Below are 72,089 nucleotides of genomic sequence, written 5' to 3'. Positions count from 1 at the left end.
AGGCAGCGGAGAAACAGCCAGTCAAAGTAAGGTTAAAAAACTCATCCGGTCCCACTATAAGTTAATGGAGATTTTCATTTGCTTTAAAAGCTTGGGGTTATCCATCCATGGGGTCTAAAATTACAGGACCAGTATGGATGGAATGGACTTGTTCAGAGCTAACTTCACAACAATTTTGGGCCATTTTGACCTTCAGGGGACGCAGAAACAGCCGGTCAAAGTAAGGGTATAAAACTGCTCTGGTCCTGCTTTAAGTCAATGGAGATTTTCATTTGCTTTAAAAGCTTGCAGTTATCGATCCATGGGGTCTAACATTACAGGACCAGTATGGATGGAAAGGAATTGTTCAGAGCTAACTTCACAACAATTTCGGGCCATTTTGCCCTTCAGGCGGCTGAGAAAAAAACGGTCAAAGGAACGGTACAAAACTACTCCAGTACCACGTTAAGTCAATGGAGATTTTCATTTGCTTTAAAAGCTTGGGGTTATCGATCCATGGGGTCTAAAATTACAGGACCAGTATGGATGGAAAGGAATTGTTCAGAGCTAACTTCCCAACAATTTTGGGCCATTTTGCCCTTCAGGCGGCGTAGAAAAAAACGGTCAAAGGGAGGGTACAAAACTACTCCAGTACGACGTTAAGTCAATGGAGTTTTTCATTTGCTTTAAAAGCTTGCGGTTATCGATCCATGGGGTCAAAAATTACAGGACCAGTATGGATGGAATGGACTTGTTCAGAGCTAACTTTACACAGATTTTGGGCCATTTTGACCTTCAGGGGACGCAGAAACAGCCGGTCAAAGTAAGGGTATAAAACTGCTCTGGTCCTGCTTTAAGTCAATGGAGATTTTCATTTGCTTTAAAAGCTTGCAGTTATCGATCCATGGGGTCTAACATTACAGGACCAGTATGGATGGAAAGGAATTGTTCAGAGCTAAGTTCACAACAATTTTGGGCCATTTTGCCCTTCAGGCGGCGGAGAAAAAAACGGTCAAAGGAACATTACAAAACTACTCCAGTACCACGTTAAGTCAATGGAGATTTTCATTTGCTTTAAAAGCTTGCGGTTATCGATCCATGGGGTCAAAAATTACAGGACCAGTATGGCTGGAAAGGACTTGTCCAGCTCTAACTTCACAACAATTTTGGTCCGTTTTGACATTCAGGCGGTGGAGAAATACCCGGTCAAACTAAGGCTACAAAACTGCTCTGGTCCTGCTTTAATTCAATGGAGATTTTACTTTGCATTAAAAGCTTGCGGTTATCGATCCATGGGGTCAAAAATTACAGCACCAGTATGGCTGGAAAGCACTTGTTCAGTGCTAACTTCAGAACTATTTTGGGCCATTTTGACCTTCAGGCGGCGGAGAAACAGCCGGTCAAAGTAAGGGTACAAAACTGCTCTGGTCCTGCTTTAAGTCAATGGAGATTTTAATTTGCTTTTAAAGCTTGCAGTTATCAATCCATGGGGTCTAAAATTACAGGACCAGTATGGATGGAAATGAGTTGTTCAGAGCTAACTTCACAATAATTTTGGGCCATTTTGACATTCAGGCAGCGGAGAAACAGCCGGTCAAAGTAAGGGTACAAAACTGCTCTGGTCCTGCTTTAATTCAATGGAGATTTTAGTTTGCTTTAAAAGCTTGCGGTTATAGGTCCTAAAATTACAGGACCAGTATGGGTGGAAAGGACTTGTTCAGAGCTAACTTTACACAGATTTTGGGGCTTTTTGACCTTCAGGTGGCAGAGAAATAGACGGTCAAAGGAAGGGTACAAATCTCATCCGGTCCCACTTTAAGTCAATGAAGATTTTCATTTGCTTTAAAAGCTTGCGGTTATCGATCCATGCGGTCAAAAATTACAGCACCAGTATGGCTGGAAAGTTCTTGTTCATAGCTAACTTCACAACAATTTTGTGCAATTTTGACCTTCAGGAGGCGGTGAAACAGCCGGTCAAATTAAGGGTACAATACTGCTCTGGTCCTGCTTTAAGTCAATGGAGATTTTCATTTGTTTTAAAAGCTTGTGGTTATCGATCCATGGAGTCTAAAATTAGAGGACCAGTATGGATGGAAAGGACTTGTTCAGAGCTAACTTCACAATAATTTTGGGCCATTTTGACATTCAGGCGGCAGAGAAACAGCCGGCCAAAGTAATGGTACAAAACTCCTCCTTTCCCACTTTAAGTCAATGCAGATTTTCATTTGCTTTAAAAGCTTGCGGTTATCGATCCATGGGGTCAAAAATTACAGGACCAGTATAGCAGGAAAGCACTTGTTCAGTGCTAACTTCAGAACAATTTTGGGCCATTTTGACCTTCAGGCGGCGGAGAAATAGCCGGTCAAAGTAAGTGTACAAAACTGCTCCGGTCCCGCTTTAAGTCAATGGAGATTTTAGTTTGCTTTAAAAGCTTGCGGTTATAGATCCATGGGGTATAAAATTACAGGACCAGTACGGATAGAAAGGATTTGTTCAGAGCTAACTTCACAACAATTTTGGGTCGTTTTGACATTCACGCAGCGGAGAAACAGCCGGTCAAAGTAAGGGTACAAAACTGCTCTGGTCCTGCTTTAATTCAATGGAGATTTTAGTTTGCTTTAAAAGCTTGCGTTTATAGGTCCTAAAATTACAAGACCAGTACGGGTGGATAGGACTTGTTCAGAGCTAACTTTACACAGATTTTGGGGCTTTTTGACATACAGGCGGCGGAGAAATAGCCGGTCAAAGGAAGGGTACAAAACTCCTCCTGTCCCACTTTAAGTTAATGGAGATTTTCATTTGCTTTAAAAGCTTGCGGTTATCGATCCATGGGGTCAAAAATTACAGCACCAGTATTGCTGGCAAACACTTGTTCAGTGCTAACTTCGAACCGATTTTGGGCCATTTTGCCCTTCAGGCGGCGGAGAAAAAGCCGGTCAAATGAAGGGTACACAACTACTCCTGTCACACTTTAAGTTAATGGAGATTTTCATTTGCTTTAAAAGCTTGCGATTATCGATCCATGGGGTCTAAAATTACAGGACTAGTATGGCTGGAAAGGACTTGTTCAGAGCTTACTTCACACCAATATTGGGAAATTTTGACCTTCAGGCAGCGGAGAAACAGCCAGTCAAAGTAAGGTTAAATAACTCATCCGGTCCCACTATAAGTTAATGGAGATTTTCATTTGCTTTAAAAGCTTGGGGTTATCCATCCATGGGGTCTAAAATTACAGGACCAGTATGGATGGAATGGACTTGTTCAGAGCTAACTTCACAACAATTTTGGGCCATTTTGACCTTCAGGGGACGCAGAAACAGCCGGTCAAAGTAAGGGTATAAAACTGCTCTGGTCCTGCTTTAAGTCAATGGAGATTTTCATTTGCTTTAAAAGCTTGCAGTTATCGATCCATGGGGTCTAACATTACAGGACCAGTATGGATGGAAAGGAATTGTTCAGAGCTAAGTTCACAACAATTTCGGGCCATTTTGCCCTTCAGGCGGCTGAGAAAAAAACGGTCAAAGGAACGGTACAAAACTACTCCAGTACCACGTTAAGTCAATGGAGATTTTCATTTGCTTTAAAAGCTTGCGGTTATCGATCCATGGGGTCAAAAATTACAGGACCAGTATGGATGGAAAGGAGTTGTTCAGAGCTAACTTCAAAATAATTTTGGGCCATTTTGACATTCAGGCGGCGGAGAAACAGCCGGTCAAAGTAAGGTTACAAAACTGCTCCGGTCCCGCTTTAAGTCAATGGAGATTTTAGTTTGCTTTAAAAGCTTGGGGTTATAGATCCATGGGGTCTAAAATTACAGGAACAGTATGGCTGGAAAGGACTTGTCCAGATCTAACTTCACAACAATTTTGGTCCGTTTTGACATTCAGGCGGTGGAGAAATACCCGGTCAAAGTAAGGCTACAAAACTGCTCTGGTCCTGCTTTAATTCAATGGAGATTTTACTTTGCATTAAAAGCTTGCGGTTATAGGTCCTAAAATTACAAGACCAGTATGGCTGGAAAGCACTTGTTCAGTGCTAACTTCACACCAATATTGGGCAATTTTGACCTTTAGACGGCGGAGAAACAGCCGGTCAAAGTAAGGTTACAAAACTCATCCGGTGCCACATTAGGTCAATGGAGATTTCCATTTGCTTTAAAAGCTTGCAGTTATCGATCCATGGGGTCTAAAATTACAGGACCAGTATGGATGGAATGGACTTGGTCAGAGCTAACTTCACAATAATTTTGGGCCATTTTGACATTCAGGCGGCAGAGAGACAGCCGGCCAAAGTAAGGGTACAAAACTCCTCCTGTCCAACTGTAAGTCAATGGAGATTTTCATTTGCTTTTAAAGATGGCGGTTATCGATCCATGGGGTAAAAAATTACAGCACCAGTATGGCTGGAAAGCACTTGTTCAGTGCTAACTTCAGAACAATTTTGGGCCATTTTGACCTTCAGGCGGAGGAGAAACAGCCGGTCAAAGTAAGGGTACAAAACTGCTCTGGTCCTGCTTTAAGTCAATGGAGATTTTAATTTGCTTTTAAAGCTTGCAGTTATCAATCCATGGGGTCTAAAATTACAGGACCAGTATGGATGGAAATGAGTTGTTCAGAGCTAACTTCACAATAATTTTGGGCCATTTTGACATTCAGGCAGCGGAGAAACAGCCGGTCAAAGTAAGGGTACAAAACTGCTCTGGTCCTGCTTTAATTCAATGGAAATTTTAGTTTGCTTTAAAAGCTTGCGGTTATAGGTCCTAAAATTACAGGACCAGTATGGGTGGAAAGGACTTGTTCAGAGCTAACTTTACACAGATTTTGGGGCTTTTTGACCTTCAGGTGGCGGAAAAATAGACGGTAAAAGGAAGGGTACAAATCTCATCCGGTCCCACTTTAAGTCAATGAAGATTTTCATTTACTTTAAAAGCTTGCGGTTATCGATCCATGCAGTGAAAAATTACAGGACCAGTATGGCTGGAAAGTTCTTGTTCATAGCTAACTTCACAACAATTTTGTGCAATTTTGACCTTCAGGAGGCGGTGAAACAGCCGGTCAAATTAAGGGTACAAAACTGCTCTGGTCCTGCTTTAAGTCAATGGAGATTTTCATTTGTTTTAAAAGCTTGTGGTTATCGATCCATGGAGTCTAAAATTAGAGGACCAGTATGGATGGAAAGGACTTGTTCAGAGCTAACTTCACAATAATTTTGGGCCATTTTGACATTCAGGCGGCAGAGAAACAGCCGGCCAAAGTAATGGTACAAAACTCCTCCTTTCCCACTTTAAGTCAATGCAGATTTTCATTTGCTTTAAAAGCTTGCGGTTATCGATCCATGGGGTAAAAAATTACAGGACCAGTATAGCAGGAAAGCACTTGTTCAGTGCTAACTTCAGAACAATTTTGGGCCATTTTGACCTTCAGGCGGCGGAGAAATAGCCGGTCAAAGTAAGGGTACAAAACTGCCCCGGTCCCGCTTTAAGTCAATGGAGATTTTAGTTTGCTTTAAAAGCTTGCGGTTATAGATCCATGGGGTATAAAATTACAGGACCAGTACGGATAGAAAGGATTTGTTCAGAGCTAACTTCACAACAATTTTGGGACGTTTTGACATTCACGCAGCGGAGAAACAGCCGGTCAAAGTAAGGGTACAAAACTGCTCTGGTCCTGCTTTAATTCAATGGAGATTTTAGTTTGCTTTAAAAGCTTGCATTTATAGGTCCTAAAATTACAAGACCAGTACGGGTGGATAGGACTTGTTCAGAGCTAACTTTACACAGATTTTGGGGCTTTTTGACATACAGGCGGCGGAGAAAAAGCCGGTCAAATGAAGGGTACACAACTACTCCTGTCCCACTTTAAGTTAATGGAGATTTTCATTTGCTTTAAAAGCTTGCGATTATCGATCCATGGGGTCTAAAATTACAGGACTAGTATGGCTGGAAAGGACTTGTTCAGAGATTACTTCACACCAATATTGGGAAATTTTGACCTTCAGGCGGCGGAGAAACAGCCAGTCAAAGTAAGGTTACAAAACTCATCCGGTCCCACTATAAGTTAATGGAGATTTTCATTTGCTTTAAAAGCTTGGGGTTATCGATCCATGGGGTCTAAAATTACAGGACCAGTATGGATGGAAAGGAATTGTTCAGAGCTAACTTCCCAACAATTTTGGGCCATTTTGCCCTTCAGGCGGCGTAGAAAAAAACGGTCAAAGGGAGGGTACAAAACTACTCCAGTACCACGTTAAGTCAATGGAGTTTTTCATTTGCTTTAAAAGCTTGCGGTTATCGATCCATGGGGTCAAAAATTACAGGACCAGTATGGATGGAATGGACTTGTTCAGAGCTAACTTTACACAGATTTTGGGCCATTTTGACCTTCAGGGGACGCAGAAACAGCCGGTCAAATTAAGGGTATAAAACTGCTCTGGTCCTGCTTTAAGTCAATGGAGATTTTAATTTGCTTTAAAAGCTTGCAGTTATCGATCCATGGGGTCTAACATTACAGGACCAGTATGGATGGAAAGGAATTGTTCAGAGCTAAGTTCACAACAATTTTGGGCCATTTTGCCCTTCAGGCGGCGGAGAAAAAAACGGTCAAAGGAACGGTACAAAACTACTCCAGTACCACGTTAAGTCAATGGAGATTTTCATTTGCTTTAAAAGCTTGCGGTTATCGATCCATGGGGTCAAAAATTACAGGACCAGTATGGATGGAAAGGAGTTGTTCAGAGCTAACTTCAAAATAATTTTGGGCCATTTTGACATTCAGGCGGCGGAGAAACAGCCGGTCAAAGTAAGGTTACAAAACTGCTCCGGTCCCGCTTTAAGTCAATGGAGATTTTAGTTTGCTTTAAAAGCTTGGGGTTATAGATCCATGGGGTCTAAAATTACAGGAACAGTATGGCTGGAAAGGACTTGTCCAGCTCTAACTTCACAACAATTTTGGTCCGTTTTGACATTCAGGCGGTGGAGAAATACCCGGTCAAACTAAGGCTACAAAACTGCTCTGGTCCTGCTTTAATTCAATGGAGATTTTACTTTGCATTAAAAGCTTGCGGTTATAGGTCCTAAAATTACAAGACCAGTATGGCTGGAAAGCACTTGTTCAGTGCTAACTTCACACCAATATTGGGCAATTTTGACCTTTAGACGGCGGAGAAACAGCCGGTCAAAGTAAGGGTACAAAACTCATCCGGTGCCACTTTAGGTCAATGGAGATTTCCATTTGCTTTAAAAGCTTGCAGTTATCGATCCATGGGGTCTAAAATTACAGGACCAGTATGGATGGAATGGACTTGGTCAGAGCTAACTTCACAATAATTTTGGGCCATTTTGACATTCAGGCGGCAGAGAAACAGCCGGCCAAAGTAAGGGTACAAAACTCCTCCTGTCCAACTGTAAGTCAATGGAGATTTTCATTTGCTTTTAAAGATTGCGGTTATCGATCCATGGGGTCAAAAATTACAGCACCAGTATGGCTGGAAAGCACTTGTTCAGTGCTAACTTCAGAACTATTTTGGGCCATTTTGACCTTCAGGCGGCGGAGAAACAGCCGGTCAAAGTAAGGGTACAAAACTGCTCTGGTCCTGCTTTAAGTCAATGGAGATTTTAATTTGCTTTTAAAGCTTGCAGTTATCAATCCATGGGGTCTAAAATTACAGGACCAGTATGGATGGAAATGAGTTGTTCAGAGCTAACTTCACAATAATTTTGGGCCATTTTGACATTCAGGCAGCGGAGAAACAGCCGGTCAAAATAAGGGTACAAAACTGCTCTGGTCCTGCTTTAATTCAATGGAGATTTTAGTTTGCTTTAAAAGCTTGCGGTTATAGGTCCTAAAATTACAGGACCAGTATGGGTGGAAAGGACTTGTTCAGAGCTAACTTTACACAGATTTTGGGGCTTTTTGACCTTCAGGTGGCGGAGAAATAGACGGTAAAAGGAAGGGTACAAATCTCATCCGGTCCCACTTTAAGTCAATGAAGATTTTAATTTACTTTAAAAGCTTGCGTTTATCGATCCATGCGGTCAAAAATTACAGGACCAGTATGGCTGGAAAGTTCTTGTTCATAGCTAACTTCACAACAATTTTGTGCAATTTTGACCTTCAGGAGGCGGTGAAACAGCCGGTCAAAGTAAGGGTACAAAACTGCTCTGGTCCTGCTTTAAGTCAACGGAGATTTTCATTTGTTTTAAAAGCTTGTGGTTATCGATCCATGGAGTCTAAAATTAGAGGACCAGTATGGATGGAAAGGACTTGTTCAGAGCTAACTTCACAATAATTTTGGGCCATTTTGACATTCAGGCGGCAGAGAAACAGCCGGCCAAAGTAAGGGTACAAAACTCCTCCTTTCCCACTTTAAGTTAATGCAGATTTTCATTTGCTTTAAAAGCTTGCGGTTATCGATCCATGGGGTCAAAAATTACAGGACCAGTAAGGCTGGAAAGCACTTGTTCAGTGCTAACTTCAGAAAAATTTTGGCCCATTTTGACCTTCAGGCGGCGGAGAAATAGCCGGTCAAAGTAAGGGTACAAAACTGCTCCGGTCCCGCTTTAAGTCAATGGAGATTTTAGTTTGCTTTAAAAGCTTGCGGTTATTGATCCATGGGGTATAAAGTTACAGGACCAGTACGGATGGAAAGGATTTGTTCAGAGCTAACTTCACAACAATTTTGGGTCGTTTTGCCATTCACGCAGCGGAGAAACAGCCGGTCAAAGTAAGGGTACAAAACTGCTCTGGTCCTGCTTTAATTCAATGGAGATTTTACTTTGCATTAAAAGCTTGCGGTTATAGGTCCTAAAATTACAAGACCAGTACGGCTGGAAAGCACTTGTTCAGTGCTAACTTCACACCAATATTGGGCAATTTTGACCTTTAGACGGCGGAGAAACAGCCGGTCAAAGTAAGGTTACAAAACTCATCCGGTGCCACTTTAGGTCAATGGAGATTTCCATTTGCTTTAAAAGCTTGCAGTTATCGATCCATGGGGTCTAAAATTACAGGACCAGTATGGATGGAAGGGACTTGGTCAGAGCTAACTTCAGAACAATTTTGGGCCATTTTGACCTTCAGGCGGCGGAGAAACAGCCGGCCACAGTAAGGGTACAAAACTCCTCCTGTCCAACTTTAAGTCAATGGAGATTTTCATTTGCTTTTAAAGATTGCGGTTATCGATCCATGGGGTCTAAAATTACAGGACCAGTATGGATGGAAATGAGTTGTTCAGAGCTAACTTCACAATAATTTTGGGCCATTTTGACATTCAGGCAGCGGAGAAACAGCCGGTCAAAGTAAGGGTACAAAACTGCTCTGGTCCTGCTTTAATTCAATGGAGATTTTAGATTGCTTTAAAAGCTTACGGTTATAGGTCCTAAAATTACAGGACCAGTATGGGTGGAAAGGACTTGTTCAGAGCTAACTTTACACAGATTTTGGGGCATTTTGACCTTTACGTGGCGGAGAAATAGACGGTCAAAGGAAGGGTACAAATCTCATCCGATCCCACTTTAAGTCAATGAAGATTTTCATTTGCTTTAAAAGCTTGCGGTTATCGATCCATGCGGTCAAAAATTACAGGACCAGTATGGCTGGAAAGTTCTTGTTCATAGCTAACTTCACAACAATTTTGTGCAATTTTGACCTTCAGGAGGCGGTGAAACAGCCGGTCAAAGTAAGGGTACAAAACTGCTCTGGTCCTGCTTTAAGTCAACGGAGATTTTCATTTGTTTTAAAAGCTTGTGGTTATCAATCCATGGGGTCTAAAATTAGAGGACCAGTATGGATGGAAAGGACTTGTTCAGAGCTAACTTCACAATAATTTTGGGCCATTTTGACATTCAGGCGGCAGAGAAACAGCCGGCCAAAGTAAGGGTACAAAACTCCTCCTTTCCCACTTTAAGTCAATGCAGATTTTCATTTGCTTTAAAAGTTTGCGGTTATCGATCCATGGGGTCAAAAATTAGAGGACCAGTATGGCTGGAAAGCACTTGTTCAGTGCTAACTTCAGAAAAATTTTGGGCCATTTTGACTTTCAGGCGGCGGAGAAATAGCCGGTCAAAGTAAGGGTACAAAACTGCTCCGGTCCCGCTTTAAGTCAATGGAGATTTTAGTTTGCTTTAAAAGCTTGCGGTTATAGATCCATGGGGTATAAAGTTACAGGACCAGTACGGATGGAAAGGATTTGTTCAGAGCTAATTTCACAACAATTTTGGGTCGTTTTGACATTCACACAGCAGAGAAACAGCCGGTCAAAGTAAGGGTACAAAACTGCTCTGGTCCTGCTTTAATTCAATGGAGATTTTAGTTTGCTTTAAAAGCTTGAGGTTATAGGTCCTAAAATTACAAGACCAGTATGGGTGGATAGGACTTGTTCAGAGCTAACTTTACACAGATTTTGGGGCTTTTTGACATACAGGCGGCGGAGAAATAGCCGGTCAAAGGAAGGGTACAAAACTCCTCCTGTCCCACTTTAAGTTAATGGAGATTTTCATTTGCTTTAAAAGCTTGCGGTTATCGGTCCATGGGGTCAAAAATTACAGCACCAGTATTGCTGGCAAGCACTTGTTCAGTGCTAACTTCGAACCGATTTTGGGCCATTTTGCCCTTCAGGCGGCGGAGAAAAAGCCGGTCAAAAGAAGGGTACACAACTACTCCTGTCCCACTTTAAGTTAATGGAGATTTTAATTTGCTTTAAAAGCTTGTGATTATCGATCCATGGGGTCTAAAATTACAGGACCAGTATGGCTGGAAAGGACTTGTTCAGAGCTAACTTCACACCAATATTGGGCAATTTTGACCTTCAGGCGGCGGAGAAACAGCCAGTCAAAGTAAGGTTACAAAACTCATCCGGTCCCACTATAAGTTAATGGAGATTTTCATTTGCTTTAAAAGCTTGGGGTTATCGATCCATGGGGTCTAAAATTACAGGACCAGTATGGATGGAAAGGACTTGTTCAGAGCTAACTTCACAACAATTTTGGACTATTTTGACCTTCAGTAGGCGCAGAAACAGCCGGTCAAAATAAGGGTACAAAACTGCTCTGGTCCTGCTTTAAGTCAATGGAGATTTTCATTTGCATTAAAAGCTTGCAGTTATCGATCCATGGGGTCTAACATTACAGGACCAGTATGGATGGAATGGACTTGTTCAGAGCTAACTTCATAAACAATTTTGGGCCATTTTGACCTTCAGGTGGCGCAGAAACAGCCGGTCAAAGGAAGGGTACAAAACTACTCCAGTACCACGTTAAGTCAATGGAGATTTATATTTGCTTTAAAAGCTTGCGGTTATCGATCCATGGGGTCAAAAATTACAGGAACAGTATGGATGGAAAGGACTTGTCCAGATCTAACTTCACAACAATTTTGGGCCGTTTTGACATTCAGGCGGCGGAGAAATACCCGATCAAAGTAAGGCTACAAAACTGCTCTGGTCCTGCTTTAATTCAATGGAGATTTTAGTTTGCTTTAAAAGCTTGCGGTTATAGGTCCTAAAATTACAAGACCAGTATGGCTGGAAAGCACTTGTTCAGTGCTAACTTCACACCAATATTGGGCAATTTTGACCTTCAAACGGCGGAGAAACATCCGGTCAAAGTAAGGTTACAGAACTCATCCGGTGCCACTTTAAGTCAATGGAGATTTCCATTTGCTTTAAAAGCTTGCGGTTATCGATCTATGGGGACAAAAATTACAGGACCAGTATGGCTGGAAAGGACTTGTTCAGAGCTAACTTCACAACAATATTGGGCCATTTTGACATTCAGGCAGCGGAGAAACAGTCGGTCCAAGTAAGGGTACAAAACTGCTCCGGTCCAGCTTTAAGTCAATGGAGATTTTAGTTTGCTTTAAAAGCTTGCGGTTATAGATCCATGGGGTATAAAATTACAGGACCAGTATGGATGGAAAGGACTTGTTCAGAGCTTACTTCACAATATTTGTGGGCCATTTTGACATTCAGGCGGCGGAGAAACAGCCGGTCATAGTTAGGGTACAAAACTGCTCCGGTCCCGCTTTAAGTCAATGGTGATTTTAGTTTGCTTTAAAAGCTTGCGGTTATAGATCCATGGGGTCTAACATTACAGGACCAGTATGGATGGAATGGACTTGTTCAGAGCTAACTTCATAAACAATTTTGGACTATTTTGACCTTCAGTAGGCGCAGAAACAGCCGGTCAAAATAAGGGTACAAAACTGCTCTGGTCCTGCTTTAAGTCAATGGAGATTTTCATTTGCATTAAAAGCTTGCAGTTATCGATCCATGGGGTCTAACATTACAGGACCAGTATGGATGGAATGGACTTGTTCAGAGCTAACTTCATAAACAATTTTGGGCCATTTTGACCTTCAGGTGGCGTAGAAACAGCCGGTCAAAGGAAGGGTACAAAACTACTCCAGTACCACGTTAAGTCAATGGAGATTTTCATTTGCCTTAAAAGCTTGCGGTTATCGATCCATGGGGTCAAAAATTACAGGAATAGTATGGATGGAAAGGACTTGTCCAGATCTAACTTCACAACAATTTTGGGCCGTTTTGACATTCAGGCGGCGGAGAAATACCCGATCAAAGTAAGGCTACAAAACTGCTCTGGTCCTGCTTTAATTCAATGGAGATTTTAGTTTGCTTTAAAAGCTTGCGGTTATAGGTCCTAAAATTACAAGACCAGTATGGCTGGAAAGCACTTGTTCAGTGCTAACTTCACACCAATATTGGGCAATTTTGACCTTCAAACGGCGGAGAAACATCCGGTCAAAGTAAGGTTACAGAACTCATCCGGTGCCACTTTAAGTCAATGGAGATTTCCATTTGCTTTAAAAGCTTGCGGTTATCGATCTATGGGGACAAAAATTACAGGACCAGTATGGCTGGAAAGGACTTGTTCAGAGCTAACTTCACAACAATTTTGGGCCGTTTTGACATTCAGGCAGCGGAGAAACAGTCGGTCCAAATAAGGGTACAAAACTGCTCCGGTCCAGCTTTAAGTCAATGGAGATTTTAGTTTGCTTTAAAAGCTTGCGGTTATAGATCCATGGGGTATAAAATTACAGGACCAGTATGGATGGAAAGGACTTGTTCAGAGCTAACTTCACAATATTTGTGGGCCATTTTGACATTCAGGCGGCGGAGAAACAGCCGGTCAAAGTTAGGGTACAAAACTGCTCCGGTCCCGCTTTAAGTCAATGGTGATTTTAGTTTGCTTTAAAAGCTTGCGGTTATAGATCCATGGGGTCTAAAATTACAGGACCAGTATGGATGGAATGGACTTGTTCAGAGCTAACTTCATAAACAATATTGGGCCATTTTGACCTTCAGGTGGCGCAGAAACAGCCGATCAAAGTTAGGGTACAAAACTGCTCCACTCCCGCTTTAAGTCAATGGAGATATTAGTTTGCTTTAAAAGCTTGCGGTTATCGATCCATGGGGTCAAAAATTACAGGACCAGTATGGCTGGAAAGGACTTGTTCAGAGCTAAGGGCCTGATTCAGAGCCGGTCGCTATTTGCGCTCGCTCGTCCAGAAAATAGGGGTGGCTATTCAAATGAACCGTTCGCTGTTTGCGGTCTGTTCACGCCTCTAGGTCTGAATGAGCGAACAAAATTTGCGGTCGTTTTTTGGGAAACTACACCCCCTGTCCGCTCGCATCCTACGTCATGTCCGCTATTTATTAGATTAATCGAGTACATCGAACAGGGTGTGGGCTGCTCGCTATTCTTGTGGTTGGTTTTTACTACCACAATTTTGTGAGCAGTTCTGGCTATAAAATTACCCAGTGACGTGGTCAATGATGCTGCTGTTTTAAATATGCACACCCATAAAACGCCCGTTTTGACCTTTAAGCACGCCTGCGATCGGATCTCCACTCCCCGTTTTCAAGCATCTTCCCCTGTTACCACCCACATGCGCCTCATCCTGTCACTCAAATTAGCAGGCATTCGCTATTTTGCGAGCACATGAATTTCGGCCGCACTGACTGGTTCGCGCATGCGTATAACGATCCGTACGCATGAAGCAGTTGGGCAAACATTGCTCGGAGCGAACGAGCTGCCACTTACGAGTGGCTCTGAATCAGGCCCTAACTTCACAATATTTGTGGGCCACTTTGACATTCAGGCGGCGGAGAAACAGCCGGTCAAAGTTAGGGTACAAAACTGCTCCGGTCCCGCTTTAAGTCAATGGTGATTTTAGTTTGCTTTAAAAGCTTGCGGTTATAGATCCATGGGGTCTAAAATTACAGGACCAGTATGGATGGAATGGACTTGTTCAGAGCTAACTTCATAAACAATTTTGGGCCATTTTGACCTTCAGGTGGCGCAGAAACAGCCAGTCAAAGTAAGGGTACAAAACTGCTCTGGTCATGCTTTAAGTCAATGGAGATTTTCATTTGGTTTAAAAGCTTGCAGATATCGATCCATGGGGTCTAAAATTACAGCACCAGTATGGATGAAAAGGACTTGTTCAGAGCTAACTTCACACCAATATTGGGCAATTTTGACCTTCAGGCGGCGGAGAAACAGCCGGTCAAAGTAAGGTTACAAAACTCATCCTGTCCCGCTTTAAGTCAATGGAGATTTTAGTTTGCTTTAAAAGCTTGCAGTTACAGATCCATGGGGTCTAAAATTACAGGACCAGTATGGATGGAATGGACTTGTTCAGAGCTAACTTCACAACAATTTTGGGCCATTTTGACCTTCAGGCGGCGCAGAAACAGCCAGTCAGAGTAAGGGTACAAAACTGCTCTGGACCTTCTTTAAGTCAATGTAGATTTTCATTTGCTTTAAAAGCTTGCAGTTATCGATCCATGGGGTCTAACATTACAGGACCAGTATGGATGGAAAGGAAATGTTCAGAGCTAACTTCACAACAATATTGGGCCATTTTGACCTTCAGGCGGCGGAGAAAAAACCGATCAAAGGAAGGTTACAAAACTACTCCAGTACCACGTTGTCAATGGAGATTTTAATTTGCTTTAAAATCTTGCGGTTATAGATCCATGGGGTTTAAAATTACTGGACCAGTATGGATAAAATGGACATGTTCAGAGCTAACTTCACAACAATTTTGGGCCATTTTGCCCTTCAGGCGGCGGAGAAAAAAACGGTCAAAGTAAGGGTACAAAACTACTCCAGTACCACGTTATGTCAATGGAGATTTTCATTTGCTTTAAAAGCTTGCAGTTATCGATTCATGGGGTCAAAAATTACAGGACCAGTATGGCTGGAAAGGACTTGTTCAGAGCTAACTTCACAATTATTTTGGGCCATTTTGACATTCAGGAGGCGGAGAAACAGCCGGTCAAAGTAAGGTTACAAAACTCATCCTGTCCCGCTTTAAGTCAATGGAGATTTTAGTTTGCTTTAAAAGCTTGCGGTTATAGATCCATGGGGTCTAAAATTACAGGACCAGTATGGATGGAATGGACTTGTTCAGAGCTACCTTCACAACAATTTTGGACCATTTTGACCTTTAGGCGGCGCAGAAACAGCCGGTCAAAGTAAGGGTACAAAACTGCTCTGGTCCTGCTTTAAGTCAATGTAGATTTTCATTTGCTTTAAAAGCTTGCAGTTATCGATCCATGGGGTCTAACATTACAGGACCAGTATGGATGGAAAGGAATTGTTCAGAGCTAACTTCCCAACAATTTTGGGCCATTTTGCCCTTCAGGCGGCGGAGAAAAAACCGGTCAAAGGAAAGGTACAAAACTACTCCAGTACCACGTTATGTCAATGGAGATTTTCATTTGCTTTAAAAGCTTGCAGTTATCGATCCATGGTGTCTAAAATTACAGGACCAGTATGGCTGGAAAGGACTTGTTCAGAGCTAACTTCACACCAATATTGGGCAATTTTGACCTTCAGGCGGCGGAGAAACAGCCAGTCAAAATAAGGTTACAAAACTCATCCGGTCCCACTTTAAGTTAATGGAGATTTTCATTTGCTTTAAAAGCTTGGGGTTATCGATCCATGGGGTCTAAAGTTACAGGACCAGTATGGATGGAAAGGACTTGTTCAGAGCTAACTTCACAACAATTTTGGGCCATTTTGACCTTCAGGCGGCGAAGAAAAAAACGGTCAAAGGAAGGGTACAAAACTACTCCAGTACCACGTTATGTCAATGGAGATTTTCATTTGCTTTAAAAGCTTGCAGTTATCGATTCATGGGGTCAAAAATTACAGGACCAGTATGGCTGGAAAGGACTTGTTCAGAGCTAACTTCACAACTATTTTGGGCCATTTTGACATTCAGGAGGCGGAGAAACACCCGGTCACAGTAAGGGTACAAAACTGCTCCGGTCCCGCTTTAAGTCGATGGAAATTTTAGTTTGCTTTAAAAGCTTGCGGTCATCGATCCATGGGGTCAAAAATTACAGGACCAGTATGGCTGGAAAGGACTTGTTCAGAGCTAACTTCACACCAATATTGGGCAATTTTGACCTTCAGGTGGTGGAGAAACAGCCAGTCAAAGTAAGGTTACAAAACTCATCCTGTCCCGCTTTAAGTCAATGGAGATTTTAGTTTGCTTTAAAAGCTTGCGGTTATAGATCCATGGGGTCTAAAATTACAGGACCAGTATGGATGGAATGGACTTGTTCAGAGCTACCTTCACAACAATTTTGGACCATTTTGACCTTTAGGCGGCGCAGAAACAGCCGGTCAAAGTAAGGGTACAAAACTGCTCTGGTCCTGCTTTAAGTCAATGTAGATTTTAATTTGCTTTAAAAGCTTGCAGTTATCGATCCATGGGGTCTAATATTACAGGACCAGTATGGATGGAAAGGAATTGTTCAGAGCTAACTTCCCAACAATTTTGGGCCATTTTGCCCTTCAGGCGGCGGAGAAAAAAACGGTCAAAGGAAAGGTACAAAACTACTCCAGTACCACGTTATGTCAATGGAGATTTTCATTTGCTTTAAAAGCTTGCAGTTATCGATCCATGGGGTCAAAAATTACAGGACCAGTATGGCTGGAAAGGACTTGTCCAGATCTAACTTCACACCATTATTGGGCAATTTTGACCTTCAGGCGGCGGTGAAACAGCCGGTCAAAGTAAGGGTACAAAACTGCTCCGGTCCCACTTTAAGTCAATGGAGATTTTCATTTGCTTTTAAAGCTTGCAGTTATCGATCCATGGGGTCTAAAATTACAGGACCAGTATGGCTGGAAAGGACTTGTTCAGTGCTAACTTCATACCAATATTGGGCAATTTTGACCTTCAGGTGGCGGAGAAACAGCCAGTCAAAGTAAGGTTACAAAACTCATCCAGTCCCACTTTAAGTTAATGGAGATTTTCATTTGCTTTAAAAGCTTGGGGTTACTGATCCATGGGGTCTAAAATTACAGGACCAGTATGGCAGCCTGAATGACTTGTTTTCTTTCTTCTGTGATGTTTTTTTTAAGCTTTTTATTTATCATAGTAAATAACAAAAAACTATTAACAGTACCATAGCCAAAAACATTTTTCTCTAATAAATAACTGGTACATCAATATTATTACTCAGCTATTAGTTTTCAATTTTAAATCTATATTGGCAAAACTGACATACCTAAAAATAAAACAAAAAAAAACTGTTCAAAAAATCAAATAGAAATAATAATTGAGGAAAAAGGAAAAGTGAGAGGAAAAGACAACTAACAATGTACTATACACTCTTTGCAACATCACTCTAATCAGGTAGCCGGCTGTGAAATTTGGAATACCAAGGGTCCCAAATTGTGTGAAATTTTAATACAGAATCACTGAGAAGAGCGGTTATATATTCCATGGAAGCTAAGTACCAATAAGAGCTTGCAATGACGGGGCTTCAATTTGCTTCCAGTTTACAGCAATTAATAGTCTAGCCACAGTAAAAACATGGCCACAAAATCTGTTCTGAGGTTTGGAGAGGGATGTAGAGGTTTGCAAAGAAGCATGTGTAATGGGTCTTTGGAGGGGGAGATGCCAATCGCATTATTCACCAAAGATATGACTTCATCCCAATATTAATATCATGGGGCAATCAGCCCACATATACATAAAAGAACCAGTGTGGCCACACTGCCTCCATCAAAGATCTGATGTCCCTGGAAAAATCTGGTGCAACTTGGTAGGGACCAGATAACACCGTGAGTAGACTAGATAAGAATTTTCTTTTATATTGGTATAATGGATACTCTAGCCACCCACTGTCTGATGTCCACCCAATCGTCAACCTCTAGTAGGTAATACTAAGTCCCACTCCCGGGATAGCTCAAATGGTTCTTTAAATTTGGAGGGTGAGGGGGATAATAGCAAGTAAAAACATGATATAGAGCCCTTGCACCCAGGATCGTAAATGCATCAACGTTAAAATGGGGTGGGTTGACGCATTTTGTGAGATTTACAAAGTGAACGGACAAAACTACAGATTTGCATGTATGCAAACTGAAGGCTATTGGACATAACATATTTTTCACATAATTCCGTAAAATTTTAAGAAGCAAAATCACCTTGAATATGTATAATTCTGGTTATTCCGCATGACACAAAAGCACGTATATATGAGACATGCATCCCATTGAGAAATGTGGATGACGCCACAGAGGGGTCAAGGGGGACGGGTAAGGTGCTAGTTCTAAACTTTTATTCAGTTTGTCCCACACCTGTAAAATGGCCTTCACGCAAGGGACTTCCTGGACTGAGGCTGGTCTCATATTCGGGGGAATCCATGGAAGGAAACCAAGTAATTGGTCACCCACCAGGTCACTTTCAAGTAGTATCCATTTTTTGCTACCCTCTTTTGTGTGCCAAGATGCTACGTGGCTCAGCTGCATTGCAAAAAAATATCTTTCAAAAATGGGAAGCCCCAAACCACCGTTAATCGTTGATTTGGCCAAGCAAGCTCTGCGTTGTCTTGATTTTTTATTAGACCAAATAAAACAGCCGCACAGTGATTGGATCATATGGAGGTAAAAGGCCGGATCTATAATTTCAATCGTTTGGAAAAGATATAATAACATAGGTAAAATATTCATCTTGACCAAATTAACTTTGCCTGTCCATGAAATACAAAGTGGGGCCCATCTCTGTATGTCCTTTTGAATCGCAAGTAGTAAGGGGGTGTAGTTCGCCTGAAATAACTGGTCGTATGTCTTTGTGATAGTTATCCCTAAATATTTAAAAGATTTCGGACACCAAATATATTCAAAATGAATTTCTAAAAGTTTTTGTGTGTGAGGTGGAAGATTAAATGCAAGTGCTTCGGATTTAGTACTATTCACTTTTGTCCTGAACAAACACCGTAAGGTCAGGGGAGATGTTAAGGTTAAAGCACATCATCGCAAACAAAGTTTGTACTGTGACCTCTGTACTGAAACGTCTGTGATTTGTTTTGTCTGATGTGATATGCAGTGGCCTAGGAACCGGACCCTGTGCTGTGCTATCTGCATCTTGTCTTTAGATACCCTACAATTTGCCTGGTACAGAAACTTTAGTAGGGGTATTGTTTATTTGATGCATTAATTCTCCCCTGTAGTACAAAGTATTAGGTCATCTACATATTGAATGAGTGTTTTGTCAGGCTGTATTGGCACTCATCCCTTTAATACCAGAGCCATGGCTTCTGAAACAGCACTTGGTGAGGTAGCCCCTCCTTGTGGAAACCTTGTCCATGTGTATTGCTGTCCTTTATGTGTGAAGGTTAACATGAGCTGACTTTCTGGTGTGAGTGTTACAGAAAAGAAAGCATTGGCTAGGTCACTCACTGTAAAGTAATGGCTGTGGGGGTATCTGGTTTAGAAGCATATGTAGGACTGTCAATTGTCATACGCTTATTAACCTCCGTTAAATCATGAACAAGTCTATATGTTACTGGCTCATTTTCCTTGGATCTCTTCTGAATCAGAAACAAAGGAGTATTCCATGGGGATCTACAAGGCTTCAACACCCCTACCTTAACATATCGTTGTATCTGATTTTCAATTGCCTGAGTCTGCTTATCATTAAGGGGATATTGTTTTGATTTTACTGGGGTTGCAGATGCTTTCATCTTGATGGCTACAGGCTGTACTGGGAGTAATTCCACATCCATTTTACCTTTTGCGCTCATCCCCTCTGGTACCCTTCCCTCAATTTGTGACAGGTGGGGCTGTGGGGGTGCAGCAGTGGGGGTACACATCATTACAGTATGAGCAGTGTCATATGCGATTGTCTGCAATACTCCTGCTGGTGTGATTAAAACAACTTCCCCATTTCTGTATGTTATACTAGCTTCCAATGCAGACAATAGATCTGTACCTAGTAGATTGACAGGGGAGTCATAAGATACCTAAAACTGTGTAGTTAACATTATACCATGATCTAATTCAATCTGTACAATTTTTGTTTTTTCTAGTCTTTTGGTTTGCCCACCTACACCTACAACTGGAACTTTAATGTGGTCTTTTTTGTTTTGAGGGATCATATCTGCCCTTAATACTGACACAGCGGCCCAGGAGTCCAATAAACAATCTACACGTTTACCCTCCAATTTGAGGGTTACCATAACTTGTGGGCCTGAGGGGAATGAAGTGGATAGTGAGCAGATGAGACTCTGGGGGCCTGTTTCCTATGCAGTATCAGTGAGATTTTCTCCCTGTTCAGTCCTTGCTTTCTTTAAGTTTGGGCAATTCCTCCTAAGATGTCCCTGTTCTAGGCAATGGAAACAGAGACTTTTTTATATACATTCCTCTGATCTTTTGGAGTATTGGTTAAGCCCTGGGGACCAGTCTTTTTTGGGGCGGGGGCTAAAAAACCTTTTCTTGTTACCCTGAGGAGGTTGGGAAACTACATAGATAGGCTATGGGTTCAATTTAGCCTTTCTTTCTAATTTGTCCTGTTTATCTCTGGTGTTATCCTCTATGGACTTGAGGATTTCTAACAGATCAACCAGTGGCATAGAGGAATACTCAGGTCTACATGTTTTCAGTTGTTTCAATAATTCAGGATTCATTCCATTAAATAAGGTAAGTTTTAACATTCTGACATGCCCTGGTGTTACTTTTTCAAATCCTTTGTATGTGTGTCTCTTTAACAATTTTTCATAGTATTATACTACGACCTGTCCTTTTGATTGTGTCTCTTCACATGCAGGCATATTTGCACACTCCCTGACAAACCACAGTCAGCAGTTTTCAATCCAGGTCACACCACTCTCTTGTGTCATTTGTCTATCTATGTCTGGAACTGCAACTGCATTTTGGGCCCGATTCAGAGCCGGACGCAATTAGCGCTCGCTCATCCAGAAAATAGGGGTGGCTATTCAAATCAACCGTTCGCTCTTTGCAGTCTCTTCACGCCTCTAGGTCTGAACGAGCGAACAAAACTTGCGGTTGTTTTTTTAAAAAATACGCCCCCTGGCCGCTCGCATCCTACGTCATGTCCGCTATTTATTAGATTAATCGAGTACATCGACCAGGGTATGAACTGCTCGCTATTTTGGGGGTTGGTTTTTGCTACCACAATTTTGCGAGCAGTTCTGGCTATAAAATAACCCAGTGACGTGGTCAATGACGCTGCTGTTTTAATTATGCACACCCATAAAACGCCCGTTTTGACCTTTAAGCACGCCTGCGTACGGATCTCCACTCCCCGTTTTCAAGCACCTTCCCCCATTACCACCCACATACGCCTACTCCTGTCACTCAAATTATCAGGCATTCGCTATTTAGCGAGCACATGAATTTTGACCGCACTGACTGGTTCGCGCATGCGTATAATGATCCGTACTCATGCGCAGTTGGGCAAACATCGCTCGGAGCGAACGAGCGCCCGCTTATGAGCGGCTCTGAATCAGGCCCTTTGTCCACCTGCATCGATTCTCATGTTTGCTGTTTCCCCTGCTATGTGCATTCCTGCAGCTGTTTTAGTTAAATCAGACATGTCTAACAAGGTGGCATTATGGACAGCTCTGATTCTGGCCCCTTTGTTCAGATTCAGTTATGTCAAGTCTATCTTTCCTCATCAATTTTCATGTTGTACACTGTTTATCTGTCCAGTAATGACATCCCTTACAATTACATCACCAAGTGTGTTTCCCATTAGGTCTTTGCAGTTGTTCTGCAGTTAGGGGTGGTCTGGGCCTTAAAGTGCATATCCACTAGGTGATAGAGGAATGACAGTATGATTACAACATTGTAATAGTACAGTCGTCCCTCATCCCCTGTAGTGCCTACACTGAATGATATGTCATTCAGTGCAGGCACCCTCCCTTATCCCCGAACATGCCCAATCTGTCGTTATCGGCAGATTGACCAGCATGTTTAGGCGATGATTGATATCGAAAACGACCAGCGGGAGCACGCAATCGCTGGTCGTGTTCAACAATTTAATGCCCGATTTGTGAACAATTAATGAGTGATTGAATGATAACAATGTAATTATCGTTCAATCGCTCATTTTAATCGCCTAGTGTATAAGTGGCTTTAGTTTACTGAGTGCCCATTTCCACATGGAGGACAAGCCTCTGACTACCTATCCCTGCAGTTCTCACATATTGGGGTAAATGTAATAGGTTGCGATTTTATTTTTTTTGGCGAGTTTGACATTAAAATTGCACTTTTCTAGAACTCTCAAATGTAATAGTGTGAGAACAGGCTTTTTCGCATGTTTCTCTTCTTTATCAAATTTGCCATTTTGAAACTCGCATCCAGATGTTTTCCAATGTTAAAGATACAACTCTCCAAATGTAATAGAGTGCGAGTTAGGAATTCGCAATCCATATTTAACTAAAAATCACAAAAACTTTAGACCAGATTCATATAGGCGAGTTTAAAGTCAGTTTCATAAATTAATAAAATCTGTGCAAAATTAACCCATGTGCACTCCATAAAACTTAATCACATCCCTAGATAAACCACACCTACAGCCATTGCACCTGTGAGGGTTGGAGTAATGGAGTTTGTACAGTCTTTATTGGAGCTGTATGCTTGTGGGCTGCTTACTATGGAGGAGCTGCGCAGGAGGGTGGCCCGGGAGCATCACCAGATCCAGGTCCCTATTCTCCTTCGGCGAGGTTATCGACTAAGGATGGACCTGGACTCCCTCTCGGATTATGAGGTGGTTCAGTTATTTAGATTGAACTGCACAAACCTCATGACCCTATATGAGCAGATGAGAGATGATTTGGAGCCTTTGGCTGGCAGCAACTATGCAGTGCCTGGACTGCATAAATTAATGTGTGCCCTGCATTTTTTTGGCACTGGCTCATTTCAGTCAGTGAGCGCTAGATTGCTGGGTATTATACAAGCCACTTTCTCTAGGCATTTATCTCAAGTGTTATCTGCCCTGAAGAATTCGGGGCGAACATACTGTATATCTCATTTCCTCATTGTGAGTCAGAGTGGCAGGACCTTAAGGTAGCTTTCTATTGCCTCTTAGCATTGCCTACTGTGCTGGGAGCCATAGACTGCACCCACATTGGGATGAGGTCACCGCATTCCAGTATGTCAATGTAAACAGACATGGCTACCACTCCCTCAATGTGCAGGTGGTCTGTGATGTTAACCTCAAGATTCTCAGTGTGGTTGCAGGTTACCCAGGGTCTTGCCATGATGCCTATATCCTGCACCAGTCAGCCCTGTGGGAGAGGTTTTAAGAAGGACACATGCTAGAGGGCTGGCTACTTAGTATGTTATTTTTGTAATTCCAAATACTTTACATTTAATTTTGAATAGATGTGTGTTTCTCTCTATTGTTGTACCTTTTTTTTGGCATGGTTTTTTATATTACAAAATGCCAGGATTGCAATTAGTACTGAATCTAGCTTTACATGTAATTAAAGTGTTTTTTTATTTTAAATGCTATTTGAGTAGTTTTAATTGAAGTTTTTAAACACCCTCTTTCATCATTTAGGTGACTCAGGATATGGGTGTCAGACTTGGCTCATGACACCTCTTTTGTGACCATGAGGCCCTTCACAGCCCAAGTACAACAATGCACACATTGCTAATAGGTCAGTAATAGAGCGTACTTTTGGGGTTTTGAATAGCAGGTTTTGTTGTTTGGACCGGTCGGCTGGCATCCTGCTATACGATGTACATAAAGTGGGTGATATCATCCAGTCATGCTGCATGCTCCATAACATGGCCCTTGGGCAATGCCATCATGACCTTGGGGACATTGCAGCGGTTGTGGATGAGCCGGACCCTTTCCCATCAGAGGGCATTGCATTGTCAATACAGAGGGCGGGAATGAGGTAAAACACAGGATCATGCAGCAGTATTTTTCGCTTAAGTATTTGTGACACAATGTTATAGAATGTGTATGTATGTGTTCAAGCTGTATGCCTACAATCAGATTACTTATATTGTATGTACATCTCACAGGGGACTGAGCTGTAACCGTGGAGGATGCTGCATGCTATACATATATATAAATATATCTGGATGTTCCTGGTTTTTACCTTCTCTCATGAACTTACCAGTTTTTATGATCAGATAAGCTAATTTCAATCTTATTTACTTGCATCTTTTAAATAATTTTTACCCTTGTACTTGTACATTTTTTATGTTGTTTGTATAATATCCCCCTTTCTTTATAAGGGGATAGTTTATTGTTTTTAAAAAACAAATTTGTTTATATATTTTATACACTTTTTGCATATATTATATATATATATCTATTTATTTACGTATTTATATTTTACATATGTATGCATTGTGTGAACACTTATTAAAATATGGCGATCAGATAGATATGTTTAAGAGTTCATCATTATATTTCTTCACTTGGCACTATATTTTAGCACGTTATTTATATAAGGTTATACAAGCACAATTGGCGCTCAGATTACTGTTCCATTAATTATATATATATATATATATATATATATATATATAAGCCACATAAGGCGGCACTCATGGAGATAGTAATAACGGGTCACACAGACCTCACTGCGTTCAAACGCAGTGAGGTCTGTGTGAGCCGTTATTACTATCTCCGTGAGTGCCGCCTTATGTGGCTTATTTTTCTCTGTGGAGTCGGAGGGCACCGGAGTCCATTTACATTTTATACAGCCAGGTGGAGTGCCGAGTATTGGGGGGTCTCTCTATTTCTTTCTTTCTCTCTCTCTCTCTCTCTCTGTCTCTCTCTCTCTCTCTCTCTCTCTCTCGTTATATGGGCACGGTCGTGCCCTTATATTTAGGCTGAATAGAAAAAATCAGAAATCTCCATAGAGAAAACCGAAGGGCAGGGCAGGGTGTTTAAGGGGATACACATCAAAAGCTATTGGAGGTACCAAGCTGAAATTTGACATGGACGGGTAGAACTGTCGCTCGATGCTGAGTTATGCCTTCCCAAAAATCCCCCATAGAGAACAGCACACAGTGTGTGAGATGCCTAAGTCATGGGACTTTGCTTGGCAATGGGTGATTCTGTTTGTGTCAGTATGCTTGCGGAAATTAATTTCACATTCCGGTTGGTCTAAAATTCGCGAGGAAACTCCCAGGAAAAGATGCGAACAGCGTATGGGGATGAAATATCGCGACCTATTACATATGTGATTTGAGAGTGATATTCGCCAAAAAAAAAACATGCAATTAGGTGCGAATCCATATGTGCGAATAAACTCACGACCTATTACATTTGGCCCATTGTCTCCCCTGCAGAATCCACATCTTAGACATGACCATTTAGGGTGCTCTTATACTGGGTCCCCTTTTCCTTATCCCCTTGTCATCTTCTATGTCTAATGTCACTAACAAGAGACTCCTATCCCTGTCTTCTGATTTTTCTTGTTCAAATTCAATACTGTTAAATTTTTCTATCCAATCATCCAGTGTCATCAAGATTGTGTTTATTTATATAACCTCTACTTCTCCTTCTTACATCTATCATGTTATGATGACAAAACCATTCCTTCTAACTGACCCCAGCCTTCTGGAACATTTTTGCCATTTTGTCTGCATTATCATTTCCCATTTCCATAAAGCTTTATTATCACTTGTAAGGCAGTGTCAGGTGGCATGTTCTTACTATCTGTGTTTCCCATTCTGTTAGAACAGTCCCTTGTCTGACTTTATCTGTGAACCAATGGGCCTGATTCAGACCCAGTCGCAAGCGTTGATCGCTTGCAACTGGGTCGATGTTTGCCTACTGGTCATGCGCACGACAGAGCCGGCTCCGTCATGCGCATGCGCGAGACCCGGCTAGCGACGGGTGCTCCGTCGCTCCGGGTCTCGCACCAAAAGGGGCGAGCTGTCGATGGTGATTGACAGCTCGCCCCATTTGGTAGGCGTGGCCAGGGGGTGGCTTCACAAATGGAGGCATTCCCAAGCGAAAGCCTGCCATTTGTGGGCGGCCCCACTGACATCACCAGTGATGTCAGTGGGAGAGCTTCTGGCTCTATTAGAGCCAGAAGCTCTCTGGAGCTTGCGGTCACAAGACCCTACCACAAGGGTCTCGTCGCAAGCCCGATGGTCGCGATGGTCTTGACCATCGCGACCATCAACCTGGCCGCTCGCTATAGCTGTGGGTGGTCGCTCCAAAAAAAAAAAACGCCCTTATTCAGAGCGTCCATCTCTGAATCAGGCCCAAAGTCCCTTATGGTTCTGTCAATGTAGATCTGCAGATCTATTTATCTATTCCCATATCCTTTCCTTTGTAAATCCCTAGAGATTTCAGGATGCTCCTTTGGAGAAACTACCAAGGTATCTAATGGCAATGTTATGTTACTTTGACTGTGGTCTCTAGTCTGAGGTTTGTTTATTGACACTAATGACAGAATGTGAGTCAGTTCCTAACTCCTTACAGACTGTACTCTGGGATCTCCCTATATGTCTGTGTGCTACCCAGAAATGACAACAAATACAACAAAGCAAATCAAGCCCTATGTGCTTTCTGCACTGAGTGGGGCATCCCCCGGTTTAGTAACCTTAAGAACTAACCACTGTTGTCCTCCTATTTAAGAGTCTAGATCTGTAGGCAATATTAATGCAAACACAATTTTCACAGACAGTATACATATCATAATTTATCTTATCTATGGGACAGATCAAGACATGTGTCCTGACTCAGGATGCTTCGTATAGGTCACCAGTGAGAACTGCCAAACACCTGGCCAGAATCACTGGGCGGCTATATACACTGTCACTTCACACACCTGACAAGGCAGCGTCCCTCACTCAGGTTCCAGAGAGTCAGGGGCATCCCAGTAATGTGCTGTCTACACAGCCTACAAGAGCAGGGTTTGTCTTTACTCTCAGGTTCCCGGGGATAGACACACACTCCTTGTTCAGGCAATATTCATTTTCGCAGACAAAATAAATTCATACACAGTCTTTCTTCTAAATGACAAAACATATAAAAGTTTGAAGGTGACTAAAAGATACCCAGGACTGACTTTCTGACAGAGCTCAGTGCAGGCAGAAGGAAAGAGACACCAGGGTGCAGAATACTACTCACCGCAGTTGGATCTGGGGTCTCCTTCCTCTGTCCCATCCCTAGATGTCTGTCAGGTGGACAGTTCTGTGGGTATCTTGGTGGAACCTCCAGCTGTGGAATCGGGGATTTTCCCTGGACCCTCAACAAACTCTTATCAGTGACCTTCAAGCCCCTTATCAGCTGCTAACAGCCAGAGAGAAATTGCACATACACACAGGTGGTGGGTACAAAGCTTCTCTGTTTAATCAGTCCCAAACATGAGGTTTTATAGCAGTCTGGTTACATATGTTGCTATACAAACCTTAAATCTGCCAGGGGCATATGTTAAACTTTCAACCAATCACAAAGTGTTCTGCATCTACATTTACATCAGTTACAGTTAACTGTCATCCTGTGGTTAGTTTTCAAGAAGTTAAACTAAAACATTTGAATAACCCTTTATGTCCTTTTTATGTACATCCGTGCATCAGTGAGATTTACGTTTCACATCTGCAAATATAAGACAAGATGGAGTCTGTTTGAATAAGATGGCTTCAGACTTTAACAGAACTTAAACTTTCTTAAACGTCTCACTCTTTGCTTGTAAATTGTAATGCAGTTATCCAAGCACTTGATTCACATGGTACAAGTTCCTGAAACTGTAATAGCTTTGCTCTTACTGTGTCTATTGTTAACTTTACAGTGTTTGCCTCTAACTCTAATGTTCGATTTTGAAGCATGGCTCTTGCTATTTCTTCATCATTTCCTCACACAGCAACAGACGTTAACTGCTGAGATACAGACATAATCCTGTCTATGTAATCAATCATACTTCTGCATTCATATAACTTTGTAATATACAATGCAACAAAGACTGGCTCTGAAAAGCATGGCGTTGGTTGTGTAAAATACAGGAGATCCCTATGTTGTTTGTCCCCTGTATTTTCACAATCGGGACCGGCTATGAAAATCCAGGGGCTGGTTATGCTTTAGGGAGGAGGGGGGTGACACACCACATTCTAAAAAAAAATTACACTTGTTTTAATTTTTTTTCAACACAGATTCATGAACAGATCTCACTTATCACTCCATGCATCTGTTTCTTATTGATTTTTTTTTTCAGATGCAAGCCACACGGATCACATTGATCCATGCGTGCATTTCTGAATCATTTAAGTCAAAATGTGCTGTTTAAGCATCATATTGTGTCCATGGAGTGCTGGGGAGTGTTCAAGGGACATCATTCACGATATCACATCGTTCCATGTGTAGGGGCCTTAAGAAGCAGTTCAGGGCTGGGACCATCAGCGCCAGTGAGCCTATCTGTCCCCCACTGCTGCCCCTGTGCACTGCCCCGCTGCTGACACTGCTCTGCAACCCCGGTGCTGCCCCTGTGCACTGCCCCACTGCCCCTCATCTGCAGCCTGCCCAATCAGCTGTCTCTCACTCTGCACCCCCGAAACACCTCCTGTGTGCTGACCCCTCCACCACCAGCACTAGTGTACCATTTTGTTGACCTTCTCCCCCGCAGGTGGCCTGGTTTGCTGCTCCCATCTCTGGTGGTTAATAAAATATAAAAAAGCAATGCAATTCCATAGAGAAAAATCTTACAGTTTCACATGTTTCATTAAGGCTTCTTAGACATGATCTGAAATTTCACAAAACCTACTGAATTTCTCCCACTCAAACTTAAAAAAGCTATTAAATTCCGATCATTAAGGCTGACGCCTTAATGGACGTGTTCCTTGCGTAATACAGATATGGTATGCCATCACACCCTGTGGTTAGCTGCCAATTCAGCACTCTCACAGAGTGAGATTGTGGTCACTCACAAAATGGTGGAGCTGCTAATTCACAGAATTGTGTGCTCAGTGGAATACAGTATAGCAGTTATGTGGCACACACATCCCATCTCAGTGCCCACAATCTTCCCATTCGTTCACCACAACATTCCCACTGGGTTCCAACATCCTTCTCACTACAAACATCTATCTCATTCAGAATACACATTCAGCTGCCAAATTTCTAAAACTATCATACTCTGTCTATGCATGGGCATGTACAGTACAGATTTGATATTTTATGATGGACAACCGGGCATAAACTCAACCCAGCATGAGCCGCAGTGTGTCTGCAATTGATTGTGGATTGTGGTAATGAAGGTTCTGAAGACCTGTTCCCTACACTACATGCTAGTGGCTAGGGAATTTTCTGGCCTGGGACAGACCATGGGAGAACAAGTATTCAACATAGGTAGACTTGCCATATCATCCCTTTATTTCGGGACATATGTGAATCATACAGGTTTAGTGGTCAATTAAAACCAAGTGAAACGTAGACTTGGAGGTATATTTACTAAAGTGCGGGTTTATAGAAGTGGAGATGTTGCCCGTAGCAACCAATCAGATTCTACTTGTCATTTATCTAGTACCATTTATATAATAGTTACAATCTAAAAGGGTGCTATGGGCAACATCTCCACTTTGTAATAAAAAGACAGAACAGTCTAAAGAAACACCACAAGCCTACCTTTAATGTGTTCCTGACTTAAGGAATTCTTTGGGAAAACACTGTACCAGTAAAAAGGCAGGGAAACCAAAATATTAAGAAAATATATTAAATGGGTGCTGCCTGACATTTGCAGTTGGGTTGGGAGGTGAAAAGTCACTAACTGTTCTCTGTTGTGCTTCATTAACTTCCTATGCCCCTGGTGGTCAAGGCATATGGACACTAGTGAGCACTGTAGGCTTGGCAAACCCCAGGTGAAAGTCCAAAAAACATGGAGGGAACTTCCTTACTGCGGCCACACTTAGGGTCGGATTCAATTAGATGGGATAAGTGCAGATTTTGCGGTAAATTATCACACCCGCGATAATAGTTTTCGCACACATGATTTCGTGGGAAATTATCGCACCCGCGATATCGTTTTCGCACCCACTATTTTGCGGTAAATTATCGCACCCACGATAATCGGAAAATGTGTAAAACAGGCAAAAAGTTTTCACCATCTCAGACCAGGGGAAAAAAAAAATCCCTATTTTTGCCTAAAAATTTAGATATTTCTTTCAGAACTCTTTGGACAGCCCCCTAATGATGAATAATCCTAAAAGTTTTTCGTAATTTGCGTAATCTGGCCAAAAACAACCGGTCAATATTAACAGAACATTTTCTCCTCTTTCCTCATGTGTTACTGCAGTATTTCCTATTGGTTAGTTTGCGATCATGTGACTGCAGCTTTATGCTTGTAGTCTGGGGAATGCCTGTTATATGATTTCTAGCTAACACATATGACCATTGTTTTTCACACTGCTGTAATTAAAGAAAACAAAAGTGAAAACGACACCAATCAAATTACTAGATGGCGGTCAAATGTCTACATCTATAATGTGAATTATGATGTCAAACATTTAATCACTTACATAATGCGGCTCCAGGTAATGAAAATATAAAGGAAAAAAAAGACACCAATAGAGCGAAATAACTTATGTCAGTGTTTCTCAAACTCGGTCCTCATGGAATACTAACAATGTGTGTTTTAAAGGTATCTTCAGGAATAATTAGATGACTGGTCCTTCCCAAAAATATTTAGTATTATAACTACAGGCGAACTTAGTGCCCATTGCAATCCTGATAATTTCACAGTGAAATATTTTTATCATAGCAGAAAAAAAAAATGACAATATAAATTGCATGCTATTCAATGGGAAAGAACTAAAACTATTATTTTTCCAATCCTCATTGATGCTTAATGATGGTGTACAGTGAACTTACATCCACCGTCACCAAAATAAAATATTTCTGCCATTCTACAGTACCGTTCTTAGTTTATTAATCGAAATTCATTTTAGCTACACACAACATGAGTTTAAACACCGCAGCAAGTGCGTATTGTTTTAGATCTTGCATCTAGATTTATGATTCTATTTGATATAATATTTAATGACAATTCTGCGTACTAGAAAACAATTATATAAACCATCCACCGGTGGGCACTGCATCTCTGGAGTCTAGTGAAGGCAACCATTTTGTGGGCTGGAACCTGTGACATACTGACACATAAGGCTCTTAAGTGCCCAAAACATCTGCCTGCCGTTTCCTGGCCATTGATGATCGCCGATCAATCTGGGAATCTGGGAAATTCTTCATATTAAAAATCCCTGATTTACTGATCAGGATCATATTTTGGTCAGGATTGGAAAATCAGTGAAATCCAACATGTGGGATTTCACCAATTCCCCCGACCCTGGCGTCCGCGAATCTGAGAATTAACCCAATCCATCACAGATGTATGGGGGCCTTTCCTTTATAGTACAGACAAGAGAGTGTCCACTCGTCTTGATCACACCTGCCAGAAGGTCTGATTTTCCATGGATATACTGTACATGATTTTTGAGAAATTAAAAAAGACTTCACAGAAATTTTAAAGGAATGCTGTTAATAATTAACTTTTTTTCTATAAACACTACAACATATATTTTGGTTGGACCATTTATTGTGCCTGACTTGTGTTACACTGCAACTGGCCTGTTACTGCCATACGTCTCATATTCTCTTTCGTACATCTTAGGCACGGATGTTATTTCAGCTCCGTGATGTGGCATTGTCCAGGGGCATTCTAGTGGGCAGTAAACATCCCGTGACCTTTTCGCATCCAGGGGCCACTGGTAGCTCTCTTGTGCCACAGTTTTAAGTCCTCGGTGAGGAACAGATTTTGCACGTGGCGGTATACGTGGCAATTTTGTGGCAACAGGAAACTGCATGGTGTCACGCATAGGAGGGGGGCGTCGAAGTGTTGGTAGTGTCTCCTTGGGCAAAGGGTTTTCTTTCATTCCATGCCCCCAGGCCTTGGGGTAATCCTCAGCCTGCCAGTATGTTAAGACATCTTTTTTGGGGTAACCCTCCAGTTCTTTACTAGGTAGAAGAAGAAATAAATACTAAACACAAGAAATGTAACATAATCTCTGGAAAGATGCGATTTTCTGCATGCTATACAGTAAGTGATACATCTCCTTTATTGTAACCTGAGTGTAACTGTTCAGTGGCAGAAAGATGAAGGGCAGTGGCGTAAATTCAACTGGCAGGGGCGCAGCTGGCGGGGGAACGGGACGGAGGTGGGCAGGGGCAGAACGCTGAGGGGCAGTGGCATAAGTACAGCTGGTAGGGGCACAGTTGGGGGATAATGTGACGGAGGGGAGAGAGAGGGGGTAGAAAGATGATGGGCAGTGGCATAACTACTGCTGGCAGGGGCACTGTTGAAGGTCTGGCAGGGAACGTGATGGGAGGGCTGAAAGATCTAGGGTAGTGGCATAACTACAGCTGACGGAGGAAACTGGGTGGGCTGGCGGGAACGTGATGAAGGGCAGTGGTGTAACTACAGCTGGCAAGGGCACAGCTAAGGGGGGGCTATGGCGCTCGGTGATGCTGGTCCATCCTCTCCGGGGGCCACTGCCCTGATCTCATGAGCATGCATGTGGGGGCCGTCACATCCACAAGTGAAGCCCTGTTTGGGCTTCCAACTCCAGAACTGGCCCCCCAAATGTGGCTTCACCGAGTCTGCACTGCCCCTTGCACAGAAGAGGCTTCCAGGGACAGATTGCCCCTAAATTCTGCTGTAGGGCCGGCGGTTGAGTCTTACACCCCTATGTATGGGGGAACCAGCTGTCTTCTTCCCCCTAGAACAGAGTGTAAGACATTAGGGCGCACTCTTTGTAAATGATCTGATGCTGCTTTCAAGTACTAAGTTGTGCTCCCTCCTGGGCAGAGTCATCCCTACATCTGTGCAGGGAGCCGTCCTGGAGTGAGTATAACAAGTATGTGGCTGACATTGGGAGCAGAGTCAGGTCAGTTACATACAGCTCCCTAATATGTTATGCTCTCTCCTGGGCGAGGGGGCTGCATTACTTCCCATACACATAGCACACAGGGGACTATATAATAGAACTCTTACACAGACGTCACTGGATCACTTTCCCATCTCTGTAAGCAAACACTACAGGCAGAGCATTGACAGGTTTTATAATGACTCCTTATACCAGCAGTGTGAGAGGGAGACATGGCAGCGTTACTCACGTGGTAAATGCCCGGAAGTCCCGCACCGTAGTGGAAGCGTATATGTCATTCAGGCGCAAGACTCCATTGTCTCTTATATAGAAAGGTTCTCCAGACACAATCTTGTTCTCTGTAGTTGCCACTAATGACTAAACACCAACATATTATCAGTGTGTGACATGTACACAGTTTAATATACATTATTCAGAAAATGTACTTCAACTACTTTAAGTAAGCTCCTATTTATGATAGATGCTTTGTTCAAAATGTTTTCAGCCTTCAGACAAGTTGAATGTATTAGTTTGTTTGTACATGCTGTATTGCTACTTTTCCTAAATAATATTTTTTCAGATATCTTTATATTGCTCTTCTATGGCCTTAGGGCTTGATTCAGCTAGGATCACAGTTACTAACACACACACACACACACACACACACACACACACACACACACACACACACACACACACACACACACACACACACACACACACACACACACACACACACACACACACACACACACACACACACACACACACACACACACACACACACACACACACACACACACACACACACCTGTCCTCTTCTCAGAAATCTCCTGGAAGGGAACAGCAAAATGTAGGTCAATTTGCTGTCTTTCCTCATAAGAGCTATAGGCTATAGTCTCACATTACGGTGAAGGCCACTCTTATTGTCTCTCCTTATCAGAATTAGCTATACAGCTAATGTACATAGTGATTGTCACACGGTAGAGCCTGTAGAGGGATGTAATCTGGATGCTTTATCCCGACTAGGAACGAATGACAGGCATCTAAATCTAGACGCCTGTCATTTGCCCGACGTCGGGAGACCGGCGCCCAGCATCCCGATCGAGCGGATGCCAGGCACCGCAGCGGACAGCCGCGGGGGGGAAGGGTTAGGTTTAGGGCTCCCGGGGGGGGACTTAGGGTTAGGCACCCCCCCGGAGGTTAGGGTTAGGATAGGGGGAGGGAGGGTTAGGGTTAGGCACCCCCCGCGGGACAGGTTTAGGCAGCGGGGAAGGGGGGGGTTAGGTTTAGGCACTTAGCGGGGGGGTTAGGGTTAGGCACAGGGGGGGAGGTTAGGGTTAGGCACCCCTAAGGAGGGTTAGGGTTAGGGGGGTTAGGTTAGTAAATACTTACCTTTAGGACGATCAGGATTTCCTCCTTTGTTGGGCAGCAGCCGGCGGTAATACATATCACACCCATTGTAGAGAGGTCGCACAGAGACATGTTTATGTGTATGTGTGTTTTTTTTTCTGTCAGTGAATATGAAGACCCAATTTCACACCTGGGAGTCCATAAGAAAATGGCCGCTGCTAGTCCACATTGAGGATCATTTCACTAGTATAATTGAACATAAATTTAGTACTAGCACATATCCAATATCTATACTTCAAGGAAATGGCCACCACGGAGACAGTTTTTGCTATACAATTATGAGACATTATTTTCATCTAATGATTCGACTAGATAACTGAGATATTGGATTGGGATTGTGCTGGATATAGAAACGAAAAAGATCTGCTACAAGAAATGTGCATAAGAAGATTGCTTCATTTGAGCGGATGGGCCTCAGCAATGGAAAAATTCCCCTAAATACACACCTGCAAAGGGCTATAAATATTAATATTGCAGGAGGCAATGTTCAATCCCATACATGTAATATGGGCAAATCTTTTTGTATCACGTATCCCCTTATCACAGTACATACCAAGAGTCCCTAATGTCTATAAATCTATCTCATGTACACCCTAAAACATACCTCCCAACATTTAGATAAAGGCATTTCGGGACTGAAAAAGGTGCATGGCCGCGCACCACGCCCGAAAGTATGTCATTTTGGTGGCATGGCCGTGTGTCACTGGGGACATGCATAGTGCTCCCCAAACTGCTGCCCCCAGCTTTCTTGACAGTGTGTGGATGCCGTCCTGAGAACTCCTTCCCAAGTGCCTTCCCCCCTGCAGGTGGGAAAGGGACATTGGCCAAAATAAACCGTACTGTCCCATCAAAATTGGGCCGGCCGTCCCATTTGCACATGAAGTCATGATGCCGCACATTCGGGGTTGGGCCAGTCGGCACCCGGAAGCGCGACAGTGCATGGAGCATTTATGATGCTCTATGTAGCTGTATACATGCCAGGGTGCCTGCCTTTATCGTCCAAAGGTTTCTACACACGGCACTGCTGCAGCATTACGGTTGCTGCTCCGGGCACCATTCTAGCCAGAAGCAAGGGCATGGGGCAGCGATACTGCCCACAAAGCCCTATTTGTGAGATAGACCAGTTTTTGGGAATACCTGAAAATATTACGGCTCCCCCTGGATTTAACATGGATCGTCCCTCCGTTTCTGACCGCAAAGCAGCCCCCCATAGGTTTCTATGTGGGCTGCTGCGCAGTCGGATTGATCCGTCTCATTTCAGATGGCTGTCTTTCCTCCAGAATATGGCTGGTGTAAATGTGCGGGGATCCACATAATTTGAGAGCACGCAGTGTTGCCGCGTCTGCCGTTGACTAGCCATCAATGCTGACTAAGCCCCATATTGCTCAGTAATTTATTTTGTTTACTCACTGGATTACAATGTACGATGAGCAGAGAGGCAAGAATAAGCTGCACCTACAGCCGCAACGCCCCTCACTGTGCTGCCTCCATGTTCTCATCTGGCCTCATAGGACCATCAGACGTGCTTGAATAACCTCCATGTATGACATTAAGTTTTTATCTCATTTTCTAAAACTTTTCATTTTTGAACTGAAATGTAGATGAGAATGTGCAGGTGTGAATAGACTGGAACAAAGTGTTTTGGGATTAAATATGTCAGGTTTAGGCATTGGACTGCATGTCTATAATATCCTAGGAACACACCTTAGAACTACCTCTCGCTATTCTGGAGCCTTGGGTTAGGCGTCGTTCTGAATTTCTCCCACAATGGTGGTGGCTCCATTGAAAGTACGCGCTTCTATGGGGGCTTATTGTAGAAAAATCAGAGATTGGGGAGACATGATAACACGAAATTGTGATAGACACAATTTCTAGACACGCCCCTATATGGGCAATAGACATGCGTCACTAGACACGCCCCTCTAGCAGCACACACATGTAAATATGTCATCAGCACTCTGTGTGTTCTCTTCTGGCTGACTATGAAGTGTCTCTCTGTTGCCGTCTAGCAATAGGACCCATGTGCGCTGTAACCATGAAATACGCAGTACAGTGTAACTCTAACCTGTGATGGTCCCTTGTTGAGATGATTCTCCAGAGTGAAGGGCTGAGGTCCTGAGTGGAAGGTGCTGGTGACAGGATGACCTGGAGTCCCCAGGAATTGTGATTTCATTTCTGAGCTCTGGTTTCCTGGATCCAGTGGGGTCCTCCATTCTCTTAGTTTTAGCTGCAGGACAGAGTGTAAAACTGGTATTTAATCATTTAATGTTGAGGATATAATAAAAAAATAAATAATTTGTTTTCATTTCCGAGCTATGAAGTTTGGTGCAAGAAGAGCACAAAATAAGCCCTGCCCACAATCCACCCAGACCCAACCCTGATCTGCCTAACCATGCCAAAATGGGAGCAAAGCCACACCCACTTTCATATAGACCACACCCTATTTTTGGCCAGAGAATTGGGGTGGTCCTGCAAAATTGGAATTATTGGAATGTACGCCTGCACCCTTTCATATATAGGCACCATAGAGATGTATAGCCAAATCTGAAAGACTCAAAAGTTTGTCCCTCTGGTGGAATACCCAGTTCTGTCTGAGACCCATTATTAGTGGCTGGATGATGGTTTGTGAGCAGGTAGGCCACAAAACCGTTGTTTGTTTATATTTTGTGGAACTCAGTTACCCATGGTTCCCCACCATACCACCCTCACCATCCCCACAACTGTGTGGAAATTGACTCTATGCAGAGGACTACCAGACTTTGTAACCACAGAGGGAATCAGCATGATGCGGCCGGCGGTTCAAATCCTGACAGCGGAAGCCCGGCAGGGGTGAATATCCCAACTTCTAATTTAGGTAAGTATCGCTAACCTAACCCCCCCATAACCCTCCCTTAGGGGTGCCTAACCCTAACCTCCCCTACAAGTGCCTAACCCTAACCCCTCCTTCCCCGCAACCTAAGCCTAAGTCTCCCCCAGGGGGTGCCTAACCCTAACCTCGCAATGGGGCGCCTAACCCTAACCCCCCTTTCGCCTAGCCTAAACCTCCCGGGGGGCTGCCTAACCCTAAGTCCTCCCCGGGAGCCCCTAACCCCCCCCTTGCGGCTGTCCGCACCCGGTTTACCTTCGATCGGGATGTCGGGCTCCCGGCGTAGGGAAAATGACAGGCGTCGGGCTTTCGACGCCTGTCATTAGACCCTTGCCGGAATTAGACAGTCGGGACTGCATACCCCACAGAGGCACTGTTAGCTCTATGAGCATCTATTTTATCCCATATAGACAAAGACTGCGAGCTGAGAGAGATGAAATTACTAAACTAGTCGCTAAACCCAAATCCATTTGCCTTTCATGGGATATGACAGAAGTGGTGATGGTGTAACTATTTTAGAGCTCCCATCATTCTGACTCAGGAAACTGCGATATTCATGTCAGTGTCGGCAATGTGGGGGGGGTATGGCTTGGCCAGGTGGATGGTGTGGGGTGCATGGAGGAGCACTTGCATCATCATGGCCTCACCCTGGCTATTCAATGCTGCTATTTCTAGCATTGTACAATTGAAAGTGGGGCCACGATGACGTGATTCTGTGCGAAATGCGTCATGGAGCCACTCGGACTGCTCAAGTGGGCAGCCACGTGGGGGCTCCAGAAGGCTTGCTTATATTTCCGAATGTCCGGGAGAACCACCAGAGATTCGGGAGTGTCCCTGACGTCACAGGAGACTGGGCAAGTATGGCGTGTAACAGTGTGTTTAGTCAGTGGAAGCTACAAGCAGATTAGTACTTTGTGACAGGACCTCCACCTCTCACCTTGTCCCACAAATCCTTGTTGTAATGAACCTTCCAATGAGGTGGAGGGAGAGGGTGGTTGGGCTGCGCCAGGACACCCCCAGGATACTTCCTGGCATGAGCGCTGCCCGAGGTCGTCTCATATATATTGATTGGATCATCACATACTTTGACTTTAGTTGTCTGCTGCAACACTGGCGGCAGAGGCTCGGGGAGGGATGACTGGAAAAGACAACGCAATTATAATGTAACATTGCTGTACTGTGTATAAAATAATACCCGATAAGCCCAGAACACTGATACGGTATTAGTGTATATATTAACCATATATAGCAAAATTAACATTGATATAGCAAAATGAATACTAAATTACCAGCTCTGAGCCCTGTAGTTTAGCTCATATATGTAGAAATGTAATCAGCTGGCCCCATTTAACTGCGAGAGAACTGTTTCCCACTGAAACTATTTCACTGTAGCGCGAATTGAATTTCATAAACCAATAGAAACGTAAATTCAGTAGCAGTACATGGATTGTGTAAAAATGCGTCTAATACCAATAGTTCTATGCTATTATATAAGGAGAGGTCAGAGTTCCATTTCATAGAAATAAAAAAATTGATCCCTTTAAAGTGGAACTAAAACTGGAAGAAATTAAATTCTATAGACAGTCTGTAATATATACAATAGACTAGAAACTGGGAAGTCCGTTGCCTCTCTTTCAGTGTCAAAACAGATTGGGAAAAAAACTAATTGCTTACTTCAATCTGCCATATTTCTGTGAATGTCCATCTCACATCCCAAATTAGTGATCTGGAGAAATCACCTTCCCACTTTGTGAGACAAACCAAATGATGTCACCAAACCTCACTATTTACATATTATAGATATTAATGTCACCTGTGTAATAAATGTAATTAAATATAATTTATGCTAACAATTGCTCCCCCTAGTTGTACCTTTTCATTGCAGATTACTGCACAATTTACACAAAACCACTCACTCTTTATGTATATTACTATAATAACCAAACTAAAATACTGTAGGAGATTATAATACCCTGAGTACTTCTGCGCCCTTGGCTGGCCCCTGGTACCCCCCCATGTGACATGTTACAAATGAGGAGGCTGGGGCAGGACTCCATATAGGCAGGGGGTTCCTCTCCAGGCTCCCCACAAGTTGGTAGCACCAGTCACATTTCCCCTGGTACAGTCCTGCTACTCCCCGCAAGACTAGGTAAGTCCCCCGTGACGAGAGTGGGCGGTGCGATGACAATGACTGAATCGTGTCCCGCCCCCTGCTTTATAATGGCGGTAATATCGGCATTATAAAGAGGGACAGGGTCGTGATCACGTCAGCACAGCCCCGCTCCGCCTGCCTAAACCACCCCCACCCGCCATGTTGCACCGACCTGGCAGCCCCATCTAGGCTGTCCAAATGACGGTAAGTATGTGATATCGATAAGACATGAGATACAATTTGTTCATGCAGTGCAACATATCCAATTGTTTTTGCTTTTGTATATTTCATATGACTGTAAAGCTGGCTACACCCTGGGCGATATATAGGCCGTTCAATAATGGCCGATATATCGAGAGAGGGTTGGCTGGTGCGTACCCACAATATGTCTGTGAATGGCAGATGGACGATATATCAGCGCATCTTGCAGTGTATACGGGCGGTAAGGCGACTGGCTGTACACACGCTGCAGAGACTGCTGGTGATTGACACCTCATGTGGACGGGCAAATTCAAATGCCCACCCAGTGGTGATGTCAGCGCCGACACGTCTAGCAGCCAATCAGTGTGTATAGCTTACCTGATCAGGTCGACAGAGAGATCTGCCTGGTGTGCACCCACCTTAGTACAGTATTCACAGTGCTGACAAGCATAATGGCAGCATATAAAGATATTGGGCCAGACCACTCATGTAGTTACATAGGCCCCGATGCAGCGGCTGTGCGAAAATATGCAAATGTCTCAGCCGCCATGAATTGTATTAAGGCGCCCACTGGCGACTACGCAAATCCAAGCGACTGCGAACAAAGGCGATGCGTCGCAGATCAGTAGGTAATCGTTCTTTTGAGTATATGGAGCCATTTTTACTGCGTATGGGGCCGCAGTTGCAGGCTAAGACGCCCCGAAAATGGTAATTACACACCTGTGTTTGAGTCGCTGCGTCCCCCCCCCCTCCAACCCCCACTTCCCCCTGGTTGCCGCACACAGACAGTTCCCGTTTGTCAATCACTTTGCAAATAAATCCTCACTGCGGGCGACGAGTTCTCATTGATTTGCTACCTTACCTTGATGTGCGAAGGGGGGAATGGAAGCTGAGCCCTGTAGTTGTGCCCAACACCAGTGCTGGTTAGATGCCAGTCTTGTCTCCTTTCCAGCACCATTATAATAGCATGAAACCAAATAATGCAGAAATATAGCAGGGATACCTAAGTCTGCAGCCAGGAGATGTGCAGGGACTGAGCATACAGCAATTGTTTTGTGTACTGCTGTTATCCTGCAGCCATGGTGATAGGCCACGCCTCCTTCACAGGACTAATCCACACAGAAACTAAATCAGAGGTTGTTTACCTGTGACGCTCTGTCTGTCATGTCTGGGAACGCTGGGACTTGTGGTTCCACAACTGCTGAAGAGTTTAGTTATTAAGAATCCTTTGTGTCAAGAAGTCAATGCGGAAATAGTTAAATCATGTTTGCTTTTTCAGCATAAAGACTATGGGGTTGTTTCTTTCATTTTTATTTAAATGTTATACCATGCCTCCGTCTGTTTGGGAGCGGGGAAGCGGGTCATTGTGCCTTCCCCTCCGGTCTGCTGCATTGGGAGCATGGCTCCATTGTCGGCCCACTGTCCCAGCCTCTCTACATTGTTCACAGGTGGAATGATGGGACAGCGGGCCTGATTCAGCAAGGATCGCAGCTGCGTAATTGCACACAATGAAGCTAATATCTGCCAGACGCCCACTACTGCTGCTCTCTCACATCCGTATTACCTTGCAGTCCTACGTATACATCGGTAATATCGGCCCCGTCACGCGCAATTTCAGCAGGTCCGACCTGTCTCCGAAATTGTAAGTCTCGCCACAAGCAGTGAGCACTCAGGCTGTGTAGGCAATCGCAGTGGCTAATTTATGTGTTCAAACGGACTGGCATGCCTGCGTTTCTGCAACCTTTCCCTAGTCACCACCCCCAAACGCTCACAGCCTGTCACTTACTTTGCGGTGGATTCCTGTCTGCATACGTAATCGCAATGCGGTCGCCGTGCACGCGCAATGTGGTGCATACGCATGCACAGTATGCAACAATCGGCCGATCTGCAGTTGCAGTTGCTTCCATGCAGATTCAGGCCCAGTGTCCAAAAAGTGGAACTGTCCTGCCAAAATCATGAAAGTGGGAGGTATGGTTATATTCATACTTGTCACCTTTTTGGGGGGGCAGCCAGGTCAGCTTAAACGGAGCGTGGCGACCGCATTGGTCGGCTGAGTAGGAATTGGCGTGGTGACGTGATCATGATGTCATCATGGCCCCACCCCACGCTATGTAGTGCCAAAATCACAGGCATTGTATCGCAGGGGGCGGGGCTATGATGATGTCATAATTGTGTCATGACATTGGGGCTATGATGATGCATGAATCGCATCATCACCACTCCCCACCTACCCCTTACTGCCTACTCTGTACTCTGTAAGTGGAGGCTGCAGGGGGTGTGGGCGGCTAAAGGGGATTGCGGTAGACATTCCCTGTTTTCTGGGCGACCGGGAGCCCCACATGATTTTCAGGAGGTAAGTATGGTTATACTGTGATCTAAATGTCTGTAGATGGTGGGAAGTATTATTCTCATTACAGTGTGCATTGATCTTATTAGAACGATAAATAAAACCTCTCTCTCTCCCTTTCTCATGATGTATGTATGCAAATAATACTAAACCATTCACTTATTTATGTAAAATGGGGAGATGGAGAGGTTTTTTTACTTGTTAATCGCCAGTTTACCTGTAATTTATGTACTGTACACAATAATGTGGTGTAACCAGTCTGTGTATACTAAGAAATAGTTATGTATTTCCTTCTTTAATGTTATTAGTCTCTTGCATATATTTATTTCTGCTTAAATTACAGATGTGCTCAGATCCCTGTGTTTTGGTTTTGGCAATACCAACTGGAAGTGTTTTGGTTCGGATTCGGTTTATGGTTTTCTTTAAAAGTGATAAAAACAGCTTTAATGTCATTTGGACCTGTTCACATGCACCATGATGTCACAAGGGGGGTGCGGGCCGAGGGGTGACACCAAGGTGCAGACTCCCCCCTCAGTGCCAGGTGCTGCACTGTACAATTAAGTGCAGCACTTGGTTCCTGACACTGTGAGGGACAGCACACAGGGCAGTCCGCACTCTCCCTGCCCCCCAGTAATAAGCACAGTGACAAGACCACGGGGGTTCGGCCGCGAGGCCCCATTTCGGCAGCCGCGCGCGCAGCATCCCTCCCCGCACCAGATGACACTGCACACCAAAGCCCGAGATCCGGTTTTTAAATCAGAGTTTAGAATTTACAGCAGACCTGAGCCGGGACTCCATTCGACTCGGAACCCAGATGTTCAGATGTGTTTGCTTTTCAGTAAAACCGTACCACACATCTATAGTTTAAATATCATTTTAATGGTATGTTTTCTTTTTTCAAATGTGAATGATGTCAATTTGCGTAATTAACACCTAAACAAATTCTCATCACTGCCACGATCCCCCCTTGAAGGGGAGCAGAGACCGGCGCCGGACATTTCCTGATCCAGGGATGTAATAGTTTTAATCTATAACTGTATTAGAATGTATAATATATATTGATTACAGGCGTGCCCTATGTCTATAGATGACTACTGATGTAATTTTTTATGGGGATGGATTTGGATTGTTTTTTTATTATGGGTATAAGGACTTGAAGGGCCCGGGGGGGTGGCTGCCCAGACGGAGGCGTTCCCATAAGAACAAGTGATGTCAGTGGGAGAGCTTTCAGCTCTGTGAGCCGAAAGCTCTCTGGGGCTTGCGGCCACGAGACCCTACCACAAGGGTAGGGCCGTAACTAGGGTCGTGCGACATGTGCCACGGCACAGGGCAGGGGACGCTGCTCGGGCCTGTCAATTTTCTGTTTATAATCATTCTCACTTGTAGCTTGCTTTTCTTTTATCCCTGGCATCTCCTGGTCGACCCTACCTCCTCCCTGGCCAACTCCCTAAGCAACCTTCATTTTTTTTATCACACACATTTTAAAATACTGTCATACCCGGGACTCAAACCCATCACCTCTCACATGGCAGTCAGACACCTTACAAATGGAGTTATTTGCCCTACAATTTCTGATGGCAGCACTGAACACAGCCACAGATTCCCGACCAGGTGTTATCAGCACACCTCGAGTACCTTTTTTCCTGTGAGTGTACCATACACGGATCTCCCCGCCGCCATTTGCTGCATATACACTACAAGTAGCAGTCTTTCTATACCTTCAGTAGGTGATCTACATTGCCGGCTCCAGGCTTGTGCACGGTTGTTCTGATGGACAAATCCTGCTGCAGCTTCACCAGCGCTCTGCTACATCTAGAGCTGGTGATTTATACTGCATAATTATTGTCTATCATCACTGCAGCCACTGGATTTACACTATGGGCCTGATTCAGACCTGGTCGCAAGCGCTGAGCACTTGCAACCGGGTCGATGGTGGCCCAGAGCGCATGGGCACGACGGAGCCGGCTCCGTCGCACGCATGCGCGAGACCCGGACAGCGACGGGCAATCCGTTGCTCCGGGTCTCGCACCAAAGGGGGCGTGCTGTCGATGTTGAGTGACAGCACGTCCCCTTTGGTGGGCGGGCCGGGGGGGTGGCTGCCCAGACGGAGGCGTTCCCATAAGAACAAGTGATGTCAGTGGGAGAGCTTTCAGCTCTGTGAGCCGAAAGCTCTCTGGGGCTTGCGGCCACGAGACCCTACCACAAGGGTCCCGTCGCAAGCCCGATCATCGCGATGGTCTTGACCATCGCGACCATCATCCTGGCCGCTCGCATTAGCTGTGGGTGGCAACCCACAGCAATGCGAGCGGCCAGGAGGCCGCTCCATAAAAAAAAAAAAAAACGCCCTGATTCAGAGCATTTGGCAGTGACACTGCGATAACAGTGGTACGATAGGATTGGTATCCCTTCATCATCGTGAGGGGCAAATCAGATTTATCATGCCCCTCTCCCATGAGCTCACACCCCTTTTTCTAGCACAAGTCATGTCCCTATTTTAAAAAATATGGGGGGGCGCCAATGCTCATTCTGGCCCAGGGCATCAAAAAGTCTAGTTACAGCTCTGCAAATGGGATTACTTGCTCCTCCAAGCCACACAGAGCTTACCCCCCCAAGCCACACAGAGCCTATCCCCCCCACTCTCCTTGGTTACTTACCTCAAGTCCCGTGATTCTAGCTCTGTGTTCTGAATGCAGCAGCAGTCAGCGCTGCTGCATAGAGTGGAGAGCGGCTCCTGAGGCCCCACATCAGTGATCAGCATCACAGATATGATGTGTAACATGACACTGATGAGGGGACTCGGGAGCCGCTCTGCGCTGTATGGGCACCTCCTCCATTACCCACAATATATTCACCCCACTTAGGGCTGTAAATATGTACCCGGAAGGTACCATCACGGCCACCCAATTAAACGGCCCCTCTTCCCGGCACCTGAGAAGCCACCATAACCATATACTAGTGGAGGGATTCATGTCAGACCATCAGATGCAGCTTCAGTATATCTATAGCCTGTCCCCGCTCATTGATTTCGCTGCTCCTCAGCAGCTTCTGATGCCAGTGTAACTCTGATGCCCCATCCTCACCCACAACTCCCCGTCCCACTCCTTCCAGATGGCAGCTCTAGCCGCGGACCTGTGCTGCGGGCCCAAGCAGAAGCGCGGCTGCAGAACTTCCAGGAGCTGGATGTCAACAAGGCTGCACAAGATGGAGCTGTGGGTAAGAGGGCATGGGAGGCGGGGGCCTGGGGCACCAGCGACTGAGTCTGGGGGCAGATCTTTGGTGGAGCAACTTCCAAGCAAGTGAAGCAGTCGGCAGTAGACTGGGCATTTTGTGATTTGTAGTTCCATCACATTAGCAGTCTTACAGTATCTTGACTCAAACTCTGTCATCAAATCCGCATCAGGGGTTTTTCCCCTCTATCTGAGGTATCAGGAGGGCTCCCAACCCCACATCAGATGGCTTTCACCTTCATCAGGACTCTGAGCCTCATGCTGATTGCACTATACATATTCACTATCTTATCTGTGACCAATGCATAGCAGTATATACCCAAAAAAGGGGAGGGGGGATATCCTGCAAATTTGCTTTAGTAAATAGGTCTAATAGAAACAAATTCACATTCTATATTAGTGAGTTTGTGCAGATAGATATGCACAATAATTATTTTCCCTTTATTTTAGGGGGGGTACCAAATTATAACTTGCGTCAGGGGTGAACTTACGCCATTGGCTACTGCACTCAGAACACAGTACTGCGGCAGCTCAGCCCCCATCCTGGAACAGGTGCCACAAGACACCGGTTCTCGGTAGGGTCACACCAACTCTGTGTGGGGGCCCTGGGGCAACCACCCCTATCACCCCCCCCCTCCCCCCTTTCCTACATCCGGCCCTGATTATAGTGAGGAAGACTTGAGTTTGGAATTCAATTTCTTTGACTACAAATTTAAGTGGAGACATAAATGGGAACTGTTATTTCTGGCCCAGACATAGTTCACTCTGAGCACAGATGAATGAATCCTTACCCAGTGAAATAAACGGGAGACATTTTATTTTAACAAAGATACAATCGTTTCAATTATAACTAGTTGTTACAACTACTGACATACTGTTAAGGGGTATTTATATATCCTTCTCCTCATATTCTGTTTAAACCACCCTCTGTATGCAATGAAGGAACTCCCTAATCCTATACCACAGTGTAATTATGTTTAAAAAAAACAAGAGATATGGTAAGAACTTACCTTTTGTTATCTCTGTTTCTACGAAGTCCATAGGGTCCACAGGGTTGACCTTGGGGTATAGCTGGATCTGGATCCACGGGCACCACGCAGTTAAAGCTTTCACTGCTCCCAGGATGCACTTGGGTCCGTCCTCCTCTATACCCCGCCCCCGAGCCACAGGCACCTCAGTTGGTAAGCAGCCAAGGCCGGAGGAGGAGACTAAACAGAGAAGGAAGACTGGAACACACAAGAAACCATACTCACAGAAATGGGAGACGGAAAACCGGTGACCAGCCACACAGCCCATATGAAGCCAGGTGCGTCAGGGTGGGCGCCCTGTGGACCCTATGGACTTCGTAGAAACAGAGATAACAAAGGTAAGTTCTTACCATATCTCGTTTTCTACTTCAGGGTCCATAGGGGGTCCACAGGGTTGACCTTGGGGATGTCCCAAAGCAGTTCAACTAAGGGCGGGGACGCTCCTGAGCAGAAAGAATCCTGCGCCCGAAGGATGCATCCTGAGAGGAAAAGGTGTCAAACGCATAAAACCTCAAAAATGTCTGAATTGAAGACCAAGTGGCTGCCTTGCAGAGCTGAACAGTGGAGGCACCACGTCTAGCAGCCCAAGAAGGACCCACAGACCGAGTGGAATGAGCCTTAACAGAGGCTGGAACAGGTAAACGTTCCTGTATATAAGCCTCCCTAATAACAGAACAAAGCCAACGGGCTAACGTTTGTTTGTTGGCAGGCCAACCCCTCTTATGAAAACCAAAGAGGACAAACAAGGAATCGGACTTTCTTACAGAAGCCGTCCGATCAACATAAACTCTGAGAGCACGGAAACCGTCCAACGAAGCCTCACCAGCTGTAAGATCAGAAGATTGAAAAGCTGGTACCACAAGTTCCTGATTGATGTGGAGACTACTTTAGGCAAAAACTCAGGACAAGTACGAAGCACAGCCCTGTCCTGGTGAAAAATTAGGAAGGGGGACTACAGGAAAGTGCCCCCAACTTGGATACCCTCCTGGCCGAAGCAATTGCCAGGAGAAACACAGTTTTCAGTGTTAACCACTTGAGGTCAACAGACTCAAGAGGCTCAAAGGGAGGTCCCTGCAGGACCCGAAGAACCACCACCAAGTCCCATGGAGCCACTGGAGGCACAAGGGAGGTTGAATTCTAAGAACACCTTGGAAAAAGGTGTGAACATCAGGCAGTGTAGCGATCCGACGTTGGAACCATACAGACAGAGCCGATACATGAACCTTCAGGGAAGCAAGACGTAAGTCCAGGTCAAGACCCAACTGCAGAAATTCAAAAATCCTAGAAACCCTGAACACCTGAGGATCAAAGTTTCTGGACTCACACCACTGAAAGTAAGTGTGCCACACTCTGTGGTAAATCCGTGCAGAGGCAGGCTTACGCGCCCTCAGCATGGTACTGATGACAGAGTTAGAAAAACCCCGGACCTTAAGACGGCTGTCTCAAGAGCCACGCCGTCAAAGACAGCCGACCCAGATCTGGGTAAAGGCAGGGCCCCTGAGACAGCAGGTCCCGACGCTGAGACAGAAGGAACGGTGAATCTATGGACAAGCTCCTGAGATCGGAGTACCAAGGACGTCTGGGCCACGCTGGAGCCACCAGCAGAAACGTGCCCCTGTCCTGTTTGATTTTTCTGAGTACCCGAGGTAGCAGGGAGATCGGAGGGAACAGGTACGCTAGGTGAAACGTCCATTTCACAGACAGCGCGTCCACTAGGCTTGGGCCTGCATCTCTTGTCCTTGAGCCGTACACGGGCAACTTGCAGTTGTGACGGGAGGCCATCAGGTCCAACTCCGGCAGTCCCCATTTGTCCACGAGAAGTTGAAACACCTCTGGGTGAAGCAACCATTCCCCAGGATGCACGTCGTGACGGCTGAGGAAGTCCGCCTCCCAATTGAGGACTCCCGGGATGAAGACTGCCGAGATTGCCAGAAGGTGGCACTCCGCCCAAGCCAGGATCTGAGACACCTCCGACATCGCAGCTTGACTGCGAGTCCCTCCCTGGTGATTTATGTACGCCACTGTGGTAGCGTTGTCCGATTGCACCTGAACTGCTCTTCCGTGAAGAACGGTGCCTGACGACAGTAGAGCACGGTATACTGCCCGCAGCTCTAGAACGTTTATGGGAAGGACGGCTTCCTCTGCCGACCAACGGCCCTGAAGAGACAACGAGCCGCGGTCACTGCCCCCCAACCCCGGAGACTGGCATCTGTCGTAAGCAGAACCCAGTCTAGGATCCAAAAGGGGCGACCCTGGATGAGATGAACTGACTGAAGCCACCACGCCAGAGACCGGCGCACATCTGGGGACAAGACCAGCATCTGAGAACGGATCCGGTGAGATAACCCGTTACACTCCGAAACCATCTGCAGGGGCCTGGAATGGAACTGGACAAACTCCACCATGTCGAATGCCGACACCATGGACCCCAGGACTCTCATTGACGAATGGACCGACACCCTGCCACTGCTCAGGCAACTGTGTATCCTCAGTTGTAGGGAAGACACCTTTTCCAGAGTCAAGAAAATCCTTTGTTGACAAGAATCCAGAAGTGCTCCCAGATGGACCATCCGTTGTGATGGGATCAGAGATGACATCTTCCAATTTATCAACCACCCGTGTGCTTGAAGACAAGCAATGGTCAGGTGGAGATGTCGAAGAAGCACTTCCGGGGAGCTTTCCAGCAGCAGAGGATCGTCCAGGTACGGCAGCAGCCGTATACCCTGACCCCGAAGGTGAGCAGCCATAACTGCCATCACCTTGGTGAACACCCTCGGAGCCGTGGAAAGGCCGAAAGGCAACACCCGAAACTGGTAGTGATGGTTCAGGATAGCAAACCTCAGATACCGCTGATGTGCCGGTGCTATGGGCACATGGAGATAGGCGTCCTGGATATCGAGGGAGACCATGTAATCCCCGGGTTCCATCGCCAGAATGATGGAACATAACGTTTCCATCCTGAACTTGGGAACTCTGAGGTATGTGTTCAGAGACTTCAAATTCAGGATAGGGAGATGAGAACCATTGGGTTTCTGCACCAGAAACAGAGTAGAATAGTACCCCGTCCCGCGCTGAGACTGCGGAACGGGAACAATGACCCCTGCTTGTAGCAAGGATTCTATAGCTACCTGAATCTGGACAGCTTTGGTCTTGTCCAGAGAAGGACTCGTGCAGAAAAACAGGTGGGGCGGCCTGAACCAAAAAGACAGGGCGCACCCCTGAGAGACTACTTCTCGCACCCCTGAGAGACTACTTCTCAAACCCAGGCATCCGTGGTGGTATTGTGCCAACACTGGGCGAACTGGAGAAGTCGGCCTCCCACTCTGGGGTCCCCCAGAGAGAGGCCCGTCCCATCATGCAGCAGGTTTATCCTCCTGCTTGGAAGAAGGGCGCTGAGCACTCCATGCCTGCTTCTTGGGCTTGGGTGCGGCCTTGGTCGCCGAATGTCTCGGGAAGGACTGACCTTTGGCCTTACCCTGAACCCGAAAAGCAGAGCTCCTCACTTTAGCCGGCGCAGAGGCCGAAGGGAGGAAAGCCGACTTGGACTTAGCCAAGGCATCAACTATTTTGTCCAAATCTGGACCAAATAGCAATTCTTCATTAAAAGGCAAGGCCTCCAGACCCTTTTTAGAGTCTGCATCAGCCCTCCAGGATCTCAGCCACAGGGACCGCCGAGCATACACAGCTGCAGCCGAAACCCTAGAAGTTAGCAGGCTGGCATCCAAAGACGCTTCCCCAATATAGGAAGCCGCATCCCTCATCTGTCCCACTAACGCTCTCTGGATATCCGGAGCATCGTCAGTAAAGGTATCCTCCAAGGCATTGGCCCAGTTCTCAATGGCTTTAGCCACCCAGGAGATGGCCATGGACGGGCGAGCCACCGCCCCGGAAAGAGAGTAAATGGACTTCAAGCAAGTCTCCACCTTCCTGTCCGTGGGATCCTTTTAAAGAGGAGATAGACGGCAATGGCAGCTTTTGATCAAGCGGGTGACGTGAGAATCCACCGCCGGCGGAGTCTGCCATTTCCTGCAATGAGCTTCAGGAAAAGGATAATTTGGCGCCAACCTCTTCTGAGGAAGGAATCTCTTACTGGGTAATTGCCAGGCCGCCGCCATATGATCCGTTAATTGATCAGACAGGGGAAACACATTCAAAGTCACCTTGGCTTTTTTTAAATTAGGGAACTTCGACCTAGGAGCCGGCGCATCATCCTCTATATGGAGGATAGCCCGCACCGCCCTAACCAATGCTGGAACATTAATGGAGGACCTCCTGCCCCATGGCATCAGAGTCCTCATGGATCTCTCCGTCATCTGAGGACACTTCCGAGTACGACAACTGCGCAGCCAGTGAACTCACGACAGGACGTTTGGACGCCCTTGGTGGCACATCACTTTGCAACATCTACTGAAACGCCGAGGATGAGGCCGCCAGACTCTGTACAGAGCTGGAGAGAACAGCCACCCAAGGTGGAGGAGCCGTCTGAGGAAAACTGTGAAAAGGCACCACAGACTGCCGCGTCACAGGAGGAGACTGGACATACACAGGCAGTCCCGAATAAGGACCCACAGTCTGGGCCCCGGGGGGAGACTGCAATATTTGCGGAATTCCCTGGGGGACGGTGGGCTGGGGCAACGCCCTAGAAGGGACAATTGATGAGACCGATAACCGGTCTGCAATGGACGCCAGCACCTGTGAAAACATCGCCCAAGGAGGGTCCTGTGATACTGGGGGTTTAGAGGGGCCCGGTACCAGCTGGCACCGCCCGCACAGACCATCCTGAGATAAATCCTCCCCATCAATTCCCGCAGCACAGTGTCTGCAGGAAAACAACACAGGAGCCACGGAGTGCTCAGTCTCCTCATCAGACATGATACCGTAAATACACAAAATATACGTATCAGCAGAGGAATTACGGTGTTAACACCCGCGCACTCACCAGTATGCAACACAAACAGCCCAGATATGGAACTGTGTAGCACACAACAGTATGTGACTGACCCCACAAATACGTGATTTATATAAGTGAGGGTATCAGAAAAACGCCCTTCCCCCACACACCTGCCGGGCCGTAGGAGAAGGAAAGGGATAGGTATAAGCTGACAGTAAGTAGAAATAAGTCACAGACAGGCAGCACTAGCAATAGTCACATACAATGCAGAAAAGTTGTACTCACTGCACCTTCCGCTACAATCAACTGCCCAGATTCAGTGTCTGGGAGGGCTATAGCGCTGTGTACACTGTTCTTTAGCAGGGGAGAGGTACACAGGGGGACCGGTCCACTTGATACCGCCTGGGAGTCTGCGATGCCGGCCAGTAAAGATGGCCGCCGGAGACCTCAGAGGAGGAGTGGCCGAGAGATAAGAGCAGCTCAGCGACGCCAGACCGTGTTGAAAGGCGCACTGAGCTGAGGGGAGGAGCCATTAGACAGGGAAGGCTGCCTCCCCTGGCTAGCATTTAACCCCTGGGTTGCCGGTCCCGCTTCCAGCCTATCACCCTGGTGGTCTAGCGGACACGCGGGGTATTCCTCTAGAGAGGGGGAGCCCGCCGCCGCTGCTAGCGCCTCCGGTCTGTCCCCAGAGACCGGAGGCTTCTGACTGCATAGAAAGTATCCGCAGGACGCCGCACGCGGCGACCTGCGGCTTACCTGATCCCCGGCGATCCGGCAGCAGTCACAGGAGTCCCCAGAGCCCGGCTAGTACAGACTCTGGGGTCCCGCCGCGATCCCCAGATCTGTACTGGCGTCGCGGCGCCAGCGGGGAGAAGGAGCGGCAGCATGGACGTCCTAAAGGACAGTCTGATGCTGCTGCTCTGATAAAAGACAAAATTTCTCTTTTAAAATAAAGCTTAGGGGCTGCTCCTGCAGCCCCACTGCGACAGGGTGACCCGACTCTGGCCGGGCACCAACTAAAACTGAGGTGCCTGTGGCTCGGGGTATAGAGGAGGACAGACCCAAGTGCATCCTGGGAGCAATGAAAGCTTTAACTGCGTGGTGCCCGTGGATCCAGATCCAGCTATACCCCAAGGTCAACCCTGTGGACCCCCTATGTACCCTGAAGTAGAAATAAGGCAATAAAACTGCTCATACATTATCTGTGTCACTACACTTCAGGGTGTTTATTTACTAAAGTTTGATTTTGGATTCTGATCAGATTTTCCATTCGATTTTAGTTCGATTTGATATAGGAGATTTACTAAAGCCAAAATCGAATGTCAAATGAAACTGAAAATTAGTTTTCACTCAAAATCGAATATAGGCAAAACATTGATGTTTTACCATTTCTCGAATTTAGGATCCCTTCATTTACTAACATTTTATTTGCAATCGAATGTAAAACAAAACTCAAAATCGGACTTCAAATCCCCAAATGAATAGAAGTGCTTCATGCTTTTGATTTCAGCATGAGCAGTTCTATTTGACACAGATGCATGCATACATCAGTTAGATGCGTGCATGTATCTTAGTGTAAAAAGCTTGTTTATGTGTTAATTTAAAAAAAAAATGACGTGGGGTCCCTCCCCAAAAGCACAACCAGCCCCGGACTTTTCATAGCCAGTCCTGGTTGTGTAAATACATGGGACAAAATGCGTAGGGTTTCCCTGTACTTAGCGCAACCAGCACCAGGCTCTGAGCCGGTGCTGGTTCTGGAAATACAGGGGGAAAATTGCATAGGGTTTCCCTGTAATTTCCATAACCACCACCTGGAGATTTCTAGCAGGGCGAGGGGGTAATGCCACAGCCAGGGAAACCCTACCACCGGGTCCCCCGGCCAAAGCATTACCCCTGACTCGAAAAAAGTTAAATTGCGCTTAAGCGCTACCCTCAGGGGGGGGGGAGCGAATACATTTCCAGGAGCCAATGATGTACTTATTGCCCATGCAACAGAGTAAGACTAGATACTCGTATTCTAGATGATAATGTGGATGTTATTGAATATGTTTAAATGTCTGGTAGCTTAATCACATGATAAACAATAAATCTGTGAAGCATACACTAATTTAATGACACCAAAAACATATATTAAAACATACCTGTACTAATAGGGCTTAACCATCCTAATTGGATTAAGAAAAATGATGAATCCCATGCATCTGCGCATGTGCAAACTGTTAGGCATCATGGAAAAAAGTCAAAGTAAAAAAGATGGAGTCCGCATCAACTATTAGTACAGGTATATAAGAGAGCTCTGGGTGACATGTAAGTATCCTCCTGAAGAAGTCCTGCTACAGAGATAGCTGACGAAATGTGCTGAGGCATTCCTGGTGTTCATGGTCCAAATTCTGTATCTAGATGACCCTAAGACAGATAAGCTGATTTTCCTGTTTTTAGATGTATGTTTTAGATGCTTTTTTTTATTATTAAATGTATGTTTTACACTACTCATTGGCATGAATTTCCTTTTATAAATGCTTCACCATGAAATGCTTCTAAGTGATATTGTGGGTGTTAAGGACAAACATTTTTGAGTCCGATGATGCGAGCACTTGAACTTTAATTTATGGTTTGAAGTGAATTGTTTTATTGAGAAAAATCTACTGCACATGCACTGTGAAGTTTTTTAGCACAAGCATGTTGCACGTTATATTTTGATATGATATTGCACTAGTGCACTTTGTATGCACAAATATATATAATCAGGTGGTGTTTCATCATTGCACAATATTAATTCATTGTTTTATTAATATATTTCCTTTTTTTGTTTTTCATTTTCTTTGAGTGTGAATTTACACACGTAAATATTTTCCTTTGGAGTCCTTTTTGGAAAAGATTAATATGTGAGCCATGATTCGGATGTGATTTGGAACTTATACACTAGATGGCGCTTCTGTTTCACAACATTTGAAATATATTTTTTATATATATATATATATATAAATCGGTATGTATTACCGCCGGACCCAAGTCCGGTGGATGAAATACCGATGCCAGAAGGCCGGCATATGAAGATCCCGACTGAGGTGAGCATTTACCCTAACCCTCCCCTCCTATTGCCTAACCCAAACCTCCCCCCAGTGGTGCCTAAACCTATCCCCCCCCCTCCCGGGGGTGCCTAACCCTAACCTTCCCAGGGGGGGTGCCTAACCCTAAGTCCCTCGGAGGTCCCTAAACCTAACCATTCTCCCCGTGGCTATGAGTGGCCGACGCCCGGCTTACCTACTTTCGTTATGCCGGGCGTCTGGATTTCGGCGAGGGGCTAATGATAGGCGTCGGTATTTAGACGCCTATCATCAGACCCATGCCAGGCCTTCACTGTCGGCTTCCTGACATTATATTTTGTACAATATAATATATGTGTGTGTGGGTGCATGTTACAGCTTCTTACCGCTGAGTTCATCTGCTCCAATCCACCTATCTCCTCTTCTGGGCAGTTGCTTCTTTAAGCCCGAGCCTCCAGCTCTGCAGGGATGTAAAGGTGTGAATTCTAGCACCATGTACAGTGGGGCCAACCACAGGCTGTGTATAAGTGTGTGTGTATGTGTATTATATAATTTATATGTACAACATCAATACTCTGCCTTATCTGCTCCCCGATGCTATTACTGTACCCCTCAGCCCACATAGAGGACCTGATTCAGAGGTAAAACATTGGACACAAGCCCCCAATGTTGTACTTCTGTGCATGTGTCAGAGTCGCACTGCTCAGGCGTCCCGATGGTTACTGCGGGGGACGCTTATTGGAGTTGCAGGGAGATCCATGCAATTTTGTTCATGGGTGGTGATTAGGGAGATGGTGGTGGGCGAGTCGGTGTTAGGAAATGCATCGCAAGACACAGTTCCCCATGCACTGGCAGCCATGATCCAACGGTCATTCTGATCAACCATGGGGTTACCGTAATGTCCGATGGTGCAGCCGATGTTAGATCGGCGATGCGTCTTTGTGCACACATTGACGGATTTGTGTCGCGGTTGGTGGGCGGCTCGAAATGATGCCCACCAACCTCAGTATTAGCATAAAGATGCAGTGGTGGCTACAAATTTGCTGCAGCTGCTACTGCAGATCCATCCACCTCTGTATCAGGCGCATTATTACTACACCCCCACCCCATTAGCCAGATAGCAGTAATATACCCCCTATAATAATTTACTATAACCCCACCCACCATCCAGATAGCTATAATATATCCCCCATATTATTACATACCCATCCCATTAACATTGCCCCTACAGATAGCATTAATACACCCACCCCCAGACTGCATTAATATGCCCCCCACACCTTCCCATATACTTACCTGAGCTGGAAGTAGGCTGCCTGCTCTCAGCAGACTGCGGAGCTCCAGGGGAGGAGAGAGAGACACTCAGAGGGGGGAATTCAATTCAACGCGATGTTGAATAGCCGCGGGAGGGAGCTCCTGCAGCTATTCAATTCGCGTTGAATTGAATCGCCCCCGCAGACATTGGAGAGAGGATGGGGTGGAGACTAGGGGAGTGGAGAAGCACAGACAGAGGGGAGGGAGAAAGGGGCAGGGCTTCACATAGAAGGGGCGGAGTCTTGGCCGTGAGAGGAGGGAGTAGAGACACCTTCACCGCAGTCGATTGGTGGCAGTGTGTGAAGGACAGCTCAGCACTGCAGCAGTGATGGCCCGATGATAGCAGCAATGCAGCTACTTGACCTTGGGGCAAAAATATGAAATTTTCCCATGGGTCAAGGGAGCCCGGGTTTACTTTACCCCCTTAATCCGGCTCTGGAAGCGTCCACGCTGTGCTTTACCTAGATGTGAATGCCTCAACACAATCCGGTTACGCCTCTTCGGCTGTCAGTGTAGGTATGATGGATATGCTTATGACTCTGCATTGCACGTGCTTACAGGCATCAAATTCCAGAGCATATGTACTGCGAATTCACAAAAGCTACGCTCCAGACTCCAGTATGTTTATCTCTGCACTGAGTCCTAATCTGTACCGTGTTTCCCTTCTTCTCTGGGGTATGCGTTCCGACCGCCGGAATGCCGAACTCATACCCTATACAGGAGCGGATTGGGATTTCAAAGTGGCCCTGGAAAATCCTGCTAAAGTGGCCTCATGTGCGCGTGCGTGTAAAAAAAGGGGGTGTGGTCTTGTGTTGAGGGACATGGCCTTATGTGAAATGCCATGCTTGCAAGCCATTTCCCCCTTCCCGTTTTCGTCATGGTGGGAACATGCCCACCACTCCGGGAGCTGATGGGTATGCCCCCAGTTCCTCTCTCCAGTGAATAAACAGAGCGAGCACGTGAATGAATATTTCTCCTTCATCCACTAGGGGACACTGGAGTCTCAATACAATGGGGTATAGGAGTGGGTTAACCGGGAGCTGGCACCTTAAAAAAAAAACTAACAGTAGCTAGCTCCTCCCCCTCTATACCCCCCCAAGCCAGTCTAAAAAAGTGTGCCCTGGGAGCTGGACGTTGATCTCCCGTTTAGGGCTTATTTTAAAAGAAAGAATGACCTCCAATCAGCAGGAGGATGGACAGGCAGCCCACTGCCCCTGCCTGTCTACACCTATGGATGCTGCCGGGGGAGACCTCACCGCTACTGCACAAAGGTTTGCGCTGAGGTCTCCTGCTACAGAGACCTCAGTCTCTGGGGAACCCAGATACGCGCTGGTTGCAGTGCTCATAGCGGGTTCCCACAGCACATGCCCACCGCCGGCAGCATAGGCAGGGTCAAGGTTAGTGTCACCTGGCTCCCTGCTTAGCAGTGGAGCCAGGACTTTATAATAGGCGGGCATTTCACAGTTGCCGCTTGCGCGGAAGGCGCCATAGCAGGGGGGGGGGCGGAGCCTAAGTTTTTTCTTCTGCCTCCCATCAGTCTCAGCGCTTCTAAAGAACGTTGAGGGGCCATTTTGGAGCACTACTAAGTGAAGGAGCAGGCTGTGTCTGGAGTCAGGCTAGTACTCAGTTATCAGCCCTTGCTATTATTGTTGCAGCGTTATTCAACTAGCGCTGTACAGTGCATTGCTTATCGCCCTCTGTGCCCCTTGTCAGTCATAGGTGCGATTGTGATTACTACTGTCGTTTTTTTCTGTGTGTGTGTGTGTGTGGTAACAGTAATGTCTACCAAGGGGTCTAAGGCAGCCCAAAAGGCCATTTCCTGCAAGACTTGTGGGGAAAAATTCACACAGGGACAGCCTAATGCTTCCTTACTGTGTGATAATTGCATGTCTCAGCCTCAGGACTCTGTTAATGTGAGTCAGCCTATGTGGTCGGATCAATTAACATCAGTTATATCCAACCTGTCATCTGAGTTGGAAGCAGCTCGCAGAGACAGGGAGAGGCTGAATCAGACAGCAGCTGAACCAGATTGGGCCCGATCTCTAGCAAGATCGGTTGAGGGTCTTACAAAGGCAATATCCCAGACTCCCTCTGCATCTACTCAGGTCCTTAGTAAAAGGTTGATTCATAATCCCCTACATTGGGATGAATCAGACGAAGAGGATGTTCAGGAACAAGAGGAGGGGGAAGTGCAGGAGGAGGAGGTTCAGATTACTGAGGAAATTGAACCTGCATCACAAGGGGTAGAGGCCTTGATTACAGCAGTACGACAGGTGTTACATGTGGAGGAGGTAGAGGTAACTGCAAAAGCGTCTATTTTTGGTAAAAGGGTTAAGCAGTCCGTTACCTTTCCAGCATCGGAGGAGCTGGATGATATTCTCTCTATTGCATGGAAACACCCAGATAAGAGATTTCAAATGAACAAGAAATATCTCTCTTATTACCCCTTTCCCTTTTGTGTGAAACTCCTCCTGCGGTAGACCCATCAGTAGCCCGTCTTTCTAAAAAGACAGTACTTCCAGTGCCGGATGCTGTTGCTTTAAAAGAGACAGGAAGCTGGAACAGACATTAAAATCTCTATACACTGTAGCAAGGGTTTTGATGCGTCCGACTCAAGTCTGCTGTTGGGTGAACAAAGCCATTGAGAATTGGGCTTTGCAGCTAGCGGAAGGAATTAGGTCCAGTGCACAACCCGATGACCTCATTCAGTTAGCTGAGCAGATTGCAGAATCAGCTGCATTCCTGGGGGAAGCGTCAAAGGACATTTGCAGTCTATCCGCCAGATCTTCAGCATTGGCTGTGTCAGCTAGAAGGGCTCTGTGGTTGCGTCAGAGGCAAGCAGACGCAGTCTAAGAGAGCAGTCGAGGCTCTTCCTTTTACGGGGGAGGTTCTTTTCGGCTCGGAATTAGATAAGTGGATCTCACAAGCTACAGGTGGAAAGTCCACTTATTTACCATCTGCTACCCCTCCTCCTACCAAAAGTCCCTCTGCAGGTCCGTCCTTTCGGTCCTTTTGTGCCCCTGGGAGATTTAGAGGGTGTGCTAGAGGAGGCCCAGCATTCTCCAGGGGTACCAGAGGCCGGGGTAGAGCATTGTCTTCAGCTACCTCCAGCTCACTGCAGGATAAAGCAGCTGCAAAGCCTACCGCATGACGTTCTCCCTTCTCATTTGGGGGACCCCAGAGTAGGGGCTCGGCTCCTACGTTTCAAGGACATTTGGAACCAGTCTTGTCAGGACGCCTGGGTTCGGGATGTCATTGTTCAGGGACTAAAGCTGGATTTCAGAATAAAGCCTCCCTCTCGTTTTTTCAAGACCGGTTTACCTCAGGTTACAGAAAAACGTGTAGCTATCCAGGAGGCAATACAAAAACTGTTATTGTCTCAGGTAATAGTGAAGGTTCCATCCCACCAGAAATGTCAAAGGTTTTATTCCAGTTTGTTCGTTGTGCCCAAGCCGGACGGCTCCATGAGGCCCATCCTCAATCTCAAGGAATTAAACCCTTATCTGCGAGTCTTCAGATTCAAAATGGAATCTCTCCAATCCGTGATTGCGAGTCTCGAGAAAGACGAGTTTTTAGTGTCCCTCGACATAAAGGATGCTTATCTCCATATATGGCCCCCTCATCAGGTTTTTCTTCGTTTTGCAATACTAGACTCGCATTTTCAATTTCAGGCCCTGCCTTTCGGTCTTTCGTCAGCACCAAGGGTGTTTACAAAGATTATGGCAGAAATGATGGCCCTGCTGCATCGTCAGCGTATTGTCATTGTTCCATATTTGGACGATCTCTTAAAGGCCTCATCACGGGGTCGCCTGTAAAAGGACATTCATCTAACGCAGCGTGTTCTCTTACAACACGGATGGATCCTAGATCCTAAATTTCAAGAAATCCTCCCTGATCCCCACCCAAAGCCTGCTTTTTCTGGGAATGATACCTGACACAAGGGAACAAAAAGTATTTTTGCCCCAGAACAAGGTTGCCCCCATTCAGCACCTGGTGCGCATGGTTTTACAGCATCGCTGGGTGTCGGTACATCTCTGTATCCGTCTTCTCGGGAAAATGGTAGCAGCTTTCGAGGCGATACAATACGCAAGATTTCAGTGGTCAGGGTCCCACCTGTTTCTACATCAGAGGGTCCTTTTGGCGCCGCAAACACGAACATCCCTCATATGGTGGATGAATCCCTCTCACCTGTTGGCGGGAAGAAGATTTGCGATGTGTGATTGGATACTACTCACCACGGACGCAAGCCTAAGAGGGTGGGGAGCATTGACCCTGGGAAAGCATTTTCAGGGGCTCTGGACTCAACGGGAAGCAAGTCTATCCATAAATGTGCTGGAGTTGAGAGCAGTGTTTTATGCCCTTCAGAAGGCGCAGCCCATATTGAGGGTCAGGCGATCCGAGTTCAGTCAGACAATGCCACGGCGGTGGCATATATAAACAAACAAGGCGGCACAAAGAGCAGAGCCGCTATGAGGGAGGTAAGCAGGATTTTGATATGGGTAGAGAAATTTGCAGTAGCAATTTCTGCAATATTCATACCAGGAGTAGAGAACTGGGAGGCCGACTATCTCAGTCGGCAGAACATCCATCCGGGGGAATGGTCCCTGAATCCTCAGGTGTTCCATCAACTGACTCTGCGGTGGGGCTGTCCGCAAGCCGATCTCATGGCGTCAAGAGTAAATTACCAGTCTTCTACTCCAGGACAAAGGATCCTCAAGCTGCGGCGGTGGACGCACTGTCAGCTCCGTGGCCCTTCCATTACATCTACGTCTTCCCTCCGTTTCCTCTCATTCCACGCTTGCTCCAGAGAATCAAGCGAGAAAGAGTCAAGGTACTACTAGTAGCACCAGATTGGCCCAGGCGAGCGTGGTACTCGCAAGTACAAAATCTGTTAATAGACGAACCTTGGCCCCTACCCCTTCAGGAGGCTCTTCTTCTGCAGGGGCCGTTCGTTTATCAGAACTTATGGCGGCTTCGTTTAACGGCTTGGCCGTCCTCAGAAGCAAGGGGATCCCATCCAGCGTGATTCCCACTATGCTGCGGGCCATGAAGGATGTCACCTCTCAGCATTACTATCGCATATGGAAGGCTTATGTTGTTTGGTGCGAGAGATGTAATTACCCTCCAGCAGTTTTTAGGACATCACGTCTCCTCCTTTTTCTTCAGGCCAGTCTAACAGCGGGCCTTCGTCTAGGTTCCTTAAAGGTACAGATATCTGCATTGTCAATTTTGCCTTGCTTCCAGATGTTCAGACCTTTTTACAAGGAGTCATCAGAATTCAACCTCCTTTCGTACCGCCCACTGCACCTTGGGATTTGGATTTAGTTTTAACGTTCCTTCAGTCTGAAACCTTTGAGCCTTTACACAGGGTAGAAATTAAGTATTTAACCTGGAAGGTGGTTCTGCTGTTGGCGCTCGCCTCAGCAAGGCGAGTGTCGGAGCTCAGTGCCTGTCGTCCCTCCTTCCTCATTTTTCATGAGGATAGGGCGGAGTTACGCACGTAGAAATCCTTTCTTCCCAAGGTAGTGACTGCTTTTCATATAAATCAGCCGATAGTGGTACTAGTTTTCAAAGACGATTCTCCAAATTCAAAGTTATTGGATGTAGTCAGGGCTCTTAAGATTTACGTGGACCGGACAGCTTCCCTCCGTAAATCTGACGTTTTATTTATTACATTTGATTTGGCCCGTCCAGGTTGGCCGGCGTCCAAACAAACCATTTCAAGATGGATTTGCCTGGCTATCAGACAGGCTTATGTGGTGGCTTCCAGACAACCACCTAGTACCATTACCGCTCATTCAACACGCTCGGTAGGTCCTTCATGGGCGGCTGCTCGGGGGGTTTCATTAAACCAACTTTGCAGAGCAGCTACTTGGTCGGGAAAGCATACTTTCCTTAAGTTTTATCGATTTGATACTTTTGTGGCCTCCGCTTCTGAGTTTGGTCGTGCAGTACTGCAGGGTTCTCAGCGCTCTCCCACCCGGGATGTAAGCTCTGGGACGTCCCCATTGTATTGAGAATCCAGTGTCCCCTAGTGGATGAAGGAGAAAATAGGATTTTGGTACTTACCGATAAATCCCTTGCTCCGATTCCACAGGGGACACTGGACGCCCTCCCTGCGCTGTTCTTTTCTGCAAGATGCTACAGTTGTTGCATTAGGTCGTTTGATTGGTCTGTTACCGTTTTTCTTTCTGTGTATGATGTGTTAGCACATGGATGTAGTTATTGTAGCTTTTATGTCTCCTTCTCCTTACTTCCAGCTCGCCTCGGGCACAGTTATTTTTAGACTGGCTTGGGGGGGGGGGGGGGTATAGAGGGGGAGGAGCTAGCTACTGTTAGTTTTTTTTTTTTTTAAGGTGCCAGCTCCCGGTTAACCCACTGCTATACCCCATTGTATTGAAACTCCAGTGTCCCCTGTGGAATCGGAGAAAGGGATTTATCGGTAAGTACCAAAATCCTATTTTTCTTACCTATATGATTTCTTCCAACGAGGAACCTCTGAAGAAATTGATCCTTCCTGGACAGGCAGCGTTTGAGTCTGTATTCACTATTCCTGCAGGAGATCACATGGTCTGGAAGCCACCTGTTTCTGTAGGAATAAAACCAGTGGGGCGGGATGTACTAAGGTTGCGGTGACCATTCCGCCATTCATCGCAACCTTACTAATCGCATATGTACTAACATATGCGATTAGTATCACAAAGGACAGCTCTTGCGATAAGAGCTGCCCTTTGCGAAATAGCCGACGCCGGGTGAGGGGTTTCCGTGGGACCCCGTCCCCTCTAAATCCAGGGAGCTTCCTAATGGTCACATGTGCAGGAAGCCCCGGGCTCCTCCTCCCTGCACCCGGAAGAAGATTAGGAGGAGGCGGATGACCCAGGAGGAGCGCGGGCCGGCGACAATGGAGTGCAGGTGAGTGGGGGCCAGCGCTGGGCGACGAGGCGGCGGCGAACCGTCAGGAGCAGGGTGCGGGAAGAAGCCCATAGGCTTCTATAGGGTAACGCCAGGTTTTTCTGGCGTTACCCTCCGTGCCGAAAAAAGGGTGGCCAAGGCTTAGTACATATGGAAATGCGGTAAAAACCCAGAAAACAGAGTTTTTACCGCATTTTTCCTTTAGTACATCCCGCCCATGGCATCAACATGTAGTGGCTGTAAAGTCAATGTTCAATAAAGGAAGAGAGGGGTACCATGGAGGACTGGAAGGTGAGTAGGGGAAGAGTGCTATTCCTAATACAGGTCACTAGAGCCCATTTTGCCAGTACAGACCGGTAAAAAAATTGTACTGTACACAGGGCTGTCTTAACAGCAGTGTGGGCCCTAGGCAAAGCAATGCACTGGGGCCCCTACCAACCTATTCTATTCTAGCCTGGTGGTATTTATTGCACTTTTTTTTTTTTTTAGTGGGAGTGGAGAATGTAACATCCATTCCCCCTTAGGAAAAAATAAAACACATTGGCCCCCGACAAGAAAAAAGATTGGTCCCCATGGGGTAAAAAAACTCACAACAGCCCCCGAAGCACACACATAGTCCAATACAGGATAAAATAAAACATTGATTCAATGATTACCCACGCAGGGAAAACTATAAACAACACATACATTGATTCCCCCCAGGCCCTCAGCACCGCCCTAAGCCCTTGTAAACTCATAACCATCCTCTGCTCCTCAGCCCCTCAGCACAATCCTCAGCCCCTCACCACCATCTTCAACCCCTCACCACCATCTTCAACTCCTCAGCACCATCCTCTGCCCCTCAGCACCTTATTCAACCCTTCACCACCATCTTCAACTCCTCAGCACCATCCTCTGCCCCTCATCACCTTCCGCAGGTCGTGTCTTAGCATCACCGTTCCCCAGATTCTCCTCACCCCCTGTTTATCCAACACCCCGCCCCCCCTTTTGACACTAGTCGGTCAGGCAGACTTATTAGATAGAGTTTACTTACTGGCCGGCGCTGGCTCCTGCTCCTTGACTTCTGTGTACACCGTGGGCTGCCGCTGCTGCTGTGCATGTAGGGAAGGCTGCGCTGCACTGCAGACATAGAGGGTGATGGAGGGGGGCTGCATATGGACTGGAGGTGGAGCTGTCAGTAGTGACTGACGGCTCCGCAAAGGCTTATGGTAGGAGCTGCTGTGGGTGGGTATGTGCAGCAGCTCCCCGGTCGGCCATTTTTCTTCAACTACAGGGCGCTGCTAGATCGGAGTTAAGCTCTGATCGCAGCAGCGGCCGGCGGAGAAGAGCAGTGGGAATGAAGTGCGGCCACACAGGGGCTGGCGACCCAATCTACCCCTGGTGGTGTGCACTCATCAACCGCAGGGGGGGAATGTTGTGGTGTCGCTCGTCACGGAGGGGGGGGTGGCTGGCGGATCCGGACAAAAAAAAAAAAAAAAAACATTTACCAACTGGCCGCGGCAGCAAGGGGGCTGGTGGGCCCCTTGAAGCTTGGGGCCCTTGGGCAACTGCCCATTAAGCCCAATGGAAGAGACGGCCCTGACTGTCACATTTGGAGGGTACTTTTTTCTGGCTATATTTCAAAAATTAAAGTCCGGGACACATTCGGATTCCGCCAATGCAGTAAACCTGCACCGCAAAACCCTGGTTTACACCAAGCAAAATAACTGGCAGACCACACATAGACTGCAGCAGGGTATAGATCATGGGGTTAATGATACAGGACACGTGGAGGTAACGTTTGGCACGCCAGCTGCAGTGGTACTACACATCCCAGCATGTCACACAACAGTTTTGCTGCTTGATCAACCCAAATCTGTGGAAAGGCATGCTGGCATGTGAAGTGTCAGCTGAGTGCCACACATGGGTTGGGTACGGGATGCCGGCGGTCAAAATCCTGACACTGGCATCCCAACAGGGTTAGGATACCTACACTTGTCACCCAGTATCCAAACCCTCCCCCTTTCCTTACCCATAACCCTCCCTGGTGCCTAAACCTTACCTAACCTCCCTGCACCCTAAACCTAAAACTCCTCCTTACCCCAGTACTTACAGTCAGGATGCCTGCGGTCGGGATACTGGCGCCAGGATTCTGACAGGTGTTGGGCATTCTAAGTACCGGTATCCAGACTGTCGGGATGTCGACTACATCCCCCACACATTGCCTTCCCCCGAATTAGAATACTCAGCTTAGAGTGTCTCTCCACCTCCAATGGAACTGTAAGTCCAGCCATGCCCTAAAAAGAGCTTTTCAAAGTGTGCTGGGACTTGTAGTTCATAACAGGGAAGCTAGACATATGACACTGCCTTACCTCATTCACCTTCTCATCCTGCTCAGGCTCCTCATCCTCTGTAAGCAGAATCCTCTTCTTCCACCTTGTGCTGGTCCTGGGGCAGTGCATACCTCTCAGTGCTGGATGACACTTTGCTGCTGCTGGCTCCTGTCACTGTCTGCTCCTCTGGCCAGCTTGCTGTGCATGCAAAGAAGGTGAAACTGAAAGTAATCAGTGTAAGCTCCCCGGACTGTACCATCAGTAACCGGGGGAAGGGGGGGAGCGTTCTCAGAGTGGACTGAATTGTCCCAGGTAGGGACATATTCAATTAGATGCTTAAAGTCCAGTACTTTTCGCATGCCGGACTTTTCACCGTCATCGCTGGTTTCCATGCTCGTCCCCGCTAATCCCCGTATTCAATTAGAAATCAGTGAAAACGGCACCCGGCGAAAAGTACTGTCAAAAATGGGGAAAACACTCTGTACCCCCCAAAAAGCTGCACTAACATAGGGGATAACTATAGGGGTGTTCTAGTACCCCTAATAAAGCTATTCTGGGGAGGTTTTTTTCTTCAAAAGCTTGCTATTAGCATTTTGCATAAGTGGTGAAGAATGGCATTAAGCAATATTTTTTCATCAAAATAACTAGTCCCAGCAAATTTGGGGTACATGAAATTAGGTGCTAGCATATTTTTAAGTTGCTAATGTGAAGTTTTAAAAAACGTAAAAAATCCACCTTCCGCAAGCACCTGCAATCTTAAAAACACCTGGGGCATACTTTGGGACCCCCTGAAGCCTATTTCGCTAGTTTTTAAGTTTGTCCCCCAACTTTGTTTTTTTTTGCCCCCAAATTGAAAGTACTTTTTGGGGTGTTCTTAATTTTTGTTTTACTTTTTTTGGCACAGTTTACCTTTGGCGGGCGGGTGGTTCCCGCAAGTTTGCACCCAAAAACCCCAATTTTGCACTTTTTTTCGTCAGCTTTCATAGGCGAATCTTTTTCGCCTACTCCAATGCATTGACTTTCCGGACCGGCGAAAAGTCTTTGGAATTGAATACAGAGATAAGTTTTCGCCTGGCGAAATGACGTCACTGGCGAAACTCTTTCGCCGAAAGCGGCTTTTCGCTCCTAATTGAATACGGTCTTGCTGATGTCTCATTGATCACTAAGGTTAGCCTAATTTACATGGCCCTCACACCCGGCACACAGTGGACCGGTTACTGCTTGGACTCCTCATTAAAGCAGACCCCCTCCCCCTGTAGTGGAGAGGGCCAGCCCTGGTGAGTAGGGATGGTCATCGGTGGTGGAACCATCAATGGTTACAAACTATTCACTGGATGACCATCAATGGTTTCACCAACCGATGATCATCCCTGTCTTTTGACTGACTGGCCTTTAGGCCAATCAGAAAATGGGGCGGGGCTTTGCGGATGTCGGGGTCGGAGCTATGTTTTGTGTCCCGTCACTTGGTAAAAACGACAACAACATTCGGTTATGCTTTTACATCGATTGAGGGAAACCATCTGGTTCTCCCCCATCGATGTCAAAAAACATTCGACATCGGCCATAAACCATCAATGATTTTGAATCATCGATGGCCATCCCTATTGGTGAGTCAGTGTGTACTCAGAGATGCTCCCTCTACCGGCTTCAGTGACAGCCGCAGCCGCCCTCCACCAGCGCAATACCAGCACAAAGTCAGCCCCAATTTCGGGACCTACAGCAGCCCTAGCGGCCCCACAGGTGGAGGTCCACCAGTAATCTTCCCGGTAAATATTATGGCCAATCCGCCCTGACCCTATGTAGAGATGATTAACAGCTCCTTTATTAATGTAAACTTTTCATTGTTTTGTCCGAAAATACCATAACTATCGTAGATTTAAATTTTTTTTAATACATTTGTAGAGATATGCACCTAGACATATGTTTTATCGTCAGATCTCCCAGAAAATGAACATTTTTTAAAAAAAAGTAAAGAAAACATCCAATAAGTATAACCTAAATTATTTCCATTTTGGGACCACTGGAAAAAAAAGTATTTGCACCATTATGTAAAATAGAGTACACCTCTCTAAAAACACCTTGTTGACCCCAGCCAGCTTATTTATATAGTCCTGTTTCACACTGAACCCAGAATGATCCATGTCTGCTCATCTTTCCCCATCAGGCTGTGCAAGCTTTGACAAAGGAAATGGTAAAGACAAAGGTTTGCGTTTTATGGTGCACAGAGAAATTGTTTATTTTTTTTTAAATAAAATATAACTTTTATTGCAGTTATTAAAATGTTTTAATAAGTGCAATAAAAGTTATATTTTAATTCTTTTTTAAAATGTCTCTGTGCACCATATAACGCACTTTTTTGTCTTTCCGATTTCCTTTGTGTATAATTTGTTTATGAAGTGGTAGCACCCCCTAGCTTCCTACACTGCTATTTTATAAAATAGCAAAAGGGAACCCTGTATTGTATTCTAAAATATAGAATAAATATCTTGTGCGGTTGGTTTCTTTCTCTGTATATGAATGTGCAAGCTTTGATACTGCCTACGGACGGCCGCATCGAATGGTCAGTGTTTCTCCTTGCAGAGTATTACATCACCGCACTTCAGAAAGAAGCAAGTGATAATGGCAACCATCGCAATCCGAGAATCAAGCGCCAAATCCATCACCAACACCATTGGACTGAAAACATTGATGGTTGTGAACCATCGGTTAGCAACAGCCACCCCTAATATTGCCGCAGACCTCACCGTGGCATGACACAAATCTATGTTATCCCTATAATAGGTGCAGAATTTCAGCATCAGAATGTTACCGGCAGTTGTCTATGTGAATCAACTTCGTGTCATTGTAACTTCCTTACACAAGGTGGCAGTATTTAGACGTGTAATACCGTGAGATGCTGTTTTATGCTTTCTGTGTACTGTGATGATGCATTTTAAATAATTCAGGTACAATTTTAGGAAGGTCACTTCTGTACAAGTGGGATAATGTTAACAATACTGCAGTGGTTCCCAAACTGTGCGCCGTGGCATCCTGGGGTGCCTCGGGACACTTGCAGGGGTGCCTCAGGTTGGTGGTCCAGCACCAAATCAAATTCTTTATGGTCAATGTAATGTAAATATGTGGACAAACAGAAGCATAAACATGTCTACCACTATATAACCAAGCCAAAGGATGACAAGTAAGCACAATTTACTTCACTGTATTACTTCACTGCATTTTTTTCTGAATTTCTCAATACCAAACTTTTAGCTTAGGGTTGCCGCCAAAACAGTGCTGATGCACTAGGGCGCCGTGGTTCAAAAAAGATTGGGAACCTCTGCAATACTGTAATGAAGATATCACAGTTTAACTAATCAATGGTAACAGGAAAAGCTGTTATTTCCTGTTGTGCGACATTATTATTACTATTATTACCAGTTATTTATATAGCGCACACATATTCCGCAGCGCTTTACAGAGTATATTTGTCCATTCACATCAGTCCCTGCCCCAGTGGAGCTTACAATCTATATTCCCTACCACATTCTCACACACATACACACTAGGGTTCATTTTTTGTAGGGAGCCAATTAACCCGCCAGTATATATTTTTGGAGTGTGGGAGGAAACCGGAGCACCCGGAGGAAACCCATGCAAGCACAGGGAGAACATACAAACTCCACACAGTTAGGGATTATGCAACTGTTTTTTCAATAATACATATATGATACTACTGCATGATGGCTGTGATTGTAGTGTGTGCATGTGTTTGCACGATATGAACTATGCACTTTAACATGTGTTGGCGGATCACAACTTTCCTTACGGAATGCGTGGTGGATGCAAAAATTCCCCTATTTTAGCCAGAAATATATTGTTTTATGAGTCTAGATATTAGAATAAGATGCAAAGTGCGCAATTTGTAACTATAGCGATTTATTTGGAGGCGTTCCTCATTTACGGGGGCTCAAATGAAGAGTAATCACACTTCAAATATTTCCTTTCAATTGTACTCCTCCAGGATTAATATGCTCAAATCACTCAATATAATGAAATGCAGTAAATTTATGACACTTTAAATATTTACGACACTTTTAATATACGCAGTGGCGTATATTTAGTTCCGGCCCACATGTCATATGCATTTTAAATGTATTCAAGATGCTCCGACATAACATCATAATTTGAAAGAGATATATTACAAATGTATCCATAAGAATCACTGTACAGTCATGCAATCCTCACCGATGATCAAAACATCAAATAAGTATATGTTTCATTCTCTAATCTTATTCAGTGAGATAAATACATAAAATTACCAAACTGTGTCCTGTGCAAATTACATCTAAACAGGAAACAAAGCAATCAGCTCTTATATTATAATTCTGAACTTACAACCTATTGAGTATATAAACATGAAAATGACATGTAAACGTCAGGATTAAAAGAAGGAGTAAATATATTCTTGATGTAAGTCCTCAGTACTAAATGGTTGCAATAAACCTCAAGAATTTTAATTATTTATGTGGTATATGCTAGTGAATGTCAGGCCTTTCAATCTACTTGACAGTGTAAGGGAGGGCCTCCAATATAATGGCTAGTATATGAGAGGACCTCAAATATAGTGACTAGTGTAAAGAGGGCCTTTAATCTGGTGGCTAGTGTAGGAGGACTTCCAAACTGATGGCTAGTGCATGATGAGACCTTCAATCTGGTGGCTTGTATATGGGAGGACCTCCAGTCTGGTGGCTAGTGTTTGGGAGGACCTCCAGTCTGGTGGCTAGTGTTTGGGAGGACCTCCAATCTGGTGGCTAGTGTATGGGGGACCTCTAATCTGGTGGCTAGTGTATGGGAGGACCTCCAATCTGGTGGCTAGTGTATGGGAGGACCTCCAATCTGGTGGTGAGTTTTAGGTGCTACTATCAATCTGGTTGACAGTGTATGCCAGGACTTTCAATCTGCTGACTAGTTTATGGAAGGACGTGCAATGTGATGAAGATTGTATGCCCGAGTACACTGACATTTATTCTTAAAAAAACCTTTTTGACTGATGGCTTCCCCTTCCGCCACCACTGTATTTTGACTGGTCCTACAGCTCGCTTGCTCTCAGAGGGGATAATGGCAAGATTTGTCAGAAAATCTAGCTAGAAGGTACCAGGGTACTCTGATACTGTATCTAAATATTGTTGGACACATTTAATAACCCTGGCTTACCCATAATGTTATTAGAACGTTGTAGCTGATACCCTTACCTTACGAGTCTCTGACTGCACCTCCCCTCATTTTCCATTAATATTGCTCCAAGTGTCCAGAGAGTGTAAAGATCCGGTCCAGGATGTGTAGAGGAAATGCAGATCCAGTACAGATGTAGAGAGGGAGTCCAGGTATGTCCAGGTCATGCAGGTGCACACTTCCAATACTATATCAGATCCACGTCCTAGAAGTGAGACCCATTGGAGGCATCTAGGAACTTTTGAGCTTTTACTCCAAGTGTAAGCAGAACTTCAGAACTCGTCTATACACCTGGCATGTGTCACTCTTACAGGTGTCCACTGCACCAGACACAGAACTGAATATCCTCACTGAACCCCACATTAACTACAGTTCTGGCCTTATACTATCTTAATACAGCCAAAACTAACCCTCTGCTAACATTCACTTCTATATTAATTCAGTATTGGGACTACTCCCTGTATTATCCTCTTGAGCTAGGTTTATTCTTCTTCTCCCCAATCATTCTTGATCCCCGCCATGGGGAAGGTATGTAAAATAACTAAGTATCTTTCTGCAACCTCAGTGCTAACACTCAGATCACCGCCTCATTTCTATACTGATCTCCTGAAGTTATAGCTGTTACTTGTGTGTAATCTTATTTACTTTACAGGTTACGAGGTGTGCCTGTAGGTCTAAATGTGAATACTGCCTGTGTTAGGACCACAGTCTATAATGAAGCGGTTGGGGCTAAAAATGGGGTCTTTATTATTTTGTTTCCAGCAATACCACTGTATACACCATCATCGATAATATGTTGTGACAGCTTCATCCTTAAGGTTTACGTGAAGCAGTGATGTTCTCTATAAGGAATTGGAATGTAAGGCCACCAGATGTGTTCCCGCCGGACGTAATACCGAAGCCATAAGCCCGAACAGTGGAGATCCCGACTGGGGCTGGTAAGTACCCTAATGCTCCCACTCCCCCCGCCCAACCCTCCCATAGTGATGCCTAACCCCCCCTTCCCGCACCCTAACCCTCCCGGGGGGGTGCCTGACCCTAACCTCCCCCCAGTGGTGCCTAACCCACCCTTCCCCTTGCCTAAGCCTCATCCTCCCTGGGGGTGCCTAACCCTAAGTCCCCCCAGGTGTGCCTAAAACTAACACCCCCCCGCGGCTCACAGTCCCGGCTTACCGTCGTTCGGGATGCCGGCTGTATTATATAAGTCACTATAAAGATCTCTGTAAATTGTATAAATGTCACGAGACCACTCTGTGTTGTAATTTGGACACACATCCCTCTGCTTTGTATACTGGTCACTAGAACAGACCCTGCATTGGTCAGATTGTGCTGGGTTGTTTCTAAATTAGTGATGAGGGGCTCGGTTTTGCCTCGGAGCTTCTCAATTTTGGATCTCAGAATGAGGCAAAACCTCACCTCTAACAGAAAACGATGACATTTTGTCTCATTCTGAGATCTGAACTTGGCAGGAAGATCCGAGCCAAAACTGAACCGCTCACCTCGAGTCTAAATATAGACGTGAAATATTTTTTTCATATATATCATTGCCTGTGTAATACTAAAAGACAAACCATGTCCGCAGGATTTTACCAATACCCAGCTTTGTAGTGGTGCGCTGCTGACGCCAGTGTGTGGTGACCTCCGGACCAGAACTCTGCTAGTGGAAAGACGAATAACTTGAGAAAATCTTCCTATAATTTCATCAGTAGAGAGCCCCTTTCTCCAGATACAGTCTCTGAAATGATAGATAAATAATGGTCAATGAAAACAAGGCAACATCTGAATTCATTATGTGGGGGCTGATGCAGTCAATTTCTCTAATACAGCACCCAGCAAGGCCTCATACGTGTACATACTCCCTGCCACATGGGGGGGGGCTAAGGGGACCAGGGTTGTCTTAACAGTGTGGACCCTGGGCAAAGCAATGCACTGGGGCCCCTACCCACCCATTCATGGGAAAAAAATGTAAATGGTCAATAAAATTAAACCCTCCTGCATGCCCATCAGACCTCCCACA

At 45.4% G+C, this 72,089-nt stretch overlaps 1 protein-coding gene across 2 annotated transcripts; it reads right to left on the bottom strand.

Moving 5' to 3' along the window:
• Nucleotides 1-31,746: 31,746 nt before the first annotated feature.
• LOC148509501 (stabilizer of axonemal microtubules 3-like) lies at nt 31,747-65,038 on the bottom strand. Of its 2 annotated transcripts, none has more exons than XM_088443036.1 (5): nt 64,901-65,038; nt 38,368-38,568; nt 36,630-36,791; nt 33,402-33,529; nt 31,747-32,243 (listed from the first exon to the last, which is right to left on the bottom strand). In XM_088443036.1, exons 1-5 carry the CDS (start codon nt 64,988-64,990, stop codon nt 31,841-31,843), a joined length of 984 nt encoding a protein of 327 aa, XP_088299162.1. In that variant the 5' UTR covers nt 64,991-65,038; the 3' UTR covers nt 31,747-31,840. The 2 variants fall into 2 exon arrangements, with proteins under 2 accessions (XP_088299162.1, XP_088299161.1); XM_088443035.1 differs by lacking the exon at nt 64,901-65,038 and adding an exon at nt 40,646-40,829 and having other exon boundaries at nt 31,748-32,243.
• Nucleotides 65,039-72,089: the final 7,051 nt, after the last annotated feature.

The sequence above is a fragment of the Taudactylus pleione genome, unplaced genomic scaffold (assembly GCF_031769625.1).
Source record: "Taudactylus pleione unplaced genomic scaffold, aTauple2 ptg000324l, whole genome shotgun sequence".
NCBI classification, from domain to species: domain Eukaryota; kingdom Metazoa; phylum Chordata; class Amphibia; order Anura; family Myobatrachidae; genus Taudactylus; species Taudactylus pleione.
Note: the sequence above shows the minus strand (reverse complement) of the source record. Positions and strands in the feature narration are given on the sequence as shown.

What these genes read in the sequence shown, in the direction of transcription:
- LOC148509501 (XM_088443035.1), bottom strand. Translation starts at nt 40,741, where the DNA reads ATGGTGCTGGAAAGGAGACAAGACTGGCATCTAACCAGCACTGGTGTT. An exon ending in TCCCCCCTTCGCACATCAAG is followed by an intron (nt 38,569 to 40,645) that starts GTAAGGTAGCAA and finishes TGTCTTTTCCAG; the next exon opens with TCATCCCTCCCCGAGCCTCT. An exon ending in ACAAGGATTTGTGGGACAAG is followed by an intron (nt 36,792 to 38,367) that starts GTGAGAGGTGGA and finishes TCTGTCCTGCAG; the next exon opens with CTAAAACTAAGAGAATGGAG.